Below are 71,527 nucleotides of genomic sequence, written 5' to 3'. Positions count from 1 at the left end.
TTGGTCGCCCTAAATTGCCCCTTAGTGTCCAAGAGTTAGGTGGGGGTTATGGGGATAGGGCGGGGGATTGAGCTGAGGTGGGGTACACTTTAGGTGCGTCGGTGCAGACTCGATGGGCAAACAGCTTCCTTCTGTACTCTACAGATTCTAAATGATATGATAAAGGAAAGATCAACGGGGAAAAACATATTTAAGGAGATACCTAAACCTATTCTGGGAGCTGTTTTTCTACATCTCAACCAACAGAAGCAACAACTGCTTAACTCCCAGCAAGCACTGTGTGCAAAGGAAGCCTGTTTTGAAAAGAACCCCCAAGAGATGTAACTACACTGTGTGGTAACAGTTACTGGATCATTATAAATGTTAAAATCTGTACAGTGTTGTGGAATAGGACGGGGAAGAGTTAGCTCTGAAGGTAGTTAAGATGGTTTGCAGCTGTTTAAATTGGTGACACGGTGTTTAGCCATCGTCTTAGTTTAGTGTACTTCTCAGTTGGTTGGAGAGCTGGTTCGTGACGCAGGGCGGGGCCAGCAGCGCGGGTTCAATTCCCGCATCGGCTGAGGTTATTCATGAAGGTCCCGCCTTCTCAACCTTGCCCCTCGCCTGAGGTGTGGTGACCCTCAGGTTAAATCACCATCAGTCAGCTCTCCCCCTCAAAGGGGAAAGCAGCTTCTGGTCAAGTGGGACGACTATGGCGACTTTACTTACTTACATAATTAACATTTACTTTTATTAAAATCATCATTAAAAATCTGGGACATCATTCTCTGGATTTCAAACTTTTCTTCATATTTTTTCTTCAAATCGCGAAAATAAAATTTTCCAGGTTTCTCTTCTGGGATTTGAAAACCGGGGTTACTGGGTTGCGGGGATTGGGTGGAGCTGTGGGCTTGGGTAGGGTGCTCTTTCCAACAGCGAATGAGACTCCATGGGCTGATTGGCCCCCTTCTGTACTGTAAATTCAATGAACTGTAAATTCCCCTTTGGGGAAATGCTTCAGAAATCAGAAGCACAAAGGGACTTGGGAGTCCTTGTTCAAGATTCTCTTCTTTTTTATATATATATATATTTATTAAGAATTTTTCAAGAACAATATTTTCCACCTTACAAACCCCCCCCCCCCCGTAACAAAGAAAAGAAAAGAACTCGCGTGGCAAGACATGAACATGGCAAGTCAATAAAATACAGAACTTTGTACAATGGATTCTTCCCGTACATGTCAGTTTCCGGATCGTTCATGTGCTTTCTTGCTCACATGCCCCCCACAGGGACCCCCCTCCCCCGGGTTGCTGCTGCTGCTGTCCGACCTTCATCTAACGCTCTGCGAGATGGTCTAGGAACGGTTGCCACCGCCCGCAGAACCCCTGCGCAGACCCTCTCAAGGAAAACTTTATCCTTTCCAACTTGATAAACCCAGCCATATCATTTATCCAGGCCTCCACGCTGGGGGGCTTCACCTCCTTCCACATTAACAAGATCCTTCACCGGGCTACTAGGGACGCAAAGGCCAGAATGCCGGCCTCTTTCGCCTCCTGCACTCCCTTCAAGATTCTCTTAAGGCTAACGTGCAGGTTCAGTCGGCAGTTAAGAAGGCAAATGCAATGTTAGCATTCATATCGAGAGGGCTAGAATACAAGAGCAGGGATGTACTTCTGAGGCTGTATAAGACTCTGGTCAGACCCCATTTGGAGTATTATGAGCAGTTTTGGGCCCAGTATCTAAGGAACGATGTGGTGGCCTTGGAAAGGGTCCAGAGGAGGTTCACAAGAATGATCCCTGGAATGAAGAGCTTGTCGTATGAGGAACGGTTGAGGACTCTGGGTCTGTACTCGTAGGAGTTTAGAAGGATGAGGGGGGATCTTATTGAAACTTACAGGATACTGCGAGGCCTGGATAGAGTGGACGTGGAGAGGATGTTTCCACTTGTAGGAAAAACTAGAACCAGAGGACACAATCTCAGACTAAAGGGACGATCCTTTAAAAGAGAGATGAGGAGGAATTTCTTCAGCCAGAGGGTGGTGAATGTGTGGAACTCTTTGCCGCAGAAGGCTGTGGAGGCTGAAACCTGTCTGGGAGTAGGAAATATAACCAATTGAAATGAAAATGAAATGAAAATCGCTTATTGTCACAAGTAGGCTTCAAATGAAGTTACTGTGAAAAGTCCCTAGTCGCCACATTCCGGCACCTGTTCGGGGAGGCTGCTACGGGAACTGAACCGTGCTGCTGGCCTGCCTTGGTCTGCTTTCAAAGCCAGCTATTTAACCCACTGCGCTAAACCAGCCCCAATTCTAACTGAATTGGCAGGTGCGTGACATTCAGATAGCTGTTGGGATAAGGAACACCAACATAATTGAACAGTTAGAATTAGAAGGGATGCCGAAGAAACCAGGTTTTCCAAGGGGCGAGTCTTTGGAAGGGGCTCAAATCCAATCGCAAAGGAAAAAAAGCTTGAACTGGGATGGGCAGGTCGCGAATAGGAGAGGGGTGGGGAGGAGAAGGAATGTGAGAGAAAACGGGTCTTTCAAAAGGACAGGCAGAAAGGCAGCAGATCAGGAAACAAGACAGGAAAGGTCATTGGAAGCGGCAAAGTTAGAAAAGCAAACAAGAGATAAAAGGGAGAGAGACAGATAGAGAATTTCAGCTCAGAAAACTGACAGTTCCGAAGCAGGTGGAGGGGAAGACGATACTTCTGGTGGTGCATACTGTAGCGGCACAGCCTACAGAAAAGCAGTAGAACCCAATGGGGAGATGTTCAAATTTCCAAAGGTTCTTCCAAAAAGTTTGAAGAAAAAGATGTGGAGGTATTTTTTAACTCATTCAAAGAAAAACAACTCCACAGATTAAATGGCCGCGAGAAATTTGGACGTTACTTTTACTGTTGATTAGTCGGTAGGGCTAATGAGGTATCTGCATCGCTGTCAGGAGAACTTTCTGGGGAATATGACGTAGTGAAGCTACCCTTAGTGCATATGGGTTGGCATCAGAAACATATCGACAGAAGTGTTGAAATGCCAGAAAAAATTCTTGACATACTTATGTCGCATTTAAAAAGAGTTCAACAAGGTAATTTTGACAAGTGGAACAGAGGAAACTTAGGAAGACCTCAGAGAAGCAATTATTTTGAAAGAATTTAAAGGTTCACTACCTTCAGTGCTCATAACTCCTGTGGAGGAATGAAGAGTTAAAACTGCTTGACAGGCAGCAGTGCTGGCAGATGATTATGAGCTGTTCCATAGATTACATTTTTTCAACACCCTTTTAGATCGGCGAAGGATAGGAATCATAAAATTCCTAGTGCAGAAGGAGGCCATTCGGTCCATCAGGTGTGCTCCTGGTTGGCTGCCTGGCTGCTGCTAACTATCTGGCCTGGTGGTCTCTTCTTTTTGGTTGGTTGCCCGCCCACCCTCCTTAGCCCTGGCCTGGAGTTAGAGAGTCGCCCCGCTGCTCCCCTCGACGGCCGATGGTCAGCACCTCCTCCCTTCCTCGCTGAAAGCTTTGCAGGCTCGCACCCCAATATTAGGTCGGCAACCTCACTTTTGCCTCAGGCTGCCCGCCAGACCTAACGGCGGAAACCCAGCTGCACCTTTAATCAAGTTCAGAAACTTCAGACCAATTCGGGAGATCCATGTCTGAATCGCTCCGATTCCCTGCCACCTCACAATATCTGGCAAACTGTTTTCCTGCTCTGAAGGGGAGTCCACCAATCAGAGCACGATGTTGTTCTGTATTGCCTGCTGATCAGAACTACCAAGATCTGATTGGTGTCCCCATGGTGTTCCCACCACAACAGTCACCTCTCTGTATGTCCCGTCCCCCCATTGGCCTGGGTGCAGTGCTGTGCGTTTCATTGACATTTGAGTTGGTGTGATTGGAGTACACCAGTTGTGATGGTACCGAAGCCGGATGGACCACACCGACTGTGTGTGTGTGGACGATTGAAAGGTGGCAAATATCTCCGTCGGAAAGGGCGAAGGAGATTTCAGCCGGTGTAACAATGAACGGACAGACTTCTCAGATCAAGGCCATACCAGCCTCCCCAAATTCCCATACCAGCCTCCCCGAACAGACGGCGGAATGTGGCGACTAGGGGCTTTTCACAGTAACTTCATTGAAGACTACTTGTGACAATAAGCGATTATTATTATTAAGGTCTTTTCATAGAATTTACAGTGCAGAAGGAGGCCATTCGGCCCATCGAGTCTGCACCGGCTCTTGGAAAGAGCATCCTACCCAAGCCCACACCACCCTATCCCCATAAACCAGTAACCCCACTCAACCAACACGAAGGGCAATTTTGGACACTAAGGGCAATTTAGCAAGGCCAATCCACCTAACCTGCACATCTTTGGACTGTGGGAGGAAACCGGAGCACCCGGAGGAAACCCACGCACACACGGGGAGAACGTGCAGGCTCCGCACAGACAGTGACCCAGCCGGGAATCGAACCTGGGACCCTGGTGCTGTGAAGCAATTGCGCTATCCGCTATGCTACCGTGCTGCCCTGGTCATGCTGCTTGGAATGAAAAATGCACCAGCAATATCTCAAGAGACTATCGAACAGGATTATTAATGGGCTGAGTCACTACGCTGTTTACATTGATACAAACTGTGGGCAGCACGGTAGCACAAGTGGATAGCACTGTGGCTTCACAGCGCCAGGGTCCCAGGTTCGATTCCCCACTGGGTCACTGTCTGTGCAGAGTCTGCACGTTCTCCCCGTGCCTGCGTGGGTTTCCTCCGGGGGCTCCGGTTTCCTCCCACAGTCCAAAGACGTGCAGGTTAGGTGGATTGGCCATGGTACATTGCCCTTAGTGCCCGAAAAGGTTAGGAGGGGTTATTGGGTTACGGGGATAGGGTGGAAGTGAGGGCTTAAGTGGGTCGGTGCAGACTCAATGGGCCGAATGGCCTCCTTCTGCACTGTATGTCCTATGCCTTTTATTCTCTGGGGTTCGGAAGAATGAGAGGTGATCTCATCGATATCGACAAAATTGTGAAGGGGTTTGGGCAGGGCAGACACACAGACTGTTTTGGCTGGTCGGGGAATCTACAACACCAGGGAACATGCTCCAGATAAGAGGCCGATCATTTAGGATTGAGCGGTGGAGATGTTTGTTCACCCAAAGGGTTGAGAATATTTGGAATTCTCCACAGGGGTTTTGGAAGCTCCCATTGTTGAATATACTGAATTGGGGCTGACAGATTATTGCTCTCTCGGGAAATTAAGGGATTATGGGGAGTGGACAAGAAGATGGAGCTGAAACCCAAGATCAGTCCTAATCATATTTAATGGAGGAGCAACCTTGACGGGCCGAGTGGTCAACTCCAGTGTCCTGTTTCTTGCGTTCTAGATTCATTTTGAATAGCGGTGTTAAGGATCAGTGCTGGGACCTTTGCTCTTTGTAGTATATATAAATGATTTGGAGGAAAATGTAACTGGTCTGATTAGTAAGTTTGCAGACGACACAAAGGTTGGTGGAATTGCGGATAGCGATGAGGACTGTCTGAGGATACAGCAGGATTTAGATTGTCTGGAGACTTGGGCGGAGAGATGGCAGATGGAGTTTAACCTGGACAAATGTGAGGTAATGCATTTTGGAAGGGCTAATGCAGGTAGGGAATATACAGTGAATGGTAGAACCCTCAGGAGTATTGAATGTCAAAGAGATCTAGGAGTACAGGTCCACAGATCACTGAAAGGGGCTACACAGGTGGAGAAGGTAGTCAAGAAGGCATACGGCATGCTTGCCTTCATTGGCCGGGGCATTGAGTATAAGAATTGGCAAGTCATGTTGCAGCTGTATAGAACCTTAGTTAGGCCACACTTGGAGTATAGTGTTCAATTCTGGTCGCCACACTACCAGAAGGGTGTGGAGGCTTTAGAGAGGGTGCAGAAGAGATTTACCAGAATGTTGCCTGGTATGGAGGGCATAAGCTATGAGGAGCGATTGAATAAACTCGGTTTGTTCTCACTGGAACGAAGGAGGTTGAGGGGCGACCTGATAGAGGTATACAAAATTATGAGGGGCATAGACAGAGTGGATAGTCAGAGGCTTTTCCCCAGGGTAGAGGGGTCAATTACTAGGGGGCATAGGTTTAAGGTGAGAGGGGCAAAGTTTAGAGTAGATGTACGAGGCAAGTTTTTTTACACAGAGGGTAGTGGGTGCCTGGAACTCACTACCGGAGGAGGTAGTGGAAGCAGGGACGATAGGGACATTTAAGGGGCATCTTGACAAATATATGAATAGGATGGGAATAGAAGGATACGGACCCAGGAAGTGTAGAAGATTGTAGTTTAGTCGGGCAGTATGGTCGGCACGGGCTTGGAGGGCCGAAGGGCCTGTTCCTGTGCTGTACATTTCTTTGTTCTTTGTTCTTTGATGTTCTGACAGGTGGTACCAGAGGACCTTTGATGTGCAGCCTAGAATGGGGGTGGTGCCTCAGAGGGGGTAACAGAGACAGGGAGGGGACAAGGCCATGTCAGGATTTTGAAACAATCTCTCACAAAGGTTGCAGGAAAAACTGATGTCCCCCTCAATACTGGCACTGATAGGCCAGAACACTCGATACTGCTCGATTCAAACCGTCCTTATTTAACATTGACCAAATATCTTTCTTATTTTTTGCACAGGCCATTGCAACAGCACTGCAAGCTGGGCAGAGCCTGTCAGAGATCAAGACAGGCTCACGTTTCGAGCAGACACTTTGCATCAAAAATCACGGAATTGATACAGTTCAGAAGGAGGCCATTGGGCCCATCGCCTCTGCACCGGCAGAATTCTGTCCCAATCTGAAACACACCTTTCTCCCTCAAACACAGGTGGACTTGCTACAACCACCTGTCAGTATTCAAACAGTGGGCAGAATCTCACGGCACTGGAATATAGCATTCAATTCACGGCCCTGTCAAAACCCCAGTGTCCCTTTATTTGATTAATTTAAATATTGCATAGAATTACACAGTATTTACAAAACAGAAACAGACCATTCGGCCCACCTGTTTACATCAATGGGAACAAAGTAGAAAGGGTCGAGAGCTTCAAGTTTTTAGGTGTCCAGATCACCAACAGCCTGTCCTGGTCCCCCCCATGCCGACACTATAGTTAAGAAAGCCCACCAACGACTCTACTTTCTGAGAAGACTAAGGAAATTTGGCATGTCAGCTACGACCCTCACCAACTTCTACAGATGCACCATAGAAAGCATTCTTTCTGGTTGTATCACAGCTTGGTATGGATCCTGCTCTGCCCAAGACCGCAGGAAACTACAAAAGGTCGTGAATGTAGCCCAGTCCATCACGCAAACCAGCCTCCCATCCATTGACTCTGTCTATAATTCCCGCTGCCTCAGAAAGGCAGCCAGCATAATTAAGGACCCCACGCACCCCGGACATACTCTCTTCCACCTTCTCCGTCAGGAAAAATCCATGCTTACTTTGTCTGATTACACCACTGCTTACAAATGCTATGCTATGAAATCCTTGATAATGGACTCCAGCAACTTCCCTACTACCGATGTTAGGCTCACTGGTCTATAATTCCCTGTTTTCTCTCTACCTCCCTTTTTGAATAGCGGGGTTATATTAGCTACCTTCCAATCTGTAGCAACCATTCCAGAGTCCAAAAAGTTTGGAAAATGGCCACCAATGTCCACATTAACCCTTACCAACTTTTACAGATGCACCATAGAAAGCATCCTATCGGGTTGCATCACAGCCTGGTATGGCAACTGCTCGGCCCAGGACCACAAGAAACTTCAGAGAGTCGTGAACACCGCCCAGTCCATCACACAAACCCGCCTCCCATCAATCGACTCCATCTACACCTCCCGCTGCCTGGGGAAAGCGGGCAGCATAATCAAAGATCCCTCCCACCCGGCTTACTCACTCTTCCAACTTCTTCCATTGGGCAGGAGATACAGAAGTCTGAGAACACGCACGAACAGACTGAAAAACAGCTTCTTCCCCACTGTCACCAGACTCCTAAATGACCCTCTTATGGACTGACCTCATTAACCCACCCTGTATGTTTCACCCGATGCCGATGCTTATGTAGTTACATTGTGTACCTTATGTTGCCCTATTATGTATTTTCTTTTATTCCTTTTCTTCCCATGTATTTAATGATCTGTTGAGCTGCTCGCAGAAAAATACTTTTCACTGTACCTCGGTACACGTGACAATAAACAAATCCAATCCAATGGATCTATTTCTAGGGCCATTTCCTTAAAGTTCTTGGGGGCGAAGATTACCAGGCCCTCGGATTTATCCACCTTCAATCCCATTAATTTCCCCCAAACCGTTTCTTTCACACTAATTTCCAGCAGCTCCTCACTGAAACTTGCATTTCTCAGAATTTCCTGTACCTTGTTCATGTCTTCCTGTGTGAAGACAGAGGCAAATTTAGTTCCCCAGCCATTTCTTTGTTCCCGTGATGAATTCCCCTGTTCCTGACCGCAAGGGGCCTACATTCGATTTTATCAATTTTTTTCTCTTTGCATGACTTTTCTTTCATAAATTTTAGAGTACCCAATTACACTTTGCCAATTAAGGGGCAATTTAGCGCGGCCAATCCACCGAGCCTGCGCATCTTTGGGTTGTGGGAGTGAGACCCACGCAGACACGGGGAGAATGTGCAAACTGCACACAGACAGTGTCCGGGGTTGTCACTGAACCCGGGTCCTCGGCGCCATGAGGCAGCAGTGCTAACCACTGCGCCACCCCATTCTCTTTACATATCTATAGAAACTTTTACAGTCAGTTATGTTCCCCGCTAGCTTACTTTTAAATTGTATTTTCTCCTTCTTAATCAATCTCTTGGGTTGCCTTTCCTGAATTTTAAACTGTTCCCCCATGCTCAGGTCTATTGCTAATTTGTATGCCTCTTCTTTGAATCTAATACTATTTCAAATTCCCATCTAAGCCATGGTTTGGCCACAGTTCCCGTTCTATTCTTGCGGCAAATAGGACTAAAGTTTTGCAGTTCACTTGTTTATTCCTTGAATGCCTGCCATTGCCTGTCCACTGTCCACGCAGACACAGGGAGAATGTGCAAACTCTTCACGGATAGTGTCGCCGGGGCCGGAATCGAACCTGGGTCCTCAGCGCCATGAGGCAGCAATGCTAACCACCAGGCCACTGAGCTGCTCCACTGCCCTTTCTTGCAGTAATGTTTCCCAGTCTACCATCGCCAGCTCATGCCACAGACCATCATGATTACCTTTACTGACATTTACCACCCCGGTCTCAGAATCAACTACCTCGCTATCTACCATGATAAAGAATTCTATCATATTATGGTCACTCATCCCCAAAGGATCTCTCACAACTAGATTGCCAATTAATCCTTTCTCATTGCCCAACACCCAGTCTAAGGTGGCCTGTTCCCTTGTTGGTTCCTCAACGTATTGGACGAGAAAACCATCCCGTATGCACTCCAGGAATTCCTCCTCTATTGTACTGTGACTATTTAGAGTCACCCAATCTACATGCAGATTAAAGTCACGCATAATCACAGATGTTCCTTTATCACACACATCTCTGATTTCCTGTCTAATGCTATTCCCAACATTACCATGGCAGTTTGGTAGTCTGTATACCACCCCTCTTAATGTTTTTTGTCTTAACTCAGCCCATATAGATTCCACATCATCTGTGCAAATATTGTATTTCCTCAATATTGTATCAATATCTTCTTTAATCAACAATGCAACTCCACCACCGTTTCCTTTCTGTTTGTCCTTCCTAAAAATTGAATAACCCTCAATGTTTGGTTCCCATCCTTAGCCACCTTGAAGTCATGTCTCCATAATCTCAGACAGAAACAAGGAATGTTCAAAGGGTTAGCTTTAAGGTAATCCCATAATCCCAAATATTTCATACCCCGTTACATCTATCTGCGCAACTAATTCATTCATTTCATTTCGAATGCTCCAAGTATTCAAGTACAAAACCTTAAAGCTAACCCTTTTAACGTTCTTTGTTCCAGCCCTACTATATTTTACAGTGTCATTATCTGATATGGGCCCTTCATTTCTCTGCCTATCACTTCTTCCCATTCTTCCAAACCTGTTTCACTGTGACACTGACTGCAGGACACTCTTCCCAGACTGCGTCACTATGATGCTGATTGCAGGACACTGTTCCCAGACTGCTTCACTGTGACACTGACTGCAGGACACTCTTCCCAGACTGCTTTACTGTGACACTGACTGCAGGACACTCTTCCCACACTGCTTCACTGTGACACTGACTGCAGGACACCATTCCCAGACTGCTTCACTGTGACACTGACAGCAGGACACTCTTCCCACACTGCTTCACTGTGACACTGACTGCAGGACACTCTTCCCAGACTGCTTCACTGTGACACTGACTGCAGGACACTCTTCCCACACTGCTTCACTGTGACACTGACTGCAGGACACTCTTCCCAGACTGCTTCACTGTGACACTGACTGCAGGACACCGTTCCCAGACTGCTTCACTGTGACGCTGACTGCAGGACACTCTTCCCACACTGCTTCACTGTGACACTGACTGCAGGACACTGTTCCCAGACTGCAGGGAACTCTTCCCAGGCTGCTTCACTGTGACGCTGACTGCAGGACACCGTTCCCAGACTGCTTCACTGTGACGCTGACTGTGAGGACACCATTCCCAGACTGCTTCACTGTGACACTGACTGCAGGACACTCTTCCCAGACTGCTTCACTGTGACGCTGACTGCAGGACACTCTTCCCACACTGCTTCACTGTGACGCTGACTGCGAGGACACCGTTCCCAGGCTGCTTCACTGTGACACTGACTGCAGGACACTCTTCCCACACTGCTTCACTGTGACACTGACTGCAGGACACCATTCCCAGACTGCTTCACTGTGACACTGGCTGCAGGACACTCTTCCCACACTGCTTCACTGTGACACTGACTGCAGGACACTCTTCCCAGACTGCTTCACTGTGACACTGACTGCAGGACACTCTTCCCACACTGCTTCACTGTGACACTGACTGCAGGACACCATTCCCAGACTGCTTCACTGTGAAACTGACAGCAGGACACTCTTCCCACACTGCTTCACTGTGACACTGACTGCAGGACACTCTTCCCAGACTGCTTCACTGTGACACTGACTGCAGGACACTCTTCCCACACTGCTTCACTGTGACACTGACTGCAGGACACTCTTCCCAGACTGCTTCACTGTGACACTGACTGCAGGACACCGTTCCCAGACTGCTTCACTGTGACGCTGACTGCAGGACACTCTTCCCACACTGCTTCACTGTGACACTGACTGCAGGACACTGTTCCCAGACTGCAGGGAACTCTTCCCAGGCTGCTTCACTGTGACGCTGACTGCAGGACACCGTTCCCAGACTGCTTCACTGTGACGCTGACTGTGAGGACACCATTCCCAGACTGCTTCACTGTGACACTGACTGCAGGACACTCTTCCCAGACTGCTTCACTGTGACGCTGACTGCAGGACACTCTTCCCACACTGCTTCACTGTGACGCTGACTGCGAGGACACCGTTCCCAGGCTGCTTCACTGTGACGCTGACTGCAGGACACTCTTCCCAGATTTGTTAAGGTAGTGGGCTCCAGAGCCACCCAAGGCCTCGGGTGATGTGATTTGGCGAATTCCTGCATCTGGAGAAGATAAAAGTTGGCCATTCGGGGGTGGGAGGAGAGGTCCTTCTCTGGGTGGAGGTTTTCATTTCCTTCTGTATGCATCTGTAAATGTCAGCGGATTGTGGGGGCAGCGGGTTGTTTTGGCTTTTTATTGTGTTATAGTTATTGTTTTGCTTTCTTGCTATAAAAATGGGGCGTGTGGGGTGTGTACGATAGTGGGGACGCTTTGTTACATAATAGTTAAATAAAGATGGTTGTATTTAGTGTCTTGTATAGAAAGGAAAACGCCTTGAAATAAAAATATATCTTTTTTTATTTTTATTTAGAGTACCAACTTCTTTTTTTCCAATTAAGGGGTAATTTAGCGTGGCCAATCCACCCACCCTGCACATCTTTGGGTTGTGGGGGCGAAACCCACGCAGACACGGGGGGAATGAGACCCAGAGCCGGGATCGAACCTGGGATCTCGGTGCCGTGAGGCAACAGGGCTAACCCACTGCGCCACCGTGCTGCCCTAAATATATCTTTTTGAATAGCGAAGGCCTGTGGAAGGTGCTGTACAAATCTGGCTGCCTGGAAATATGACCAAGGGAATCATTTCAAGATGGTATGATGATGGTCACCTCTCGCAAGAAACTTCAGAGAGTCGTGAACACCGCCCAGTCCATCACACGAACCTGCCTCCCATCCATTGACTCCATCTACACCTCCCGCTGCCTGGGGAAAGTGGGCAGTATAATCAAAGATCCCTCCCACCCGGCTTACTCACTCTTCCAACTTCTCCCATCGGGCAGGAGATACAGAAGTCTGAGAACACACACAAACAGATTCAAAAACAGCTTCTTCCTCACTGTCACCAGACTCCTAAATGACTCTCTTATGGACTGACCTCATTAACACTACACCCTGTATGCTTCATCCGATGCCAGTGCTTATGTAGTTACATTGTGTACCTTGTGATGCCCGATTATGTATTTTCTTTTATTTTCATGTACTTAATGATCTGTTGAGCTGATCACAGAAAAATACTTTTCACTGTACCTCGGTACACGTGACAATAAACAAATCCAATCCAATCAAAGAACAAAGAAAAGTACAGCACAGGAACAGGCCCTTCGGCCCTCCAAGCCTGCGCCAACCATGCTGCCCATCTAAACTAAAATCTTCTACACTTCCTGGGTCCGTATCCCTCTATTCCCATCCTATTCATGTATTTGTCAAGATGCCCCTTAAACGTCACTATCGTCCCTGCTTCCACCACCTCCTCCGGCAGCGAGTTCCAGGCACCCACTACCCGCTGTGTAAAAAACTTGCCTCGTACATCTCCTCTAAACCTTGCCCCTCGTACCTTAAACCTATGCCCCCTAGTAATTGACCCTGGGGAAAAGCCTCTGACTATCCACTCTGTCTATGCCCCTCAGAATTTTGTAGACCTCTATCAGGTCGCCCCTCAACCCCCTTCGTTCCAGTGAGAACAAACCGAGTTTATTCAACCGCTCCTCATAGCTAATGCCCTCCATACCAGGCAACACCTGGTAAATCTCTTCTGCACTGTTGTACCGTCAATATGACGCAAGGCAGGTTGAAGTAACATCAATTAAAGGCTTTATTGAGCAGAACTTGATCCCCAGCAGCTTGGGTACAGAATGCAGCTGCTGGGGGAAATCCGGGTTCTTATACCGGCATTTCTGGGTGGAGCCCAGTCGGCAGCAGATCCTATCAGGACCCGGTATCCATCTACCAATAGCCTGCCGGCATTGTGGTGTACCGTATTACCCCTAATACATACCACCACATGCACCCTCTCTAAAGCCTCCACATCCTTCTGGTAGCGTGGCGACCAGAATTGAACACTATACTCCAAGTGTGGCCTAACTAAGGTTCTAAACAACTCCAACATTTACAGAGAACACAGTCAGGTCACATAGACAAGGGAGCACAGTGCAAAGACAGAGTCTCCACCCACCCCTCCAATTTTGACTTCATTTGTTTCTTTATATAAATTTAGATTTCCGAATTCTTTTTTTCCCAATTAAGGGGCAATTTAGCCGCGCCAATCTAGCTGCCCTGCACATCTTTTTGGGTGTGAGGGTGGGACCCACACAGACACGGGGAGAATGTGCAAACTCCACACGGACAGTGACCCGGGGCATGGATTGAACCTGGGACCTCAGCGCCGTGAGGCAGCAGTGCTAACCACTGCACCGCCGTGCTGCCCCTGACTTTGTAATATTTGCAACTGGGTCTGCAAATCAAAATTTGGTTTAACATCACATGCTGGACGACACTAACTGCGAATATGAACCAGTGGTCTCCTGTTGCTTCACAGCTCCAGGGTTTTGATTCCCGGCTTGGGTCACTGTCTGTGTGGAGTCTGCACGTCCTCCCCGTGTCTGCGTGGGTTTCCTCCGGGTGGCCGGTTTCCTCCCACAAGTCCTGAAAGACGCGCTGTTAGGTGAATTGGACATTCCGAATTCTCCCTCAGCGTACCCGAACAGGCGCCGGAATGTGGCGACTAGGGGATTTTCACAGTAACTTCATTGCAGTGTAAGTATAAGCCTACCTGTGACAGAATCATAGAACTTACAGTGCAGAAGGAGGCCATTCGGCCCTTTGAGTCTGCACCGGCCCTTGGAAAGATTATTAATAAACATTATTATCCATCCATTGTGACAGACAGCAATCCATTGTCACTGCACAAAAAGGCACTTGGCCCACGCTGCTATTTATGCTTCGCATGATCATTCTCCAACCCCTTCTCCCCAGTGTTCTTAGAATCAGAAAATCATAGAATCCCTAAAGTACAGGAGGCGGCCATTCGCCTCATCGAGTCTGCACCGACCCTCCGAAAGAGTACCCTACCTAGGCCCACACCCACACCCCCAACCGATCCCTGGAATCCCACGTAATCCTTTGGACACTAAAGGGCAATTTATCATGGCCAATCCACCTAACCTGCGCATCTTTGGACTGTGGGGGGAAACCGGATCACCCGGAGGAAACCCACGCACACACGGGGAGAAGGTGCAAACTCCACTCAGGCCGGAATTGAACCCGGGTTCCTCGCGCTGTGAGGCAGCAGTGTGCCCCCGTACCACCATTGTCTAGCTTTCCTGACTAGCTTTTCCTAACCTGAACTGCTCCCTGTGGGAGGAAGTTCCACATTCTCACCACTCTGAAGTTTCTCCTGAATTCCTTATCAGATGTAGTGACCATCTTATACTCATAGCTGCAAGTTCTGGCTCCCTACAAGTGGAAACATCTTTGTTACTTCTACCCTGTCAAACCTTTTTATAACCTTGAAGCACTCTCCCTCAATGTCAACAAAACTAAAGAGCTGGTCATTGACTTCAGGAAGCAAAGTATCGTACACACCCCTGTCAGCATCAACGGGGCCGAGGTGGAGATGGTTAGCAGTTTCAAATTCCTAGGTATGCACATCATCAACAATCTGCCCTGGTCCACCCACGTCAACACTACGACCAAGAAAGCACAACAGCGCCTATACTTCCTCAGGAAACTAAGGAAATTCGGCATGCCCACATTAACCCTTACCAACTTTTACAGATGCACCATAGAAAGCATCACAGCCTGGTATGGCAACTGCTCGGCCCAAGACCGGAAGAAACTACAAAGAGTCCATCACACAAACCCGCCTCCCATCCATTGACTCGGTCTACACCTCCCGCTGCCTGGGGAAAGCGGGCAGCATAATCAAAGACCCCTCCCACCCGGCTTATTCTCTCTTCCAACCTCTTCCATCGGGCAGGAGATACAGAAGTCTGAGAACACGCACGAACAGACTCAAAAACAGGTTCTTCCCCACTGTTACCAGACTCCTAAATGACCCTCTTCTGGACTGAACTGATCTCTCCACACATCTTCTCCACTGAGTAGTACTACACTCTGTACGCTTCACACAATGTCTATCTCTATGCATTTACATTGCGTATTTATCGTATGTCCTGTGTCTTTTCACATATGGAATGATCTGTCTGGACTGGACGCAGAACAATACTTTACACTGTGCCTCGGTCCACGCGACAATAAATTAAATCCAAATCTTATCAGATCACTAGTCAGTCATCTCGTTTCCAGAGGAGAGGGCGAGGGCCGGTTCAACCTTGCATGTGACTGTGTTCTATATCTTTATTCGTTTGCATTGTGCCATCACGCAGCCGGCACAATTTCACCTCTTTGTCTCCAAAATTAGATTCAGTGACGGAAAGCGGTTCACGCGACCAGCTTGGGTGCGAATCGCCAAAACTGCAAAAGCAAAAAAAAAGGTCAACTCACTGGGAGCATTCGGCAGTCTTCCCTTTGCTCTGGTAATCCATTATGCATTGAATGAGCTGGTTGTTTTCGTCCAATAACTGCCAAAAGAATAGGAAAGAGACGTCAGTGCAACAGGAAGAAAATCACTGGCTGTTCGCAGAACTCCTGCACACCAAAATACTCATTCTTCAAACGTCTCACCTTCAGAGCCATAGACTTTGGCCCATCGTGTCTACTCTAATCCCATTTCCCGGCACTCGGTCTGTGGCCATGTACACTGTGTTGATTCAGATGCTCATCGAAATGCTTCTTAAATGTTGTGAGGGTTTCCACCTCCCCTTTTAGGCAGTGAGTTCCAGATTCCCACCACCCTCTGGGTAAAAAGGTTTATCCTCAAATCCCCTCCAAACCTCCTGCCCCTTACCTTAAATCTATGCCCCCTGGTCACTGACCCCTCCACTAAAAGGAAAAGTTTCTTCCTTATAGAATTTTATAGATTTCAAAGAATTTACAGTGCAGGAGGCCATTCGGCCCATCAAGTCTGCACCGGCTCTTGGAAAGAGCACCCTACCCAAGCCCACACCTCCACCCTATCCCCATAACCCAGTAACCCCACCCAACACTAAGGGCAATTTTGGACACTATGGGCAATTTATCATGGCCAATCCACCTAACCTGCACATCTTTGGACTGTGGGAGGAAACCGGAGCGCCCGGAGGAAACCCACGCACACACGGGGAGAACATGCAGACTCCGCACGGACACTGACCCAAGCCGGGAATCAAACCTGGGACCCTGGAGCTGTGGAGCAATTGTGCTAGCCACTGTGCTACCCTAAATCCTATCCACCCAATCTATGTCCCTCATAATTTTATACACCTCAATCAGGTCCCCTCCCCCTCAGTCTTCTCTGCTCCAAGGAAAACAACCCCAGCCTAACCAGCCTCTCTCCATAGCTGAAACGCTTCAGCCCAGGCAGCATCCTGGTGAATCCCCTCTGCACCCTCTCCAGTGCAGTCACTTCCTTCCTGTAGTGTGGTGACCAGAACTGCACACAGTGCCCTAGCTGTGACCTAACCAGCGTTTTATACAGCTCCATCATTACCTCCCTGCTCTTCTATTCTATGTCTTGACTAATCAAGGTATGCTTTCTTTACCACCTTATCTACCTGCCCTGCTGTCGAGGGATCAATGGACGTGCTCCCCAAGGTCCCTCTGTACTTCCTAGTGTTCTACCATTCTGAGTGTATTCCCTTGCCTTGTTAATCTTTCCAAAATGCACCATCTCACACTTTTCAGGGTTAAATCCCATTTGCCAGTGTTCCGCCCATCTGACCAGCCAGTCTATATCGTCCTGTAATCTAACACTTTCTTCCTCCCTATTCACCGCACCCCTAAATTAATTGACTTGATTTCAAGCTGCCCCACTGAGCTATAAGATACAGTCAACACATTTAAGTACTTTCACAATAATGGACCATGAGGCACTCTGTTCCTGCTGATGCAAGGAGCCCAGAGTGGATCTTTTCACCTACCCCCAGGGCTTTTGAGCACAAAAACCTAGGCTTGGCACTGCCCCAATCCGCTATCAGAAATCCTGATATCATCTGAAGGGTCCTAAAGTCCGAACCTTTTCCAGGGATGATGAATAGCAGCAGGCCCGACATCAATTCCTGCAGAGCTGTACTTCCACCGTCAACTGGACTAAGTTACTATGTTTAACCTCTCCTATTGCAAAGTCAGTTTGAACATAGAACATAGAAAATACAGCACAGAACAGGCCCTTTGGCCCACGAGGTTGTGCCGAACCTTTGTCCTAGATTAATCATAGATTATCATTGAATCCACAGTGCAGAAGGAGGCCACCCGGCCCCCCGAGTCCGCACCGGCTCCTGGAAAGAGCACCCCACCCAAACCCAACACCTCCACCCAACACCAACGGCAATTTTGGACACTAAGGGCAATTTATCATTGGCCAATTCACCTAACCCGCACATCTTTGGACTGTGGGAGGAAACCGGAGCACCCGGAGGAAACCCACGCAGATACGGGGAGGACGTGCAGACTCCGCACAGACAGTGACCCAAGCCGGAATCGAACCTGGGACCATGGAGCTGTGAAGCAATTGCGCTATCCACAATGCTACCGTGCTGCCCTTAAGAACAAATAAATCTACACTATATCATTTTACCGTCATCCATGTACCTATCCAATAGCTGCTTGAAGGTCCCTAATGTTTCTGACTCAACTACTTCCACAGGCAGTGCATTCCATGCCCCCACTACTCTCTGGGTAAAGAACCTACCTCTGATATCCCTCTATATCTTCCACCTTTCACCTTAAATTTATGTCCCCTTGTAATGGTGTGTTCCACCCGGGGAAAAAGTCTCTGACTGTCTACTCTATCTATTCCCCTGATCATCTTATAAACCTCTATCAAGTCGCCCCTCATCCTTCTCCGCTCTAATGAGAAAAGGCCTAGCACCCTCAACCTTTCCTCGTAAGACCTACTCTCCATTCCAGGCAACATCCTGGTAAATCTTCTTTGCACCTTTTCCAGAGCTTCCACATCCTTCCTAAAATGAGGCGACCAGAACTGTACACAGTACTCCAAATGTGGCCTTACCAAAGTTTTGTACAGCTGCATCATCACCTCACGGCTCTTAAATTCAATCCCTCTGTTAATGAACGCGAGCACACCATAGGCCTTCTTCACAGCTCTATCCACTTGAGTGGCAACTTTCAAAGATGTATGAACATAGACCCCAAGATCTCTCTGCTCCTCCACATTGCCAAGAACTCTACCGTTAACCCTATATTCCGCATTCATATTTGTCCTTCCAAAATGGACAACCTCACACTTTTCAGGGTTAAACTTCATCTGCCACTTCTCAGCCCAGCTCTGCATCCTATCTATGTCTCTTTGCAGCTGACAGCAGCTCTCCTCACTGTCCACAACTCCACCAATCTCCGTATCGTCTGCAAATTTACTGACCCACCCTTCAACTCCCTCATCCAAGTCATTAATGAAAATCACAAACAGCAGAGGACCCAGAACTGATCCCTGCGGTAACGCCACTGGTAACTGGGCTCCAGGCTGAATATTTGCCATCCACCACCACTCTCTGACTTCTATCGGTTAGCCAGTTCGTTATCCAACTGGCCAAATTTCCCACTATCCCATGCCTCCTTACTTTCTGCATAAGCCTACCATGGGGAACTTTATCAAATGCCTTACTAAAATCCATGTACACTACATCCACTGCTTTACCTTCATCCACATGCTTGGTCACCTCCTCAAAGAATTCAATAAGATTTGTAAGGCAAGACCTACCCCTCACAAATCCGTGCTGACTATCCCTAATCAAGCAGTGTCTTTCCAGATGCTCAGAAATCCTATCCTTCAGTACCCTTTCCATTACTTTGCCTACCACCGAAGTAAGACTAACTGGCCTGTAATTCCCAGGGTTATATCTAGTTCCTTTTTTGAACAGGGGCACGACATTCGCCACTCTCCAATCCCCTGGTACCACCCCTGTTGACAGTGAGGACGAAAAGATCATTGCCAACGGCTCTGCAATTTCATCTCTTGCTTCCCATAGGATCCTTGGATATATCCCGTCAGGCCCGGGGGACTTGTCTATCCTCAAGTTTTTCAAAATGCCCAACACATCTTCCTTCCTGGCAAGTATTTCCTCGAGCTTACCAATCTGTTTCACACTGTCCTCTCCAACAATATCGCCCCTCTCATTTGTAAATACAGAAGAAAAATACTCATTCAAGACCTCTCCTATCTCTTCAGACTCAATACACAATCTCCCGCTACTGTCCTCGATCGGACCTACCCTCATTCTAGTCATTCTCATATTTCTCACATATGTGTAAAAGGCCTTGGGGTTTTCCTTGATCCTACCCGCCAAAGATTGTTCATGCCCTCTCTTAGCTCTCCTAATCCCTTTCTTCAGTTCCCTCCTGGCTATCTTGTATCCCTCCAGTTTGCTATCCACTCTGCTATTTGTTCTAACTCCACACACTCTGACCTCAGTCATATGTCCATGGTGCCATCCCCCCCCCCCACCCCCCCGGCTCAACCTAGCTTGTTTGAAAGGCTACACACATCACAGTCTTATGGGCCAGGGTTTAGAGAACCCCAAAGTGTATCATGGAGTTCACCTGACCCCAACTTTTAATAGATTGTGGTATGGGGAGCACACGGCCCACTCTACAGGTGTGGGACAGCAGAAATGGAAAAGTATTTTTTAAAGCAAAACAATGTTTATTCTATGAACTCAAGTTAACCTTTTTAAAACAAACAGTGAACATCTTAGCAACCATCAATTCAAATACAACCCCCAAAGAACACAACACTAAGTGATCCTTTAAGCTTTCCTTCTAACATCCATAAGACTTAAACACCTTTTACCAGAAGCACATTAGGTTAAAGTCACGACTGTTATTGGTTTTAAATCACCAGGATCGATTTACAGTCTTTAGATTACAGAGAGAGACGAACACACCTTCTGGCTGTGACTGCAGTTATCCAGCTCTGAAAACCAAACTAAAACACACCCTGCAGCAAACAGCCTAAAACAAAAGTAAAAAGCTGACAGACAGCCCAGCTCCACCCACTCTCTGACATCACTGATAAACACCCATTTCTGAAAGGTACATTTCTTAAACATCTATTTCTTAAAGGTACATTTCTTAAACACCCATTTCTTAAAGGTACTCTCACATGACAACAGCCATGGCATTTGTGGGGAGACGGTGGCAATAATGATAATGTCACTGGACTTGTGAATGCAGAGACACAGGTTAATGTCTGGGATCGTGGGTTCTGACCCCAAGATGGCAGATAATAATAATAATAATAATAATAATAATAATAATAATAGCTTATTGTCACAAGTAGGCTTCAATGTAGTTACTGTGAAAAGCCCCAAGTCGCCACATTCCGGCGCCTGTTCGGGAGGCCGGTACGGGAATTGAACCCGCGCTGCTGGTCTTGTTCTGCATTACAAGCCAGCTGCTTAGCCCACTGTGCTAAACCAGCCCCAGCCCAGCTGGTGGAATTTTAATGCAATTACTAAAATCTGGAATGTAAAGGTGGTGTCAGCCGTGGTGGCCATGACAACGAAAATCAATTGTTGTCAAAAAGAAACCCAAATGCTTCACTGCTGGCCTTGAGGGCATCCTTACATGGTCTGGTCTACATGTGACTCCAGACCCGCAGACCACAAGATCTAGGAGCAGCAGTTGGCCATTCGGCCCATCGAGTCTGCTCCGCTATTCAATGAGTCCGTGACTGATCTTTGCGACACTGTGGTTGACTCTTTTGTTTCATAAATTTAGAGTACCCAATTTTTTACCCAATTAAGGTGCAATCCACCTTACCTGCACGTCTTAGGGTTGTGGGGGTGAAACCCACGCTGACAGGGGGAGAGTGTGCAAACTCCACACGGACAGTGACCCAGGGCCGGGATTCAAACCCGGGTCCTCAGCGCCGTAGTCCCAGTGCTAACCACTGCGCCACATACCGCCCTTACTGTGGTTGACCCTTAAACTGCCCTCTGCAATGGCCCAGCAAGTCATTCCCAGGCAATTTTTGAAAAGAAATTAATTTAGAGTACCCAATTCATTTTTTTCCAATTAAGGGGTAATTTACAAAGAACAAAGAAAAGTACAGCACAGGAACAGGCCCTTCGGCCCTCCAAGCCTGCGCCGACCATGCTGCCCGTATAAACTCAAATCTTCTACACTTCCTGGGTCCGTATCCCTCAATTCCCATCCTATTCGTGTATTTGTCAAGATGCCCCTTAAACGTCACGATCGTCCCTGCTTCCACCACCTCCTCCGGCAGCGAGTTCCAGGCACCCACTACCCTCTGTGTAAAAAACCTGCCTCGTACATCTCCTCTAAACCTTGCCCTTTGCCCCTAGTAATTGAAAAAGTTGAATACCCTGGGAAAAAGTCTCGGACTACCCACTCTGTCTATGCCCCTGAACGTAAGCAGCCACAAAGTCCACGTCCAGCAGGACTTGGCGGGTGCGACGGAGAGCTCGCACTGTCCTTCACGCAGAATGTGGAACTAGCTATCAGATTGGTGGGCGCAATGGCATAGATTCATTAAAGGATAATCTTTTACGGGAAAAAGGGCGAGGCGAATGTGCTGATAGGGCGAGATGGGGGGGGGGGGGGCAGGAGGGTAAGGGGTGCAGGGAAGGATCCTTGTGGAGAGGATAAAACACCAGCACGGACCAGTTCAGCCAAACGGTATGCATCGACGCCATGCGTTTTTGTATAATTCTGTTGAACAAGTGGGTAACCAAATGCTTCGTCGTTCAGTATATTTCCCCGAGGGGAGGGGGTGCTTTAAGATGAATTACAATGCCAGGCCTACAAGAATTCTGTGAGTTCCAGCACTTCATGTAAGTGGACATGCAGCACGGGGCTGGCAATCTGCACAGACACAGTGGGCCCGGCCTAGGGTTAGGCACGAAGCCTTCAAAACCCTGGAGGGTTTGGATTGCTTCTTGCGATTTACCTGCGCTGACTGCTGGGAGAGCAGGTAAACAGAGCACACAGATTTCAGATAAACGGCAATTCAGAATCCAGGGGGCGGCGATGAAGATTCCTTATCAAACAAATTGAAAAGGCAGTAGAAGCAAATTCAGGTTCCTTTGAAAATGGCAAATCAGATGAGTATTGAAAAGCAACCAATATAAATGCAGATTGTGGGGATAGATTAGGGGAGTGGGGCAAATCTTTCAAAGGACTAGCAGAGGCCCAGTGGATCGAATGGCCTCCAGCCGCCCTGCAAGATGCTCGGACGGTCATTTCCCACAACCCTGCATGTCTCGGTTCTCCTGCAGAGATGACTTCCTCAACAGAACAGTCTCGATAAATATCTGTTTAAGATCTTGCCGCCTCAAATCAAGTTAATTTTAGACCCAGTTTAACACGGCAGCAGATTTTGTCGGTAGCATGGCCAATCCACCTTCCCTGCACATCTTTGGGTTGTGGGGGAGAAACCCACGCAGACACGGGGAGAACGTGCAAACTCCACACAGACAATGACCCAGAGCCGGGATCGAACCTGGGACCTCGGCGCCGTGAGGCAGCAGGGCTAACCCACTGCGCCACCGTACTGCCCCATTCCCAGACAATTAAGGGTGAGCACCAAATGCTGGGTTTGCCAGCGACTCCCCTGGTCTATGTGGTGTTAAAGAACTGAATCATGCTGGTGAATCATGACATTTCCGCTTGAAACCTGCTGTGACGATTCTTTCACATCTTGGCTCCACCCCCCCCTGCCCCTGCCACCGATGCCACGTGAACTTGATTGTGCCCTGGATCACTTTGACTTTCAATACTCGAGGGTTCTACCATTCACTGTATATTCCCTACCTGCATTAGACTTTCCAAAATGCAATACCTCACATTTGTCCGGATTTAACTCCATCTGCCATCTCTCCGCCCAAGTCTCCAAACGATCTAAATCCTGCTGTATCCTCTGACAGTCCTCATCGCTATCCGCAATTCCACCAACCTTTGTGTCGTCTGCAAACTTACTAATCAGACCAGTTACATTTTCCTCCAAATCATTTATATAGACTACAAACAGCAAAGGTCCCAGCACTGATCCCTGCGGAACATCATTAGTCACAGCCCTCCAATGAGAAAAGCACCCTTCCATTGCTACTCTCTGCCTTCTATGGCCTAGCCAGTTCTGTATCCACTTTGCCAGCTCACCCCTGATCCCGTGTGACTTCACCTTTTGTACCAGTCTACCATGAGGGACCTTGTCAAAGGCCTTTATGAAGACCATATAGACAACACCCACTGCCCTACCTGCATTAATTATCTTTGTGACCGCCTCGAAAAACTCTATCAAGTTAGGGAGACATGACCTCCCCTTCACAAAACCGTGCTGCCTCTCACTAATACATCCATTTGCTTCCAAATGGGAGTAGATCCTGTCTCGAAGAATACTCTCTCCAGTAATTTCCCTACCGCTGACATAAGGCTCACCGGCCTGTAGTTCCCTGGATTATCCTTGCTACCCTTCTGAAACAAAGGAACAGCATTGGCTATTCTCCAGTCCTCCGGGACATCACCTGAAGACAGTGAGGATCCAAAGATTTTGTCAAGGCCTCGGCAATTTCCTCTCTTGCCTCCTTCAGTAATCTGGGGTAGATCCCATCAGGCCCTGGGGACTTAACCACCTTAATATTTTTCAAGACGCCCAACACCTCGTCTTTTTGGATCTCAATGTAACCCAGGCTATCTACACACCCTCCTCCAGAATCAACATCCACCAATTACTTCTCTTTGGTAAATACTGATGCAAAGTATTCATTTAGTACCTCGCCCATTTCCTCTAGCTCCACACATAGATTCCCTTGCCTATCCTTCAGTGGGCCAACCCTTTCCCTGGCTACCCTCTTGCTTTTTATGTACGTGTAAAAAGCCTTGGGATTTTCCTTAACCCTATTTGCCAATGACTTTTTGTGACCCCTTTTAGCCCTCCTGACTCCTTGCTTAAGTTCCTTCCTACTTTCCTTATATTCCACACAGGTTTTGTCTGTTCCCAGCCTCCTAGCTCTGACAAATGCCTCCTTTTTCTTTTTGATGAGGCCTACAATATCTCTCGTTATCCAAGGTTCCCGGAATTTGCCATATTTATCCTTTTTCTTCACAACTTACTTTCCTTTTTGTTAAAAAAAAGGGTAACAGCAGCAAAATAAAACACACAATCCATAAAATCACACTCCACAGTTTGTACTATTTTCCCCCCTTTATCCCCCCCCCCCCCCCCCAACAACAAAACTTTGGTGCCCTGAGCATGACCATATGGCTGCCACTGGAAGTCCACAATTTACTTTCCTACCTTTATCAGCAAATTTAGCAACCAAGTCATCGATATGAATCATAAAAAGTTGACGCCACAATGGCACACCACTCATCACATCCTGCCAACCAGAAAGAGACCCATTTATGCCAACTCTGTTACCCGTTAGCCAGCCAATCTTCTCTCCATGCCAATACGTTACCCGCCTACACCATGAGCTTATATTTTCCACAATAACCTTTTATGTGGCACATTATCAAATGCCTTCTGCAAATCTAAGTACAGTACAGTCACCGGTTCCCCTTGATCTACAGCACAGGTCTCTTCTTCAAAGAAGTCCAATAAATTGGTGAATAAACACGATTTCCCTTTCACAAGACCATGTTGACTCTGCCGGATTGCCTTCAATTTTTCCAAGGGCCCTGCTATTACATCTTTAATAATGGCCTAATATTTTCCCTAGGTGAACTGGCAGATAGTTTCCTGGTTTCTGTCTCCCTCTCTTTTTGAATAAAAAGAGTTGCACTGGCTATTTTCCAATCTGATGGAACCTTCCAGGTGTGTCCTATAAAATCCTAATTCCTTTCTCACTCGAGGGTAGAGTGGTCTGGTTAAAATATCTCATGATTACTATTCTCTTTTGCTCCTTTCTTACATATGACTGCATAATGTATTTAATTGTCAGTCCTGCTCTTAGTCAGCCATGTTTCAATTTTTCCTACAAATCTGGTTCCACTTTTATGATTTCCAATGTCACAACCCATTTGCTCCCCTCTTCTGTCACGTCTTCTCCCCTCTCTCCAAACCGTCCCCGCTTTTCCTCCTTCAAGGGTAGAAGTGCCCCGTGGAGAAGCCACCGAGAAAATTCAGCTGTTTCATCGCACAATTGCAAACCTGCTTGCTCATGGGCAGCATGGTAGCACAGTGGTTAGCACTGTTGCTTCACAGCGCCAGGGTCCCAGGTTCAATTCCCGGCTTGAGTCACAGTCCGTGCGGAGTCTGCATGTTCTCCCCGTGTCTGCGTGGGTTTCCTCCGGGCGCTCCGGTTTCCTCCCGCAAGTCCCGAAAGACGTGCTTGTTGGGTGAATTGGACATTCTGAATTCTCCCTCCGTGTACCCGAACAGGCGCCGGAATGTGGCGACTAGGGGATTTTCACAGTAACTTCATGGCAGTGATAATAAAGATTATTATTAAACATTCTTCAGGAACATAGAGACGGAGGAGCAGAGGAAGCCACTCTGCTCCATCATTCAACAGGATTAGGGCTGATCTGGTCATGGTGTCAAATTCACTTTCCCGTCTGCCCCTCCATATCCCTCGATAATTAATTCACGGGCTGTGGGCAGCACTGGCGAGGCCAGCGTTTATTGTCCATCCCCAATTGCTCCTGTAGCGGTTTTGATGCCACTAAGTGGCTTGCTCAGCCGCTTCAGAGGGCATTTAAGAGCCAATCACATTGCTGAGAATCTGGAGTCACATAAAAGTCCAGACCAGATAATTCCAGCAGATTCCCGTCCCTAAAGGATATTAAAATTATTATTTTTTAAATACAACAATGCGGTCACCAATTCTACTAATAAAAGTGATTACAGACAGAAGTAGGCCATGTGGCCCAACTTGCCTGAGCCAGCCCTGCCATTTCCCAGTAACTCTTTTCTTTCAGCTGCGCTTATCCAATTTCCTTCCCCAAAGCCTCGATTGACGCTGCCCCCAGCATAGTATCACAAGGGGGCATTCCAGACCCTCACCACTCACTGCCGAAACAAAAATGGTTTTCCTTGGATTTTCTTTTGCCCGTTAGTTCAAATCGTTCCCCACCGGTTCAGAATTCTTCCACCAGCGGGAACAGTTTCTCTCCATCTCCTCTGCCCGGAACCCTCGCGATTTTGAGCACTTCAATCAGATCTCCTCTCATTCTTTTCTCCCCCAAGGAGAACAGTCCCAACCTCTCCAATCTGTCCGAGGCCGTTAACCACTGGGGCCATTCTCATGAATCTTTTCTGCACTCCCTCTCGCAACGCCTTCACATCCTTCTTAAAAAGTGTGGTGCCCCCAGAACCGGACATAATACTCCAGCGGAGACCAAATCAAGTGTTTTATGAAGGTTCGGGATAACTACTGGTAGCATTCTCCGACCCTATTAAATAAAGCCCAGGATACTGTATGCCTTCATAACTGTACTCGCAACCCACCCTGCCACCTTCAATGGCTTGTGCACACATAAACCCAGGTCACTTTGCTCCTGCACCGCCTTTCGAGTTGCATCCTTTTGAGTTACATTGTCTCTCCGTGCCCTCCCTGCCAACATGAATGATTTCACATTTCTCTGCATTAAACTTCATCTGCCACCTGCCCACCCACTCCATGCCCCTCTTGAAGTCCATCACTGTCGTCCTTACAAAATACTTCCAACTTTTGCGTCATAAATTGCCCTCTGCCGGAGTCAGATTGGCAGAATGATTTAATTAATTGAACTTGGATGCTCCCGAGCTGGGATCTGTGTGTTTTAATTCCCCAGTAACATAACCTCGTCCCCTGTGACTTCCAAAATGCCCGAGTTGAGATTTGCAAGTTAACGTTTTGAAACTTAAAGTGAAGACATTTAACTGGACGGCTTCAATCTTAAAATTCTTCTGAAACTGATTAAATGACATGAAATCCAAAGGCAAATTCCATTGCTGGACACCATTGGGAATTTCCCGACACACACACACACACAAGGAGCACTAAAAACAAAACACAAGCAGCAGAATACATGGTGCACCTCATCTCAGAACTTCACAAAATAAAAATCGGTGCAAATTGCACAAAACCCGTCACTTGTGGAAGACTGCATGAACCATAAACACCAACCCAAGACATTAGAAAATCCACACATCAAAAAAAAAAGGGGGGGGGGGAAAGAGAGAGCAAGAGGAAGCCCTTCAAATCAACCTATGCCATTGCAAAACCGAAAACTGGAGTCGGATTAATTTAAAAGTTGACTGCAGACCCAGTGCTGTTGAAGGTGAAGAATCACCATTACTTTCCTTCCATATTACATTAGTAAGGGGGAGGGGGTTGGAGTTTGAGAGAGGCTGTAAAAGCTTCAAGAAGCATTGGGAGAGGGGGGGGGATGTTCTCCAAAAGCTCAAAGAAAGACCTTCATCATCATGGCCGCTGTAGTAAGAAAATGTAACACCCCCCCCCCAAAAAAAAACTCCTCTTCCCCCCCCCCCCCTCTGACTATTTGCAAATTTCTTGTTGCAATTTGGGGTTTAACGTTTTAAAACAAAAAGCAGCAACAGCCGGACGCAGAGAGAGGATGTGTGTTAAAAGCTGTGAAGCTGAACATACACAAAGAGTGCACAGGCCCCCCCCCTCTCCCCCAGTGCAAGGAGCAGTGTCGAGTTCCCGCTACAATGTAACAATCTGAGCGGATACACTGTCGCAACGTTCCACAACTCGCTACTTTACCTTCTGAATGGCGGCAGGTGTAATTTCACCTTTCCCGCGCTGCCGGGGAGTAGCAAATGCAACCGACATCGTGCTCTCTCTCTCTGGTTCTGTGTGGTGTGGGGTGGGTGGTGGGGGGGGGGGGGGATATTTTCCCCCCTCCTCCTCTTATTTATCCCCCTCCCCTCTTCTCCCTCCTCCCCACACACAGAATGTAGCAGCAGATACTGTAGCAACTCCTCCTCTTTCTGGACACAGGCAATGCTTTTTTTTTTGTGTGTGTGTGTTGAAAGAGAGGAAGAGATAATGATGGTCTGGGTGGAAGGGGAATTGAGAGAGAGACTGGGTTTCCTGCCAAACTCTGCAGGAGTGCTGCTGGTGGGGGAGGGAAACGGGAAATGGTCAAATTCCCAACTGCCCCAGTAAAAAAAAAAGCCAAAGTGGGTGGAACATGTCAAGCAGGCTGCAGCAGGATAGAGAAAGACAAAGGCAGATTGAAGGGCATTGCATTGTGCTGCACCATTGCATTATCATTGGCTCAGGGAGCCTGGGCTTGGGGGGGGGGGGGGGGGGGCTGGGCCATCATTGGGGCTGAGGATCTCTCTCCTCTTCCCCCCCCCCCCCCGGGGTGAATGAATGAAGAGTTCCTCGGCCACTGAGGGCTGCAGGGACAGACTGTGCTGCACAACATCAGAGTGAGGATGGAGGCAGACAGCAACCCAAGACCCCCCCACCCCCGGTGTGCTTTATTAATGGATGAATTAAACCATTCAGTCCCTCCCCCCACGGAAACCTAGACAATGACTCATTCCTTCCCAGAACCCGGATCAGCCCACAGCAGGAAGGGGGGGGGGGGGGGTGCAGAGGAATCGACTCCATAATGTAGATAGCTGCGCTGTGTTTTGGCTGCTGCTACAGTGAATTGATCTGGTGTATGTTCCTATCACAGATTTTCAGTGATTGGCGGTAGAGTGTGTCCAATTATCTTGCATTTATCAACCCAATATGTCTCTTCCTCACCCCCCCCGTGGGTTATAGATCCTTCAGGCTGCCCCCCCCAGGGCAAGCACAAACCAATGTCCTGGGGGGGGGGGGTTCCAATACAGCCGGAATTTTGTCAAAACATCTTAAACATCAGCAAGGCGCAGTCTGAGGAGGCGAACATCATTACTCAGTGAATCCAGTTTGAATATAGGCTTTACATTGTTGTTGCTGGTTGATTTTAGATAATGCAACAGGATATTACCATCCCACACCCATCCCCCCCATTGGTGGAACCCACCTGGCCCCGCAGGAGGGGAAGAGCGAGAGAGATATGGTGTATTGGCGCATGCGCAGTGTTCATGCGCCGTGACGGTGTGGATGCTTTCGCGTCTGCGCAGTGACCGGATCGGGAAGGACTTCGTCCGCGCCTGCGCAGTGGCCAGCTGGGGTTTGTGTTTGCGCCTGCGCAGTGGCCAGGCTGGTTGAGATCGCGCCTGCGCAATGGACAGGCTCTGGTTGAGGTCGCGCCTGCGCAGTGGCCACGCTGATTGAGGTCGCGCCTGCGCAGTGGCCACGCTAATTGAGGTCGCGCCTGCGCAGTGGCCACGCTAATTGAGGTCGCGCCTGCGCAGTGGCCAGGCTGGTTGGGTGCGCACGTGCGCAGTAGCGGTTTGCGACTCCGGGGAGACGCGGCCTGAACCATGGCGGCCAGGTATGACCGAGCCATCACCGTGTTCTCGCCAGATGGCCATCTTTTCCAAGTGGAGTACGCGCAGGAAGCGGTGAAGAAAGGCTCTACGGCGGTGAGTACCGGCGGAGCGGGAGGGGGACGAGGAAGAGGCCCGGCGGAGCGGGGGGAGGAGGAGGCGGCGGAGCGGGAGGGGGAGGAGGAGGCGGCGGAGCGGGGGGAGGAGGAGGCGGAGGTTGGGGGAGGAGGCGGAGGTTGGGGGGGGAGGAGGCGGAGGTTGGGGGGGGAGGCGGAGGTTGGGGGGGGAGGCGGAGGTTGGGGGGGGAGGCGGAGGTTGGGGGGGGGGGGAGGAGGAGGCGGAGGTTGGGGGGGGGGGGAGGAGGAGGCGGAGGTTGGGGGGGGGGGGAGGAGGAGGCGGAGGTTGGGGGGGGGGGGAGGAGGAGGCGGAGGTTGGGGGGGGGGAGAGGAGGAGGCGGAGGTTGGGGGGGGGGGAGAGGAGGAGGCGGAGGTTGGGTTGGGTTGGGGGGGGGAGGAGGAGGCGGAGGTTTGGGGGGGGGAGGAGGAGGCGGAGGTTTGGGGGGGGGAGGAGGAGGTTTGGGGGGGGGAGGAGGCGGAGGTTGGGGGGGGGAGGAGGCGGAGGTTGGGGGGGGGGAGGAGGCGGAGGAGGCGGAGGTTGGGGGGGGGAGGAGGAGGAGGCGGAGGTTGGGGGGGGGGAGGAGGAGGCGGAGGTTGGGGGGGGGGGAGGAGGAGGCGGAGGTTGGGGGGGGGGGAGAGGAGGAGGCGGAGGTTGGGGGGGGGGAGAGGAGGAGGCGGAGGTTGGGGGGGGGGGAGAGGAGGAGGCGGAGGTTGGGGGGGGGGAGAGGAGGAGGCGGAGGTTGGGGGGGGGGAGAGGAGGAGGCGGAGGTTGGGGGGGGGGAGAGGAGGAGGCGGAGGTTGGGGGGGGGGGAGAGGAGGAGGCGGAGGTTGGGGGGGGGGAGGAGGAGGCGGAGGTTGGGGGGGGGGAGGAGGAGGCGGAGGTTGGGGGGGGGAGGAGGAGGCGGAGGTTGGGGGGGGGAGGAGGAGGTGGAGGTTGGGGGGGGGAGGAGGAGGAGGCGGAGGTTGGGGGGGGGAGGAGGAGGAGGCGGAGGTTGGGGGGGGGAGGAGGAGGCGGAGGTTGGGGGGGGGAGGAGGAGGAGGCGGAGGTTGGGGGGGGGAGGAGGAGGAGGCGGAGGTTGGGGGGGGGGGAGGAGGAGGAGGCGGAGGTTGGGGGGGGGGGGGGGAGGAGGAGGCGGAGGTTGGGGGGGGGGAGGAGGAGGCGGAGGTTGGGGGGGGGAGGAGGAGGCGGAGGTTGGGGGGGGGAGGAGGAGGCGGAGGTTGGGGGGGGGGAGGAGGAGGCGGAGGTTGGGGGGGGGAGGAGGAGGCGGAGGTTGGGGGGGGGAGGAGGAGGCGGAGGTTGGGGGGGGGAGGAGGAGGCGGAGGTTGGGGGGGGGAGGAGGAGGCGGAGGTTGGGGGGGGGAGGAGGAGGCGGAGGTTGGGGGGGGAGGAGGAGGCGGAGGTTGGGGGGGGGAGGAGGAGGCGGAGGTTGGGGGGGGGGAGGCGGAGGTTGGGGGGGGGAGGAGGAGGCGGAGGTTGGGGGGGGGGAGGAGGAGGAGGCGGAGGTTGGGGGGGGGAGGAGGAGGCGGCGGAGGTTGGGGGGGGAGGAGGAGGCGGAGGTTGGGGGGGAGGAGGAGGCGGAGGTTGGGGGGGGAGGAGGAGGCGGAGGTTGGGGGGGGGGAGGCGGAGGTTGGGGGGGAGGAGGAGGAGGCGGAGGTTGGGGGGGGGAGGAGGAGGAGGCGGAGGTTGGGGGGGGGAGGAGGAGGCGGCGGAGGTTGGGGGGGGAGGAGGAGGCGGAGGTTGGGGGGGAGGAGGAGGCGGAGGTTGGGGGGGGAGGAGGTTGGGGGGGAGGAGGAGGCGGAGGTTGGGGGGGGAGGAGGAGGCGGAGGTTGGGGGGGGGAGGAGGAGGCGGAGGTTGGGGGGGGGAGGAGGAGGCGGAGGTTGGGGGGGGGAGGCGGAGGTTGGGGGGGGGAGGCGGAGGTTGGGGGGGAGGGGGAGGCGGAGGTTGGGGGGGAGGAGGAGGCGGAGGTTGGGGGGGGAGGAGGAGGCGGAGGTTGGGGGGGGAGGAGGAGGCGGCGGAGGTTGGGGGGGGGGGGGGAGGAGGCGGCGGAGGTTGGGGGGGGAGGAGGAGGCGGCGGAGGTTGGGGGGGGAGGAGGAGGCGGCGGAGGTTGGGGGGGGTGGAGGAGGCGGCGGAGGTTGGGGGGGGAGGAGGAGGCGGAGGTGGGGGGGGAGGAGGAGGCGGAGGTTGGGGGGGGGAGGAGGAGGCGGAGGTTGGGGGGGGGGAGGAGGAGGCGGAGGTTGGGGGGGGAGGAGGAGGCGGAGGTTGGGGGGGAGGAGGAGGCGGAGGTTGGGGGGGGGGCGGAGGTTGGGGGGGAGGAGGAGGCGGAGGTTGGGGGGGAGGAGGAGGCGGAGGTTGGGGGGGAGGAGGTTGGGGGGGAGAAGAGGCGGCGGAGGGGGGGAGAAGAGGCGGCGGAGGGGGGGAGAAGAGGCGGAGGCGGGAAAGAGGCGGAGGCGGGGGGGAGAAGAGGCGGGGGGGAAGAGGCGGAGGCGGGGGGGGGAAAGAGGCGGAGGCGGGGGGGGGAAAGAGGCGGAGGCGGGGGGGGGGGAAGAGGCGGAGGCGGGGGGGGAAAGAGGCGGGGGGGGGGAAAGAGGCGGAGGCGGGGGGGGGAAGAGGCGGAGGCGGGGGGGGAAAGAGGCGGAGGCGGGGGGGGGAAGAGGCGGAGGCGGGGGGGGAAAGAGGCGGAGGCGGGGGGGGGGAAAGAGGCGGAGGCGGGGGGGGGAAAGAGGCGGAGGCGGGGGGGGAAAGAGGCGGAGGCGGGGGGGGGAAAGAGGCGGAGGCGGGGGGGGGAAAGAGGCGGAGGCGGGGGGGGGGGAAAGAGGCGGGGGGGGGGAAAGAGGCGGAGGCGGGGGGGGGAAAGAGGCGGAGGCGGGGGGGGGAAAGAGGCGGAGGCGGGGGGGGAAAGAGGCGGGGGGGAAAGAGGCGGAGGCGGGGGGGGGAGAAAGAGGCGGAGGCGGGGGGGGGAGGAAGAGGCGGGGGAGGGGGGGAAGGAGGCGGAGGCAGAGGGGGGAGAGGAGGCGGGGGGGAAGAGGCGGAGGCGGGGGGGAGAAGAGGCGGGGGGGGGAAGGGGGGGAGGAGGCGGAGGGGGGGAAGGAGGCGGAGGGGGGAAGGAGGCGGAGGCGGGGGGGGGAGAGGCGGGGGCGCGGGGGGGGGAAGGAGGAGGGGGGGAAAGAGGCGGAGGCGGGGGGGGGGAAAGAGGCGGGGGGGGGGAAAGAGGCGGGGGGGGGAAAGAGGCGGAGGCGGGGGGGGGAAAGAGGCGGAGGCGGGGGGGGAAAGAGGCGGGGGGGAAAGAGGCGGAGGCGGGGGGGGAGGAAGAGGCGGAGGCGGGGGGGGGAGGAAGAGGCGGGGGAGGGGGGGAAGGAGGCGGAGGCAGAGGGGGGAGAGGAGGCGGGGGGGAAGAGGCGGAGGCGGGGGGGAGAAGAGGCGGGGGGGGGAAGGGGGGGAGGAGGCGGAGGGGGGGAAGGAGGCGGAGGGGGGAAGGAGGCGGAGGCGGGGGGGGGAGAGGCGGGGGCGCGGGGGGGGGAAGGAGGAGGGGGGGACGGAGGGGGGGGGAAAAGAGGCAGAGGCGGGGGGGGAAGAGGCGGGGGGGGGGGAAGGAGGCGGAGGCGGCCAGGGGGGGAGGCGGGGGGGAAAGAGGCGGGGGGGGGGCAAGAGGAGGCGGCGGGGGGGAAGGAGGTTGGGGGCGGAGGCGGGGGGGGAAGCGGAGTCCGAGGGGGGGGAGCGGAGGCGGAGGTTGGGGGGGCGGAGTCGGGGGGGGAAGCGGAGGCGGGGGGGGAGGGGGAAGCGGAGGGGGGAAGGGGACGGGGACGGGGGGGAGGAGGAGGCGGGACGGGACAGAGGCGGGGGGGAAGGAAGGAGGGGGGGGAGGGGGCGGAGGGGTGGGAAGGAAGGAGGCGGGGGGGAAGGAAGGAGGCGGGGGGGAAGGAAGGAGGCGGAGGCGGGAGGAGGCGGGGGGGAGAAGAGGCGGAGGCGGGGGGGGAAGGGGGCGGGGGGGAAGGAAGGAGGCGGCGGGGGGTGGGAAGGAAGGAGGCGGGGGGGAAAGAAGGAGGCGGGGAGGGGGAGGAAGGAGGCGGGGGAGGGGGCGGAGGCGGGGGGGGGAAAGAGGCGGGGGGAGGGGGGGGAGGAAGGAGGCGGGGGGGGGAAGGAAGGAGGCGGGTGGGGGCGGAGGCGGGGGAAGAAGGGCGGGGGGGAAGGGGGAAGGAGGCGGGGGGAGGAGGAGGCGGGGGGAGGGGGCGGGGGGAGGCGGGGGGGAGGGGGAAGGAAGGAGGCGGGGGGGCGGAGGCGGGGGGGGAAGGAAGGAGGCGGGTGGGGGCGGGGGCGGAGGCGGGGGGGGGAAGGAAGGAGGCGGGGAGGGAAGGGGGGACGGGGAGGAAGGAGGCGGGGGGGAAGGAGGCGGGAGGGGGCGGAGGCGGGGGGGGAGGAAGGAGGCGGAGGCGGGGGGGAAGGAAGGAGGCGGGGGGAGAGAAGGAGGCGAGGGGGGGAGAGAAGGAGGCGGGGGAGGGGGGGACGGAGGCGGGGAGGAGAGCGCGGGGGACGGGGAAGGAGGCGGAGGCGGGGGGGGAAGAGGCGGAGGCGGGGGGGGGGGAAAGAGGCGGAGGCGGGGGGGGAAAGAGGCGGAGGCGGGGGGGGAAAGAGGCGGAGGCGGGGGGGGGAAAGAGGCGGAGGCGGGGGGGGAAAGAAGGCGGGGGAGGGATAGAGGCGGCGGAGGGGGGGGAAGGAGGCGGAGGGGGGGAAGGAGGCGGAGGCAGAGGGGGGGGAAGGAGGCGGAGGCAGCGGGGGGGGGGAAGAGGCGGGGGGAGAAGAGGCGGGGGGGGAAAGAGGCGGAGGCGGGGGGGGGAAGAGGCGGAGGCGGGGGGGAAGGAGGCGGGGGGGGAGAGGCGGGGGCGCGGGGGGGGGGAAGGCGGCGGGGGGGAAGGAGGAGGGGGGGACGGAGGGGGGGGGAAAAGAGGCAGAGGCGGGGGGGGGAAGGAGGCGGAGGCGGGGGGGAAGGAGGCGGAGGCGGCCAGGGGGGGAGGCGGGGGGGGAAAGAGGCGGAGGCGGGGGGGGGGGAAAAGAGGCGGCGGCGGGGGGGCGGAGGCGGCGGGGGGGGAAGGAGGTTGGGGGCGGAGGCGGGGGGGGAAGCGGAGTCCGAGGGGGGGGGAGCGGAGGCGGAGGTTGGGGGGGCGGAGTCGGGGGGGAAGCGGGGGGAGGGGGAAGCGGAGGGGGGAAGGAGGCGGAGGCGGGGGGACGGGGGGGGAGGAGGAGGTGGGGGGGGGGGAAGGAGGCGGAGGCGGGGGGGGGCGGAGGGCAGGGGGGAAGGGGGCGGGGGGGAAGAGGCGGGGGGGGAAGGAGGCGGAGGCCGGGGGGGGGAAGGGCGGAGGCGGGGGGGGGGGAAGGGCGGAGGCGGGGGGGTGGGAAGGAAGGAGGCGGGGGGGGAAGGAAGGAGGCGGGGGGGGGAAGGAAGGAGGCGGGGGGGTGGAGGCAGGGGGGTGGAGGCAGAGGCGGGGGGGGAAGGAAGGAGGAGGGGGAGGAAGGAGGCGGGGGGAGGGGCGGGGGCGGGGAAGGAGGGCGGGGGGGAAGGAGGCGGGGGGGGAAGGAAGGGGGCGGGAATGAAGTTACTGTGAAAAGCCCCTCGTCGTCACACTCCGGCGCCTGTTCGGGTACACTGAGGGAGAATTCAGAATATCCAATTCACCCAACAACCATGTCTTTCGGGACTTGTGGGAGGAAACCGGAGCACCCGGAGGAAACACACGCAGACATGGGGAGAACATGCAGACTCCGCACAGACAGTGACCCAAACCAGGGATCAAACCCGGGACCCTGGTGCTGTGAAGAAACAGTGCTACTCCCATGAGGGCAGCACGGTAGCATTGTGGATAGCACAATTGCTTCACAGCTCCAGGGTCCCAGGTTCGATTCCGGCTTGGGTCACTGTCTGTGCGGAGTCTGCACATCCTCCCTGTGTGTGCGTGGGTTTCCTCCGGGTGCTCCGGTTTCCTCCCACAGTCCAAAGATGTGCAGGTTAGGTGGATTGGCCATGCTAAATTGCCCTTAGTGACCAAACTAAGGGCAATTTAGTTGAGGCGGGGGGGGGGGAAAGAGGCGGGGGGGGGGAAAGAGGCGGGGGGGGGAAAGAGGCGGAGGCGGGGGGGGGAAAGAGGCGGAGGCGGGGGGGGAAAGAGGCGGGGGGGAAAGAGGCGGAGGCGGGGGGGGAGGAAGAGGCGGAGGCGGGGGGGGGAGGAAGAGGCGGGGGAGGGGGGGAAGGAGGCGGAGGCAGAGGGGGGAGAGGAGGCGGGGGGGAAGAGGCGGAGGCGGGGGGGAGAAGAGGCGGGGGGGGGAAGGGGGGGAGGAGGCGGAGGGGGGGAAGGAGGCGGAGGGGGGAAGGAGGCGGAGGCGGGGGGGGGAGAGGCGGGGGCGCGGGGGGGGGAAGGAGGAGGGGGGGACGGAGGGGGGGGGAAAAGAGGCAGAGGCGGGGGGGGAAGAGGCGGGGGGGGGGGGAAGGAGGCGGAGGCGGCCAGGGGGGGAGGCGGGGGGGAAAGAGGCGGGGGGGGGGCAAGAGGAGGCGGCGGGGGGGAAGGAGGTTGGGGGCGGAGGCGGGGGGGGAAGCGGAGTCCGAGGGGGGGGAGCGGAGGCGGAGGTTGGGGGGGCGGAGTCGGGGGGGGAAGCGGAGGCGGGGGGGGAGGGGGAAGCGGAGGGGGGAAGGGGACGGGGACGGGGGGGAGGAGGAGGCGGGACGGGACAGAGGCGGGGGGGAAGGAAGGAGGGGGGGGAGGGGGCGGAGGGGTGGGAAGGAAGGAGGCGGGGGGGAAGGAAGGAGGCGGGGGGGAAGGAAGGAGGCGGAGGCGGGAGGAGGCGGGGGGGAGAAGAGGCGGAGGCGGGGGGGGAAGGGGGCGGGGGGGAAGGAAGGAGGCGGCGGGGGGTGGGAAGGAAGGAGGCGGGGGGGAAAGAAGGAGGCGGGGAGGGGGAGGAAGGAGGCGGGGGAGGGGGCGGAGGCGGGGGGGGGAAAGAGGCGGGGGGAGGGGGGGGAGGAAGGAGGCGGGGGGGGGAAGGAAGGAGGCGGGTGGGGGCGGAGGCGGGGGAAGAAGGGCGGGGGGGAAGGGGGAAGGAGGCGGGGGGAGGAGGAGGCGGGGGGAGGGGGCGGGGGGAGGCGGGGGGGAGGGGGAAGGAAGGAGGCGGGGGGGCGGAGGCGGGGGGGGAAGGAAGGAGGCGGGTGGGGGCGGGGGCGGAGGCGGGGGGGGGAAGGAAGGAGGCGGGGAGGGAAGGGGGGACGGGGAGGAAGGAGGCGGGGGGGAAGGAGGCGGGAGGGGGCGGAGGCGGGGGGGGAGGAAGGAGGCGGAGGCGGGGGGGAAGGAAGGAGGCGGGGGGAGAGAAGGAGGCGAGGGGGGGAGAGAAGGAGGCGGGGGAGGGGGGGACGGAGGCGGGGAGGAGAGCGCGGGGGACGGGGAAGGAGGCGGAGGCGGGGGGGGAAGAGGCGGAGGCGGGGGGGGGGGAAAGAGGCGGAGGCGGGGGGGGAAAGAGGCGGAGGCGGGGGGGGAAAGAGGCGGAGGCGGGGGGGGGAAAGAGGCGGAGGCGGGGGGGGAAAGAAGGCGGGGGAGGGATAGAGGCGGCGGAGGGGGGGGAAGGAGGCGGAGGGGGGGAAGGAGGCGGAGGCAGAGGGGGGGGAAGGAGGCGGAGGCAGCGGGGGGGGGGAAGAGGCGGGGGGAGAAGAGGCGGGGGGGGAAAGAGGCGGAGGCGGGGGGGGGAAGAGGCGGAGGCGGGGGGGAAGGAGGCGGGGGGGGAGAGGCGGGGGCGCGGGGGGGGGGAAGGCGGCGGGGGGGAAGGAGGAGGGGGGGACGGAGGGGGGGGGAAAAGAGGCAGAGGCGGGGGGGGGAAGGAGGCGGAGGCGGGGGGGAAGGAGGCGGAGGCGGCCAGGGGGGGAGGCGGGGGGGGAAAGAGGCGGAGGCGGGGGGGGGGGAAAAGAGGCGGCGGCGGGGGGGCGGAGGCGGCGGGGGGGGAAGGAGGTTGGGGGCGGAGGCGGGGGGGGAAGCGGAGTCCGAGGGGGGGGGAGCGGAGGCGGAGGTTGGGGGGGCGGAGTCGGGGGGGAAGCGGGGGGAGGGGGAAGCGGAGGGGGGAAGGAGGCGGAGGCGGGGGGACGGGGGGGGAGGAGGAGGTGGGGGGGGGGGAAGGAGGCGGAGGCGGGGGGGGGCGGAGGGCAGGGGGGAAGGGGGCGGGGGGGAAGAGGCGGGGGGGGAAGGAGGCGGAGGCCGGGGGGGGGAAGGGCGGAGGCGGGGGGGGGGGAAGGGCGGAGGCGGGGGGGTGGGAAGGAAGGAGGCGGGGGGGGAAGGAAGGAGGCGGGGGGGGGAAGGAAGGAGGCGGGGGGGTGGAGGCAGGGGGGTGGAGGCAGAGGCGGGGGGGGAAGGAAGGAGGAGGGGGAGGAAGGAGGCGGGGGGAGGGGCGGGGGCGGGGAAGGAGGGCGGGGGGGAAGGAGGCGGGGGGGGAAGGAAGGGGGCGGGAATGAAGTTACTGTGAAAAGCCCCTCGTCGTCACACTCCGGCGCCTGTTCGGGTACACTGAGGGAGAATTCAGAATATCCAATTCACCCAACAACCATGTCTTTCGGGACTTGTGGGAGGAAACCGGAGCACCCGGAGGAAACACACGCAGACATGGGGAGAACATGCAGACTCCGCACAGACAGTGACCCAAACCAGGGATCAAACCCGGGACCCTGGTGCTGTGAAGAAACAGTGCTACTCCCATGAGGGCAGCACGGTAGCATTGTGGATAGCACAATTGCTTCACAGCTCCAGGGTCCCAGGTTCGATTCCGGCTTGGGTCACTGTCTGTGCGGAGTCTGCACATCCTCCCTGTGTGTGCGTGGGTTTCCTCCGGGTGCTCCGGTTTCCTCCCACAGTCCAAAGATGTGCAGGTTAGGTGGATTGGCCATGCTAAATTGCCCTTAGTGACCAAAAAGGTTCGGTGGGGCTACTGGGTTACGGAGATAGGTCGGAAGTGTGGGCTTGAATGGGGTGCTCTTTACGAGGGCCGGAACAGACTTGATGGGCTGAATGGCCTCATTCTGCACTGTAAATTCTATGATACTATGAATTACTTTGTTTTATCTTTCTATCCCGTATTTCTTTGTTTTTACTTAACATCGTGAATGTTTTTTTTAAGGTCGGGATCCGAGGTAAAGACATAGTTATTCTCGGCGTGGAGAAAAAATCTGTCGCAAAACTTCAGGAGGAAAGAACAGTGAGAAAGATCTGTGCTCTTGATGACCACGTCTGCATGGCATTTGCAGGTACGCAGGGAGATCTCATACTTCTGTCTTTCAGTACAAATTAATTGCCTGTGGTTTCTTCTGATTATTTTACATATCTGGGTATAACTGACGAACTACCTGTAAGAAATAGTCATCAGTTGTTCTCAAATGGGATTTTGTGAAAGGCTCGAGCTTGACCTGACCCGATGGTAACGACTGCAATTGTTGTCTCCAGCTGACCATCTTCTGTTCACGAGCAAAATAACTTGCAGCCGAGTCCACGCTCAGGGCACTGACAGCCGTGGGAAGGTTTCAGCAGCAATTGGGTAAAGGGTACAAGTAGCTAATGTTCCAGAGGTGTCCTGATGACAGACAACGAAAGCCAAAAAAGCTCAGCTCTCACACACTCAAATGAGAACATAGGTCTCCTGCAGATTCTTCAGAGCAGGTTGTTCATCTGCTCTTTTTTTGGAGAGAGGTTTTGGGTTTATTGTCACATGTACTGAGGTACAGTGAAAAGTATTGTTCTGTGTACAGTCCAGACAGATAGTTCCATACATGAAAAACATAGGACATACATAAATACATCGACATAGATGTCGGGTGGAGCATACGGAGTGTAGTGCTCCACAATAGAGAAGATGCATGGAAAGATCCGTTCAGTCCATAAGAGGGTCATTCAGGAGTCTGGGAACAGCAGGGTAGAAGCTGTTTTTGAATCTGTTAGTGCGTGTTCTCAGACTTTTCTTTCTCCTGCCCGATGGAAGAGAGAATAACCCGGGTGGGAGGGGCCTTTGATTATGCTGCCCACTTACCCAAGGCAGCGGGAGGTGTAGACAGAGTCAATGGATGGGAGGTGGGTTTGTGTGATGGACTGAGCTGCGTTTACGACTCTAGCTTCTTATGGTCTTGGAAGGTGGGAGTTGCATCCATAATGAATGGCAAGTTGAAATCCTGAGAGTGGTACAGTGGTTAGCATTGCTGCCTCACTGTTCATGTGGAGTTTGCACATTCTCACTGTGTCTGCGTGAGTCTCATCCCCACAACCCAAAAAAGATGTGCCGGGTAGGGGGATTGGCGTCGCTGCTTTGACTTGGAGACATAGGGAGTGAATATTGAGGCAGTGGCAGGAGCACGAACAAAGTGAGCTGCCGTGTCCTGACTGGCATAGAACCTGATGAATATTGTTGCTGCTGTACCCATCCAGGTGGGTGCTGAGTGTCCCGCAGGTTGCGCCTTGTGGAGAAGTAAACCACTTGTCTCCCAGGTACCCAGCCTCTGCCCTGCACTTGTAGCCATGCTCATGATGTGGTGGGACTGGTCGGGCTTATGGCCAGGTGTTGATTGCGGGGGCTCGATAAAGGTGAGATGACTGCACCTTCTTCTTTAAGACTATAATTATTTAAATTCGGACATTTAGATGACAACAAATACTTGGCCTAAAGTTTGCTGGGTTATCTTTTATTGGCCACCCGTAGTTGCGCTGAGATGGTGTTGGTGGGCCGGCTTCATGAACTGCATTCTTGTTGTTCTTTGTAGCAGTTTAATACACCCGAGTGGCTTGCTGGGCCCTGTCAGAGGACAGTGTTGGTCTGGAATCGCACATAGACCAAATTGGGTAAGTTAAGCAGGCTTCCTTGCCGAAAGGAATTCTGCCAGTCCGTTGGGTATTAATGAGAGTCCAACAGTTTCATGGTCCCTCTCACTGGTGTCAGCTCTTTTACTTCCAGACTTTTCTTTTTGCATCAAATTCTCAAAGTACAATCTGCGGTTGGGTTCTCTGGATTATTACGCCATGTTTCTGGGTTACCAACCCAGCAACTTGTATTTACATAGCGCCCTTAACATACTGTTGGAGGGCAGCACGGTGGCGCAGTGGTTAGCAGTGCAGACGTACGGCGCCGAGGTCCCAGGTTCGATCCCGGCTCTGGGTCACTGTCCGTGTGGAGTTTGCACATTCTCCCCGTGTTTGCGTGGGTTTCGCCCCCACAACCTAAAGATGTGCAGGGTAGGTGGATTGGCCTCGCTAAATTGCCCCTTAATTGGAAAAAATGAATTGGGTACTCTAAAGTTATTTATATTTTTAAAAAACATACTGTTGTGCCTCCCAGCTGCTTTATTTTCACGTGATTTGTAAATGCAGCTCAACTCTCTGCAATTATCTGTGAACCCTATGTCTGACCGTTTGATGGTGGGGAGGCCCATTGATGGAGCACATGGAAGTTGATTGGGTCAAAGACATCCGCCTGAGGAATTATTGCAGTGGTGCCTTGGCCAACCATTTTCCTTCAAGAGAAAGGACAAACTGGGCTGTGTAACCCACTCCTGTTCCTGTTTATATTCTTGCTTTCAGTAAACATCGCTTTGGTCTTCAAGATCAAAAACTGTACTTGTGGCACAGTCACCGTTTATTCTTATTGTCATCATCATTGTGAAAAGCAAAGTGTGTTTGATTACAACCTTGGGAAATGGGAACGGGTAGATGATATAGCGCCTCTCGTCTGTTCTGCCACCCCGCTCCCCATATCTTTTGATTCCCTGAGAAACTAAAATAAATGTCTATCTCAGACCTGAACATTGACAGCTCCCTTGGATAGAGAATTCCAACTGTTCACAACAGTGAGAAGCCTACGGTTTAAGTGAGGTTTACATTTGGGGGTGAATTCTCAGGCGATGAATGACCTGAGAAAAGAGACGGACAGCAGATGAAAATAGGCGGGACCCAGAGTCACCCTCATACAGTTTTCAGGCAACCCTGGAAACAGGGCATGAGCCTGTCTGGAGGGAGCAGCTTAAATAAGCCAACTGGGAGTTTGTCCCACACTCGTTACAGGACCCCAATTGCAATATTTTTCCTTGCTTTGTAATTCCTTCAGGGGATGTGAGCGCCGCTTGCTAGTCCAGCATTTGTTGTTTGTGCCAGTTGTCCTTGCGAAGGTGGGGGTTGAATTGCTGCAGTCCATGAGATGCAGGTACACCCACTGTGCTGTTAGGGAGGGGGTTCCAGGATTTTGACCCGGCGACAGTGAAGGAACGGCCGATATATTTCCAAGTCAGGATGGTGAGTGATGTGGAGGGGAAATTGGAGGTGCTGGTGTTCCCATGTGTCTGCTGCCCCATGTCCTTTGGAAGGTGCAGTCACAGCACAGTAACACAGTGGTTAGCACGGTTGCTTCACAGCGCCAGGGTCCCGTTTTCGATTCCCGGCTTGGGTCACTGTCTGTGCAGAGTCTGTACGCTCTCCCCATGTCTGCATGGGTGCTCCGGTTTCCTCCAAGTCCCGAAAGACGTGCTTGTGAGGTGAATTGAACATTCTGAATTCTCCCTCAGTGTACCCGTATAGGCACCGGAATGTGGTGACTGGGGGATTTTCGCAGTAACATTATTGCAGTGTTAATGTAAGCCTACTTGTGACACTAATAAAGATTATTAAGGGAGGCTTGGTGAGTACAAATGGGTTGATCCTGTTCCAAGTAAATTGCCTGTTTAAAAGCTGTCAAAGCTGTGATCCTTTGAGAAATGGGGATAGAACATGAAGCCCCTCAGATTTTGATTTGGTTTATTATTGTCACATGTATGAGTATACAGTGAAAAGTATTGTTTCTCAAGGCCCTGCTGTTCAATATGGTCATTACTAACCTAGCTTGACTCTGTTTTGCCACTCTCTATTCCCCATATTCTTTGATTCCCCTTTAAGTTGTTTCTTGCTTGTTTTGGATTGTTTTCCCTGGGCCTCTTGTCACCCACCCCACCACCCAAAAATAAAAAACAGGGCCCCAGTGCTGGGCCTTGGAATGCTGCGATCTGAATCGCCCGTCCCCCAAATCCATTCACAGATCCTATGGCAGCCAGGAGACACAGTGGTGTAGTGGCTGTAAATGGAAGTCGGTGTTTGATGGGCAATGCGAAGGTTAGGATGCGCAATCAGTGGGGCAGCTTTTCCTTTCCTTGATTTTTCTCCAAATTTAGCTGATTTGTTTCATTCCAGTCTTTTTCTCACTATTTCTCTTCCTGCTTCCCGCCCCCCCACACCCCTGCCCTCCATTCCCCAGCCCAATTCAAACCTGGGGAAAACGCTATCGTGTTAAATGGGCAAAAGAAAAAGTGCCGCTTGTTATGAAATGATTAGTTACAGCGCCCGAGCACCAAGTGCCACAGTGAACCAGTCAGCAGCTCCCTGGCACCCGTGTGAACTTGTTTTACACTGCTAAATACAGTGTGTGATCTGTTCAGGGCACTGCCAAGCTGAATCAAACTTTTCTCGTACACTTTTTATTGTCTCGACAGATGTAGTGAATGATTGTGATTATGGACCAGTCTGCTTTCCATCCTGTGCAAGTGCTCAGTCTCTTCAGGGTAAAAGAAGAGTTTTGGATTACGAATGTGCAATTTTCTTAATTTAAATAGTTCCTTTCTGCAGTCCCTTCCAGCCTGGTAACATTGTCTATGCTTACAATGGTGTTACTTGTGCAGATACGCAACAGTTAATTTCATACGCGATTAATATTACCGTTGCACTGTTATAGGTTTATATATGCAGACTATCTTTTCTATATTATCCAAAATACACAGTTTAAAAAAAATTATTGCAAGCAAGGTCACATTAAACAAAGCAGAGCATCTCTCAAATCTCACAACTGCAGCATGGAAATGTGGAACAGCTTTGAAGCAATATTTGTTGTATGATATGGAAGTTCACTAATAAGCCTATCTGAATTGTCTTGGTTTCATATTAAAAATCATAGAATTTACAGTGCAGAAGGAGGCCACTCGGCCCATCGAGTCTGCACCGGCCCATGGAAAGAGCACCCCACTCAAGCACACACCTCCACCCCATCCCCTGAACCCTGTAACCCCAATTAACCTTTTTTTTTTTTGCACACTAAGGACAATTTAGCATGGCCAATCCACCTAACCGGCACGTCTTTGGACTGTGGGAGGAAACCGGAGCACCCGGAGGAAACCCACGCAGACATGGGGAGAACGTGCAGATTCCGCACAGACAGCGAGCCAAGCCGGGAATCTAACCTGGGACCCTGGAGCTGTGCTACCGTGCTGCCCAAAGTAGACTTGTGAAATGCCGGTTTTCAAAACCTATTTACTTGATTAATTTGTGCGCTGTAACCCACTGAATTTAGAGACTTTAACTTTGGATTTTCTGGTTGTTTGGCCTGACTCTCTCAATTCTCCATTTGCTCATGTGATCAAATGTTTTTGATGGCAGTACCTTAGCCTGGGGTTCATGATCTAAAGTTCAATTTTGAATTCCCTCTGATGTGTGGAACCGTTGTTGCTCGTGAAGTCTCTGTGTATGAGCTGTCAAGTATCAATCTCTGCACAAGACGGATATTTGACTACTTCTGCTTTTAACTTCAGGTCTAACTGCCGATGCTAGAATAGTGATCAATCGAGCCCGGGTGGAATGTCAGAGTCATAAACTGACTGTGGAGGATCCAGTGACTGTCGAATACATAACACGTTTCATTGCGACTTTGAAGCAGGTAAACATGAATCAGCGACCTTCCATGCCTGCCAAAGACCTAAAACTCAATCGAATCTTGCAACAGGTCATGAATGTAGCTCTTGTGGGCAGCACGGTGGGGCAGTGGGTTAGCCCTGCAGCCTCACGGCGCCGAGGTCCCAGGTTCGATCTTGGCTTTGGGTCACTGTCCGTGTGGAGTTTGCACATTCTCCCCGTGTTTGCGTGGGTTTCGCCCCCACAACCCAAAAGATGTGCAGGCTAGGTGGATTGAACACGCTAAATTGCCCCTTAATTGGAAAAAATGAATTGGGTACTCTAAATTTATTTTAAAAAATGAATGCAGCTCTTAGTAACCCAACAAACCTGGTGTCTTCTACAGGTAAAAGCACTGGGGAAAATTCGAAAAGATTAAATAATCTTTTTAATCTTTTATTAGTTGAAAGGAATTCAGGACCGGCATGTTCCTGTGAGGAAGAAGGATAAATATGGCAATTTTCGGGAACCTTGGATGACGAGAGATATTGTAGGCCTCGTCAAAAAGAAAAAGGAGGCATTTGTCAGGGCTAAAAGGCTGGGAACAGACGAAGCCTGCGTGGAATATAAGGAAAGTAGGAAGGAACTTAAGCAAGGAGTCAGGAGGGCTAGAAGGGGTCACGAAAAGTCATTGGCAAATAGGGTTAAGGAAAATCCCAAGGCTTTTTACACGTACATAAAAAGCAAGAGGGGAGCCAGGGAAAGGGTTGGCCCACTGAAGGATAGGCAAGGGAATCTATGTGTGGAGCCAGAGGAAATGGGCGAGGTACTAAATGAATACTTTGCATCAGTATTCACCAAAGAGAAGAAATTGGTAGATGTTGAGTCTGGAGAAGGGTGTGTAGATAGCCTGGGTCACATTGAGATCGAAAAAGATGAGGTGTTGGGTGTCTTAAAAAATATTAAGGTAGATAAGTCCCCAGGGCCTGATGGGATCTACCCCAGAATACTGAAGGAGGCTGGAGAGGAAATTGCTGAGGCCTTGACAGAAATCTTTGGATCCTCGCTGTCTTCAGGGGATGTCCCGGAGGACTGGAGAATAGCCAATGTTGTTCCTCTGTTTAAGAAGGGTAGCAAGGATAATCCCGGGAACTACAGGCCGGTGAGCCTTACTTCAGTGGTAGGGAAATTACTGGAGAGAATTCTTCGAGACAGGATCTACTCCCATTTGGAAGCAAATGGACGTATTAGTGAGAGGTAGCACGGTTTTGTGAAGGGGAGGTCGTGTCTCACTAACTTGATAGAGTTTTTCGAGGAGGTCACTAAGATGATTGATGCAGGTAGGGCAGTGGATGTTGTCTATATGGACTTCAGTAAGGCCTTTGACAAGGTCCCTCATGGTAGACTAGTACAAAAGGTGAAGTCACACGGGATCAGGGGTGAGCTGGCAAGGTGGATACAGAACTGGCTAGGCCATAGAAGGCAGAGAGTAGCAATGGAAGGGTGCTTTTCTCATTGGAGGGCTGTGACCAGTGGTGTTCCACAGGGATCAGTGCTGGGACCTTTGCTCTTTGTAGTATATATAAATGATTTGGAGGAAAATGTAACTGGTCTGATTAGTAAGTTTGCAGACGACACAAAGGTTGGTGGAATTGCGGATAGCGATGAGGACTGTCGGAGGATACAGCAGGATTTAGATTGTTTGGAGACTTGGGCGGAGAGTTGGCAGATGGAGTTTAATCCGGACAAATGTGAGGTAATGCATTTTGGAAGGTCTAATGCAGGTAGGGTATATACAGTGAATGGTAGAACCCTCAAGAGTATTGAAAGTCAAAGAGATCTAGGAGTACAGGTCCACAGGTCATTGAAAGGGGCAACACAGGTGGAGAAGGTAGTCAAGAAGGCATACAGCATGCTTGCCTTCATTGGCCGGGGCATTGAGTATAAGAATTGGCAAGTCATGTTGCAGCTGTATAGAACCTTAGTTAGGCCACACTTGGAGTATAGTGTTCAATTCTGGTCGCCACACTACCAGAAGGATGTGGAGGGTTTAGAGAGGGTGCAGAAGAGTTTTACCAGAATGTTACCTGGTATGGAGGGCATTAGCTATGAGGAGCGGTTGAATAAACTCTGTTTGTTCTCACTGGAACGAAGGAGGTTGAGGGGAGACCTGATAGAGGTATACAAAATTATGAGGGGCATAGACAGAGTGGATAGTCAGAGGCTTTTCCCCAGGGTAGAGGGGCCAATTACTAGGGGGCATAGGTTTAAGGTGAGAGGGGCAAGGTTTAGAGTAGATGTACGAGGCAAGTTTTTTACGCAGAGGGTAGTGGGTGCCTGGAACTCGCTACCGGAGGAGATGGTGGAAGTTAAGGGGCATCTTGACAAATACATGAATAGGATGGGAATAGAGGGATACGGACCCAGGAAGTGTAGAAGATTGTAGTTTAGGCGGGCAGCATGGTCGGCACGGGCTTGGAGGGCCGAAGGGCCTGTTCCTGTGCTGTACATTTCTTTGTTTGTTCTTTGTTCTTTGTTATTAGTGTCACAAGTAGGCTTACATTAACAACACAATGAAGTTACTGTGAAAAGCCCCAGTGGCCAGATTCCGGCGCCTGTTCGGGTACGGAGGGAGAATTCAGAATGTCCAGTTCACCTAACAAGCACGTCTTTCGGGACTTATGGGAGGAAGCCGGAGCACCCGGAGGAAACCCACGGGAAGAACGTGCAGACTCCGCACGGACAGTGGGCCAAGCTGGGAATCGAACCCGCGTCCACAGTGCTACCATGCCGCCCAGAAAGCAACCAGAAAAATGTAGACCAATGGAAAGGAGTGAGCTCTAATTTTAGAGTCATTATGATGCGAGACGCGGCCACTCAGCCCATTGTGTCCTCGCCTGTTCTGTGTAGAACAGTCTGTCCGTCCCGTTTCCCCTGCAATTCAATGAATAAAATCTGGTATGAAAATCTAGCCTCAGTAATGGTGAGCGTTAAACTATCATTGACTGTTGTTCAAACCCACCGATCTACACTGTGTCCCTTAGGGAAAGGAATTCTGCCACCCTTACGCATAATAGCCCCAGGATCCTGCAAGTTAATTTCCTTCAAGTGCCCATTGTGTTTTCTCCTGAAACCACTGGCTCCACTTCGACCACCCTTAGAACAAAGAAAAGTACAGCACAGGAACAGGCCCTTCGGCCCTCCATATCTGCGCCGACCATGCTGCCCATCTAAACTAAAACCTTCTACACTTCCGGGCTCTGTATCCCTCTATTCCCATCCTATTCATGTATTTGTCAAGATGCCCCTTGAACGTCACTATCGTCCCAGCTTCCACCACCACCTCCGGCAGCGAGTTCCAGGCACCCACTACCCTCTGTGTAAAAAAACTTACCTCGTACATCTCCTCTAAACCTTGCCCCTCGCACCTTAAACCTATGCTCCCTAGTAATTGACCCCTCTACCCTGGGAAAAAGCCACTGGCTATCCACTCTGTCTATGCCCCTCATAATTTTGTAGACCTCCATCAGGTCGCCCCTCAACCTCCTTCGTTCCAGTGTGAACAAACCAAGTTTATTCAACCTCTCCTCATAGCTAATGCCCTCCATACCAGGCAACATCCTGGTAAATCTCTTCTGCACCCTCTTCAAAGCCTCCACATCCTTCTGGTAGTGTGGCGACCAGAATTGAACACTATACTCCAAGTGTGGCCTAACTAAGGTTCTATACAGCTGCAACATGACTTGCCAATTTTTATATTCAATGACCCGGCCAATGAAGGCAAACATGCCGTATGCCTTCTTGACTACCTTCTCCACCTGTGTTGCCCCTTTCAGTGACCTGTGGACCTGTACACCGAGATCTCTCTGACTGTCAATACTCTTGAGGGTTCTACCATTCACTGTATATTCCCCACCTGTATTAGACCTTCCAAAATGCATTACCTCACATTTGTCCGGATTAAATTCCATCTGCCATCTCTCCGCCCAAGTCTCCAAATGATCTAAATCCTGCTGTATCCTCCGACAGTCCTTATCGCTATCCGCAATTCCACTAACCTTTGTGTCGTCCGCAAACTTACTAATCAGACCCTTGGAGGCAGCAAGTTGCAGGTCATTATAACTCGCAGCGTTTAGAAAAAAAATTCTTCTCTCGCATTCCCCTGCATCTCTTGTCCAGAGCCTTACACCTGTGTCCTCTAGTGTTTGTAACATCAGCCAACGGGAACCGCTTTTCCCACTCTGCCCCATCTGAGCCTGTCATAATCGTGTCCACTTGCTGAGAAGAGGTCACGTCTCACCATTGGATTTCAATGAGAGAAATCAGTGGGGCTCGATAAACATGCAGTTTGGCAGGGAGGGGTGGGTGAAATTGCCTTCAGTAGGCGATTCCCCACCATCCACTTGGCAATCCCACAGAGGACTAATTTCATCCTGTACACTTCAAATGTTATGGAGGCTTTTGACACTGCAGTAAAGCATTGGTCAACAAATTGTAAGGCTTAGTTAGAGTGGGGTCTGATGGAAAATCACAGTGATTAGGTATAGTCAACACTGTTTTATGAAAGGGAAATAGTGTTGACAAACGTATCAATGGTCTTTTTTTATTTGAAGGTGTAGCAGCCGGGAAGGGAAAGGAAAACTGGTGAATGTAGAAGAGGAATGTATCATAAAATGCCACACAGGGGCTTGCCTTTTTTCATTTTTTGAATCTGGCCGTCGATGGCAAGCACATCCCTAATTGTCCTTTACCTGAGTGATTTGTCGGGCATTTCGTAGGGCAGTTCAGCTATATTGCTGTGAGTCTGATGTCACGTGTCGGTCAGACCAGGTAAGGGAGGATGAGAAACATACCAGCCATCATCGAATGGTGGTGCAGACTCAATGGGCTAAATGGCCGAACTCTGCTCCGATATCTTATGGTCTTATAATCGGTGACTTAGCTGACAGGACCGAGTTTAGTGTACCTAAGTTCACTGATGAAACAGCTAAACGGGAAAGTGCTCTGTAAGGTGGAGGTTGCAAAGGAATATCAACAGGCTAAGTCGTCGACCAAGAAGGTGGCAGATGGAGTTTAATGTGAGGAAACGTAAAATGATCCACTTTGGCATGACGAAGGGATGTTTAAAACACTTGTATTGTTGGTGTGCGGAGGGAATTACAGGGAGCTGGCATACAAATAGCAAACTATTAAGAAAGCAAATGGTGTGGTGGCGCAGTGGGTTAGCCCCGATGCCTCACGGCGCTGAGGTACCGGCTCTGGGTCACTGTCCGTGTGGAGTTTGCACATTCTCCCCGTGTTTGCGTGGGTTTCGCCCCCACAACCCAAAGATGTGCAAGCTTGGTGGATTGGCCACGCTAAATTGCCCCTTAATTAGAAAAAATTAATTGGGTACTCTAAATTTTTTTTTTAAAGCAAGCAAATGGTGTGTGAGCCTTTTGTAAATGGGTTGGAGTACAAGAAGCCTTGTTGCAACTCCACAGGGCTTTCTTAGTCATTCTTGAGGTACTGTCTACAGTTTTGGTTTCCTTAACTTCAGGAAAACATGCAGAATGCACGTACCAGCCTTTGAAGATGGCTTAAGTAAATTAGCCCTATATTCTCTGGAGGTTAGAAGAATCAGAGATGATCTGATTCATAGAATTTACAGTGCAGAAGGAGGCCATTCAGCCCATCGAGTCTGCACCGGCCCTTGGAAAGTGCATCCCACTTAAGCCCACATTTCCAACCTAACCCAGTAATCCCCACCTAATATACGCTCAGACGAGGAGGAGCGTAACAGACATCTACAGACGTTGAAAGATGCCCTCGTACGAACGGGATATGGCACTCGACTCATCGATCGACAGTTCCAACGCGCCACAGCGAAAAACCGCACCGACCTCCTCAGAAGACAAACATGGGACACAACCGACAGAATACCCTTCGTCGTCCAGTACTTCCCCGGAGCGGACAAACAACGTCATCTTCTTCACAGCCTTCAACACGTCATTGATGACGATGAACATCTCGCCAAGGTCATCCCCACACCCCCACTACTTGCCTTCAAACAACCGCGCAACCTCAAACGAACCATTGTTTGCAGCAAACTACCCAGTCTTCAGAACAGTGACCACGACCCCACACAACCCTGCCATGGCAATCTCTGCAAGACGTGCCAGATAATTGACAAGGATGCCACTATTACACGCGAGAACACCACCCACCAGGTACGTGGTACGTACTCGTGCGACTCGGCCAACGTTGTCTACCTCATACGCTGCAGGAAAGGATGTCCCGAAGCGTGGTACATTGGCGAGACCATGCAGACGCTGCGACAACGAATGAACGGACATCGCGCAACAATCACCAGGCAGGAATGTTCCCTTCCAGTCGGCCAACACTTCAGCAGTCAAGGGCATTCAGCCTCTGATCTCCGGGTAAGCGTTCTCCAAGGCGGCCTTCAGAACGCGCAACAACGCAGAATTGCCGAGCAGAAACTTATAGCCAAGTTCTGCACACATGAGTGCGGCCTCAACCGGGACCTGGGATTCATGTCACATTACATTCACCCCCCACCATCTGGCCTGCGAAATCCTAGCAACTGTCCTGGCTTGATGCAATTCACACCTCTTTAACCTGGGGTTACCCCATCTCTGGATCTGTAAAGATTTAATCACCTGCTAATGGTCGCATTCCAAGCATTGTTTGGCATCTTTGAATTTGTCTATATATGTGTTTCTGGAACAGACCTCTTCATGCACCTGAGGAAGGAGCAGCGCTCCGAAAGCTAGTGACATCGAAACAAACCTGTTGGACTTTAACCTGGTGTTGTAAGACTTTGTACCGTGCTCACCCCAGTCCAACGCCGGCATCTCCACATCATAATATTTTTTTGGGAGACTAAGGGCAATTTAGCATGCCCAATCCACGTAACCACATCTTTGGACTGTGGGAGGAAACCGAATCACCCAGAGGAAACCCACGCAGACACGGGGAGAACGTGCAGACTGCACAGGCAGTGACCCAAGCCGGGAATCGAACCTGGGAGCAGTGAAGCAACAGTGCTAACCATTGTGCTGCCCCAAAAATATATAGTAAGAAGTCTTACAACACCAGGTTAAAGTCCAACAGGTTTGTTTCAAACACTAGCTTTCGGAGCACTGCTCCTTCCTCAGGTGAATGGGTTGGAGTACAAGAATACACGGTACATACTCGTGCGATTCGGCCAAAGTTGTCTACCTCATTCGCTGCAGGAAAGGATGTCCCGAAGCCTGGTACATTGGCGAGACCATGCAGACGCTGCGACAACGAATGAACGGACATCGTGCGACAAACACCAGGCAGGAATATTCCCTTTCAGCCGGGGAACACTTCAGCAGTCAAGGGCATTCAGCCTCTGATCTCCGGGTAAGCGTTCTCCAAGGCTGCCTTCAGGACGCACAACAACGCAGAATCGCTGAGCAGAAACGTATAGCCAAGTTCCGCACACATGACTGGCCTCAACCGGGACCTGGGATTCATGTCGCATTACATTCATCCCCACCATCTGGCCTGCAAAATCCTACCAACTGTCCTGGCTTGACACAATTCACACCTCTTTAACCTGGGGTTACCTCATCTCTGGATCGGCAAACACTTAATTAACTGCAAATGCTCGCATTCTAAGCATTGTCTTGCATAAGAGCATAAGAACTAGGAACAGGAGTAGGCCATCTGGCCCCTCGAGCCTGCTCCGCCATTTAATGAGATCATGGCTGATCTTTGTGGACTCAGCTCCATTCTCTGGCCCGTACACCATATCCCCGAATCCCTTTATTCTTTAGAAAGGCATCTTTTTCTTAAAAACGTTTAAAGAAGGAGCCTCAACTGCTTCACTGGGCAAGGAATTCCAGAGATTCACAACCCTTTGGGTGAAGAAGTTCCTCCTACACTCCGTCCTTAATCTACCTCCCCTTATTTTGAGGCTATGCCCCCTAGTTCTGCTTTCCCCGACCAGTGGAAACAACCTGCCCGCATCTATCCTATCCCCTTCATAATTTTATACGTCTCAATAAGATCCCCCCGCATCCTTCTAAACTCCAATGAGTACAGTCCCAGTCTACATAACCTCTTGTCATAATCTAATCCCCTCAACTCTGGGATCAACCTAGTGAATCTCCTCCGCACTCCCTCCAGTGCCAATATGTCCTTTCTCAGGTAAGGAGACCAAAACTGAACACAATACTCCAGATGCGGCCTCACCAACACCTTTGAATTTGTCTATATATATATATATATATATATATATATATATGTATGTTTCTGGAACATACCTCTTCGTTTAAAAATAAAAAAAATTTCACCTGAGGAAGGAGAAGTGCTCCGAAAGCTAGTGTTTGAAACAAACCTGTTGGACTTTAACGTGGTGTTGTAAGACTTCTTACTGTGACCACGCCGGCATCTCCACATCAAAAATGTTTCATTCTTATCGGGCTTGGCAGGTTAGAAGTCAGAATCTGTTTCTGCCTGGCCAGGGATGCTCAGGATATGGGGTCGACCACTTGATGAAGATTAATCAAAATTCACTGCTGTGGGGTCATAAATCCTGGAACTCCCTCCCTAACAGCATTGTGGGTGGATCTACACATGAACTGCAGAGGTACAAGAAGGCAGCTCACCACCACCCTCTGATTGGCAATAAATGCTGGCCTAGCCAGCAATACCCACGTCCTGTAAAATAATAAAAGCATATTCACCCTGAAGGCCGTGAATATTTGGAATTTTCTGCCCCAGAGGGTTGTGTCCTCTCCATTGATGAGTATGTTTAATTTTGACAGCGTTTTAGGCATTAAGGGAACAAGAGTTTTAGTGGATAAAATGGTGGGAGATGAACTAATTATTGCTGTCTCTTGCTCCAACACTAAATGCCTTTTCAATTAGCCCATTTTCACAGAAGTTGAAACACAGATGCACTGGACTTCCGGTGACGGCGGGCGGGAGGCAGCCGCACATTGGAGGGCTCCCGTTCGGGAACGGCATTTTCGGGGAGTAACGCCCGGTCCTAGGGCCAGCGACGGCAGTAAAAGTCGGGAGACAGGGCAAGGAGAAGAAGGATGTCGAACAACACCAAAAAAACGGCCGGGAAAAAAGCGGCTGAAGAGTGGAAAGGTCACCGCGGGGTCAACAAAGAAAATGGAGGCTGGAGCACCAGGGGAGGCCGCACTGCTTACGGCTGAAGAAATAACTAAGGTGATGGCTGCGGAATTTGAAAAGCAGTTGGCGCAGATTGCGAAATGCATGGCGACAATGAGGAAGGAGATGAGAGAGGTTTTGAGTGTGCTGGTGGAGGAGGCGGTTTCCCCGGTGAGGACGGAGGTGGCGAGCGCAGTGGCGGAGGTGCGAGAGCAAGGGGAGGCGCTGAAGGAAGTGGAGGAGACGGTATTGCAGCACGGTGATCAACTTGCCTCGATGGGGAAAGAGATGCGGAAGGTGATGGACACGAACAAGAATCTGCGAGGAAAAATGGAACATCTGGAAAACAGATCCAGGCGACAGAATTTGAGGGTCGTGGGGCTGCCCGAAGGAGTTGAAGGACCGAAGCCGACTGAGTATTTTGCCGCGATGCTGGCAAAACTATTGGGGGAGGGGGAGGACCCCTCCCGATATGAACTGGACCGGGCTCATCGGTCGTGGAAGCCTGTACCAAAGGCGAGTGAGCCGCCAAGGGCAGTGACTCTGTGCTTCCGTAGGTACAGGGTGAAGGAGAAGATCCTGAGCTGGGCCAAGCAGAAGCGGGTGGTGCAGTGGGCTGGAGCTGGTATACGTGTATACCAGGACTTTACGGTGGAGCTGGCGAGGAGGCGGGCTGCCTTCAACCGGGTGAAGAGGGCACTGTACATTAGCAAGGTGCAGTGCAGCATTGTATATCCAGTGAAGCTGAGGGTGACTTATAAGCTACGGGACTTTTATTTTGGCATGGCGGAAGCAGCGGAGGAGTTTGCGAAAGCAGAAGGACTGGCAGAACTGACAAATTGAGGAATGGTCATGTGCCGATGTAACCTCATGACTGTATTTTCTTCTTTTTTTTTGTATCACTGCGCGCGGGTGTAGAGGCTAAAGGAGCCAATGTTGCATATATTTGGACAAGGGAAGGGACGGGACTTTCACTCAAAAGGAGGGCTCTTTGGGGTGTAGGTGGATATGCGGGGTTTGTGTGCTAAAAGGGGGTCTTTGGGCTTTCCTAGGGCCGGGCAAGGGGGAAAGGGACCCGGGCGGGGGCCTCCACGCTGGCCGGTTTCTGCCGGCCAGTGAACGGGAGTGAGGTGGGGGTTGAGGGGGGGCTGCGGCCATCGGAGCCTGGCAGAACAGGGTCCGAGTGGTATAGCCGGGGGGGGAAGGAACCGAGGTTGGGAGGAGGAGTTTTACAAGAGGCAGTGGACGGGAGGAGCTGGAGACCTGGTTGGGGGGGGGGGGGGGGCTGTGTAGATTAAGGGTGACTACGGGTAATCCCTGATTCCTTTTTGTCATTTGTTTATGTAAACATGCGGGTTGAGGTTTGGGGGTTGGTGGGTAGATGGGATCGTTGTTATGGGGATTGACATATCTTGTTGATTATTGTTTATTGTTGATTGGTGTAAATGTGGGTGAAAATGTGAAAAAGGAGGAGAATTTTTAAAAAAACACAGATGCATTTACTTGCCTGTCAAAAACCCATTAGGTTACCGGGTAGCTGCTTATACTAATAATCTTCATCATGAAATTAAAATCGCTTATTGTCACAAGTAGGCTTCAATGAAGTTACTGTGAAAAGCCCCTAGTCGCCACATTCCGGCGCCTGTTCGGGGAGGCTGGTACGGGAATTGAACTCTGCTGCTGGCCTGCCTTGGTCTGCTTTCAAAGCCAGCTCTTTAGCCCAGTGTGCTAAACCAGCCCCTAGTGGATTGGATTTGTTTATTGTCACGTGTACTGAGGTACAGTGAAAAGTATTGTTCTGCGTGCAGCTCAGACAGATCATTCATCCATGAAAAGAAGATACATAGGGTAAACATAAAATAGACAATGTAAATACATATACACAGGCATCGGGTGAAGCATACAGGAGTGTAGCACTACTCGGTAGAGACAATGTGAAGAGATCAGATCAGTCCGTAAGGAGTTTAGGAGTCTCACATCAGTGTGGGTGAGACTGTTTTTGAACCTGTTAGTGCGTGTTCTCAGACTTGTATCTCCTGCCTGTATGGAAGAAGTTGGAAGAGTGAGTAACATAAAAGAGAGAGGTTAGTGATAGTGTTAGAATTAAGTGTTAAGAGATTAGTACGGTTGTAGGAGATGTAAGAAGAGGATCTGTGCGAGAGACTTGCCACGCTCCAGCGGCATTTTGTCAGCTAGGCTTACATTAATACTGCAATGAGGTTACTGTGAAAATCCCCTAGCTGCCACACTCTGTTCGGGTACACAGAGGGAGAATTCAGAATGTCCAAATTGCCTAACTGCACATCTTTCAGGATTAGTGCTTTGCTGGATACCTGTAAGCAGTGAGAAAGATTTAACAAATGGAGTTGTTTGGTGAACTGTATATTTTAATGTTTTTTTTTAGCGCTACACACAAAGCAATGGGCGCAGACCCTTTGGAATTTCTGCATTGATCGTGGGATTTGATTATGATGGCACACCACGGTTATACCAGACTGACCCCTCTGGGACATATCAAGCTTGGAAGGTAAATGCCCCTCTGTCTCCTGCCTTCTTCCTAAACAGTAAAATCGTTTTCTGTTTTTTTTCCCCCTGCAGTTTCTTCCCCAACCACCTTCTCTGCTGTGGACAATGTCTTAGACTGGAGTACGGCAACCTATGCAGCGATGAATCCTTAATCTCCATAACATCTTTTATGACCTCAGCACGTCCCTAAGTGCTTTACAACAAATATTAATTCCTCTGAAATGTAATTACTATTTTAATGTGGGAAAATGTCGCTTTACACACACCAAGTTCCCGCTTTGCGATAAGGACTAGGTTTCTGCGATGATGTTTGAGGGATAAATATTGTCCGGGACACCAGGGAGAACTGCGCCCCCCCCCCCCCCTTTGAAGTGTAGGCTAAGTGATGTTTTCATAGTGAGCTGAGAGGCTAAGCAGGGGATTCGGTTTAAGATCTCATCCAAAAGCTGCCAACCCTGGCAGTGTTGTGCGACCTCGGAACAGAAGTGGAGTGACAACCTCGATTCATGCACTCAAGTCCTCTGTGGTCAGACTTCAGCCCACGATCTGATGCAGAGTTGCCAGTGCTGCCCACACTGAGCTTGTGGCTGGCTCCCTGGTGCCTTAGCTCACTGGCAATCTCTGCATGAGAATCAGTGGGCCATTGTGAATGGGGGGGTCCACCCAGCCAGAGACGCCATCTGAGGGTGTTTATAATTAGCAAATGCAAGCGGGAATCCTGACTTTATTTTCTTGTAATGGACAAGTATACGTACTCCTCCCCCCCCCTCCCCAAGTTTATATATTGCTCATGGTCAGCAGAGACTGCAAATTAAACCTGGAAACCACTTGGTTCATTTGCTTCTGCGTCACACTTATTATTGGCATCTGTCTGTCTTGGGAGGCGATGGACTGCACCCAGGGTGTATGTCACTTCGGCACTGAACAGTATCGTGATTGTGGCTGTGGAGGCCATTTGGTGGGTGGCAGTCCGTTCCGCGGCCGGCACGGATGTATCGTATCGGCCTGGGGTCAAGCGATGCTTTTCCTTTCGGCAGGCTCCCAGTCAACTTAGTCTGACCTGCAGGCATTCTTGCATCGTAGACGTATTGGTCCCGTGCCGATAGCAATCCCCCCCATCGATGATGCAGCCGTCAACCATTCGGCCTCGTAGCCATGACTCATTTAACCCACTGATCATCAGTGGTGTGATTGCTCATATTCGAGCAGCTTACAACCATTCATCTTGGGAGTACCATGGGTTTCTTGAAATTCGGATGGGTCACAATTGAAGCAGTTTGTTTTTTGGCAGTATATTCGATGGCATGTATTAAGTGAATTGAGATGTGAAAATGTAATTTAAAAAAAAAAAAATAGAGCATGAGCATCGCGAATGCAAGAGTGGGATTGTAACCATCTTAATTATCGTATGAACAGGCAAATGCAATTGGTCGCAGTGCCAAGACAGTCCGAGAATTCCTTGAAAAGAACTATACTGACGAAGCGATTGCAACAGACAATGACACTATCAAGTTGGCAATTAAAGCTTTGCTAGAAGTGAGTGAAATATAATATTGTCAAGATCATTGTCAAGAGCAGCCTCTGCAAAAAAGAGGTCACAGAGCTATTAAAACCCTGCACATGTACTGGTAAAAGTCCTGGAATGCCATAATCAGAACTGAATGTGACTCTTCCCGGTCACCGTCAAACAACGGCCCAAATCGAGACGTGACTGAAACGCGGTTTTCCAAAACTAGAGGTTTAAAAAAAAAAAATCTCGTAATTAAAGTGAAATCCGACTTATACCTGTCGTATGCCAGCAGCCCTGCTTGTGATCGAGCTGTCAGCCCAATTATATCGAATAGGATAAGTTAGGGGGAAGGGGTGTCAGTGCTGTGCATTCTTTAGTACTACAACATTGCCAAATTGCTGATTTTGTTAAAGTTTGTCACAGATCAAGTTAGAGGTGGGATCTCTCAAATAGTGGTGTGGAGTGACTGCGGGTATGGAATGGGCTTTGTAAATTTTAAACAAAGTCTACCGTTAGCTGAATTCATTTTATTTTAAACCTCTTTCCCCCCCCTCCCTCCCCCTCTCCCACAGACAGCCGTCCCATTTGTCATTGGTGAAGGGTTGTTTTTGAATGACCCGAGTTTCCTGCACAACGGTTTTCTTCATATTCCAGAACAGTGTGCGTGAGCTGTAGAATTGCAGTGGCCTCACCCTATTATCGGGAATACTGTTGGCATTTGGGACATAATTGTCCTGATCTGGAATGTGCTATCCGAAAGGTAGATTCAAAGGAATTTTGAAAAGGGAAATCGGACATTCAGCTGAAAAGGAGAAACTTGCAGGGTTATAGAATCATCGAATTTATAGTGCAGAAGGAGGCCATTTGGCCCATTGAGTCTGCACCGGTCCTTCCAAAGAGCACCCTACTGAAGCCCACGTATCTACCCTATCCCTCAAACCCAGTAACCCCCACGTAACATGTTTTGGACACTAAGGGCAATTTACCATGACCAATCCACCTAACCTGCATATCTTTGGACTGTGGGAGGAAACCGGAGCACCCAGAGGAAACCCACGCACACACGGGGAGAACGTGCAGACTCCACACAGACAGTGACCCAGCCGGGAATTGAACCTGGGACCCTAGAGCTATGAAGGAACTGTGCTAACCACTGTGCTACCGTGCTGTTATGGGGCGAGGTCAAAGAGTTGGGGCAGACATACAGAGCCAGGGTGGACCAAAATGTCATATTTGGTACTGTGACATTCTATAAGGGCCCTGGCAGTAGACTATATTGGGCAAAATTTGGGAGTTGAAAGAATGTCCTTGTATTTACCAAAATTGATTTTGACTAAATTAAGCAACAGGAAAGGAAACAAAGACTGGCAAATAATTACGACCATCCTGGTAACCAAATGTTATTCCAGTTGCAGAATTTGAAACAATGAACTCTTCTTCAGCTAAATGTTGGGACTGCACCATCGCCTTCAGTTCCCACCACTAACACTGCGTTTTTGCCCAACGATTTCTCCCTCTCTGTAGCCACAGTCTCAGGTTGACTGTTCACGAGCTCAGCGTCCTAATCTTTCAGGAACCCTCACCTACTTTGTCTCCAAGTCGCTCTATGGTCCTTGCACCCTTCTCTGTAACCACTTCCAACTCTACGGCAGGCAGTGCACAGAACCCTCCACATCTCCGAACACTGGTCCTCTCATTTTGTCTGCCCCATCATCAATAGAATAATTTTAACCAAGCTCTGTAATTCCCTCTCTCAACTCTTCTACATCTCCAATTCCTCCTTTTTAGGACACTTGCTAAAACTCACTGCTTCGAACACGCTTTTGTTTGTTTCCACAAATATCTCACTCTTTAGGAGTGCACTGTCAATTTTTTCTACGTTACAGGTGCCATATCAATATGATTTGTTTGATTTTTCTCTTACTATTTTGCTTTTGAATATAATCTAATATTTGTACTTTTTAAATCTAGGTAGTACAGTCTGGTGGAAAAAATATTGAGCTGGCTATAATAAGAAGAAATCAGCCACTCAAGGTAGGTGGGAAACCTTTATGTGGTATGGACCAGAGGAAATAGAAGCAGGAGGATGTCAATCAAGCCCTTGAGCCTGCTCTGAAAATCCTGTGCAGTGAAGTGAAAATACTTCTTTTGTGGGCTATTCGTGCAGAAAGAATTCTACAGTACATCTGCATCAAATCTTATTCCTTTGTCCATGACGAGCAGGATTGGAATAATGGTGAACGGTTGTTTTTGGGACCTGAGGCAGGTCGACACTGGGGTTCCCTGGGAAGTCGGTACAAGGACCACTGCTTTTCATGGCCTGTATTATCGGCCTAGACTTGGCTGTGTCGGGCACAATCTCGAAATTTGCGGATGTCACGAGACCTGGAAGAATTGTGAACTGTGGGGTTGATAGAGATAAACCTCAGGGCAACATAGGATGGGCGGGACACCTGGCACGTGACATTTAATGAAGATAAGTGACTGGTGGGAAGGATGAAGAGGGGCAATATGAAATACAGGCTGCAATTCCAAAGTGGGTGCAGGAGCAGAGAGAGACCTGTGGGTAAATGTGCCTGAGTTGTTAGGACATGGCAGGGAAGATTGAGAAAGCGGATAATGAGGCCTGATTTTTTGAGGCCCGAGTGTGTGGTAGAATCAATTGTGACTTTCAAGGGGAAAAACTTAGCACGGCGATGAGGAAAGGGCCGGCGAGGGTGACGAGGAAAGGGCCGGGAAGTGCAACTTGTTGAGTTACTCTTGCAGAGAACCAGCACTGATGCGATGAACTGAATGGCCTCCTAGGCTGTAACTAATCTAATTCTATAAACAGGTCAGATTTGAACTGATTCGAGATGAAAGGTCAGCAGCTCAGTCAGGATTACACTTAACCTGTCGTTAATCAGTTGCATTGGCTGCAATGCAATGAGTGTGGTGAAAACCGTTGTGGAAAGGAAGGGGCTGCAGTATTGTGTGTAACATTGTAAAGTGACTATTATGTTATTCAGTTGTGACTTAACGCTGCAACATTTCCTTTCCACAGCTCCTGGATGCAAAAGAAATCGAGCACCTCGTGGCTGAAATTGAAAAAGAAAAGGAGGAAGAGACTGAAAAGAAGAAACCAAAGAAAACCTAATTCTCAAAGGAATGCAAATAGTAATTTTGTTAATGCTGCAAATTAGACATTAGTTTTTCATCCAAAATACGCATGGAGAGTTGGAAAACATGAAAGGCTGAATTTCCTCCCTTCCTTACTCTCTTTCCCCCCCCCCCCCCCCCCCCTGTGCTGCCTGCACTTCTGGTTTAACTCCCTGGGGTGAGATACAGCCAGGAGTTTTCAGAGAACCCTCAGGGAACATGATCAGGAACTACATCTCATGGCATCTTGGAAGACAAAATTAAACGGTGCTCCAAATGGGGCATTTTCACCATTGTGTAAAATGAGCAGAATGTAGATGTTTAACATGAATTATATTCACCTTTTTTAATCAAAGAACGGTTTGTCAATGATGCGGCTATATTAAAGATGCAAGCTCCTCTTCATTTGCATCAAATGTGTCTTAGTCCCGACCCTCGTGTGGAATCAGAGCTGCAATGATGAATATTAGGCTATACATGACTCAGCATGGAGTTGAAGGCTTGCAAAATAAATCTGAGCTCTTAAGGTTCGATGAGGAGCTAAACCGATGAGAGCAGGAACATCTGCAACATGAGAGGATGGGGACAAAAAATTGAAAGCATACCTCTTCTTTTTCTGGCCCCTTTCTGTCGCACAAACGAGATGCTCGTCAGTGTTCAGTTGCTTGTCTGCGTTGAGTTTGATTCTCCCCGTGTTGGGAGGGCATTTCCACCCCTTCCCTGGTGGGGAAGGAGTGGAGATTAGCCTGCGTGTACACTTAGCCATGCAGTGATTGCTATTGAAAGTGCTGCAACTGAGTGAGCAGACATACAACCAGTATTCACTGGGAGGGAGGGGGAGAGAGAGATAAAACCATTTGGGTCAGGGCTGTTGCTCTGCCTAATTAGTTGAGGAAGGGGGGAAGTTGGGGGTGAAGTAATAGTGACATCAGTCTATTAAGTGGTGTATCAAAAGAAAGCTGCCTGTTTACAGAACAAAGTATTTCAAATCTTGAAGTACGGTTTGTGTTAATTTAGCAATCTGCACACTTTGTGCATCTATTTGGAGTTGTTACAATTGTGCGCTTGTTTAAATAAATATTGAATTCTGCTTGCAGGATGTCAAAAGACTCCAGGACTCTCATAATTTGCTTGTACAGATATATTGAACAGTTCTTTGAGCAGTCTGGCAATTGAAGAATTACAATTGCAGATGAGCCAACAACCAGTGAGAGCTGATGCATGCTTTGAATGGTCCTGCTGCTGTTAAAATGGGAGATGACAATGCCAAATGTCTGAAATGGAGGCGTGGCAAACTGCCCCTGCACAATCTGCAGCTTTTGCTCGGGAGCTTTTGCAAATGAAACGTGAGGCTCGGTGTGCTGGTAATGCAACTTGCACTGTTGCAGGGTTAAGTATAGGTTCCACGACAGTTCCGAGCCTGTCAAAGGTTCTGTGGCTATGGGGCCAAGACAGGAGTGAAAGGTACTGGAGAACATGCCAAGTTGGAAGCTTGAGACAAACTAGATGGTTTGGCGATATTTCCAGGTGGAAGGAGTGGTATTTGGAAGGTGGGGGGGGCGGTTTTAAATCCAGTCAGCATGGCCTGCGTTCGGACAGGATGGAGAGAAAAGCAGGATTTCAAGGATAATCTGGATTACCGAACCTGAATATTAAGAGAGACATGTCGAAGCTTTTTGTCATCAGGACAAACACAAGAATGCCAAATTTTAAACTTATCACAATATGTACCACAGGAGAAAAGGGTGCTGATTGGTTGACAAGTTACCTCTGGTCGAGAAATAATAATCTTTATTATTGTCAGAAGTAGGCTTACATTAACACTGCAATGAAGTTACTGTGAAAAGCCCCTAGTCGCCACACTCCGGCGCCAGTTCGGGTACACACACGGAGAATCCACTGTGCTACCGTGCTGCCCTTTACCATGGAGAGAGCAACAGGAAACTCAAAAAAAAAAAAGTTCTAGGCTTGACCATCTTGCTGTTGGTTGCAGAGAAGAGGTCCCTGTATGAATGTATGTCGCACCTTTTATCTTGTGATGGTTTGAAATTATATTCTTCCATTTGTCCTGAGTGCAAGACAAAGCTTTGCTGTCGCGTCATTATCGTAGATCATAGAATTTACAGTGCAGAAGGAGGCCATTCGGCCCATCGAGTCTGCACCTGCTCTTGGAAAGAGCACCCTACACCAGGTCAACACCTCCACCCTATCCCCATAACCCAGTAACCCCACCCAACACAGGGCAATTTTGGACACTTAAGGGCAATTTAGCATGGCCAATCCACTTAACCTGCACATCTTGGGACTGTGGGAGGAAACCGGAGCACCCGGAGGAAACCCACACACACACGGGGAGGACGCGCAGACTCCGCACAGACAGTGACCCAAGCCGGAATCGAACCTGGGACCCTGGAGCTGTGAAGCAATGGTGCTATCCACAATGATACCGTGCTGCACATATTAGTCTTTTTTTCAGCAATAATATGTTTATTTGTCCAAATTGACATACCTCCAGGCAAGTTAGCACCATGTGTGGTAGAACACATGACATGGTAGAATTGTGACTTTCGAGGGGAAAAACTTAGCAGAGCGATGAGGACATATAGAATTTATAGTGCAGAAGGAGGCTACTCGGTCCATTGAGTCTGCACCGGCCCCTGGAAAGAACACCCCATCCAAGCCCACACCTCCATCCTATCCCCGTAACCCCACCTAACCTTTTTGGACACTACAGGACAGTTTAGCATAGCCAATCCACCTAAACTGCACATCTTTGAACTGTGGGAGGAAACCGGAACACCCGGAGGAAACCCACGCAGATACGGAGAACGTGCAGACTCCGCACAGGCAGTGACCCAAGCCGGGAATTGAACCTGGCTCTGTGAAGCCACAGTGCGAACCGATGTCCTACCGTGCTGCCCTTAAGGCAGGGAGGCAGAAGATTGAAAATTATAGGTTGATTCGCCGGACTTCAATTGTTGGCAAGTTTTCAGAGTATTAGGAAGGATGAGATCGCGGTGCATGGTAAAATAGGACTGAGTCAGCGTAGCTTCGACAAGGGGAGGTCATGTCTGACAAATCTGTTCAAATTCTTTGAGCAGGTAATGCAGAAATCAGATAAAGAGCCAGTGGACATGATCTATTTGGATTTCCAGAAGGCTTTTGAAAAGGTGCCGTGCAGGAGGCTGCAAAATATGATATTCCTTGGTGTTAGAGGCAAGGTACTGGCATGGATAGAGGATTGGCTGACTGGCAGAAGGCAGAGAGTGGGGATAAAGGGATCTTTTTCAGGATGTCAGCCGGTGACTGGTGGTGTGCCTCAGCGGTCGGTGCTGGGACTACAACTTTTTACAAGATACATTAATGATCTGGAAGAAGGAATTGGGCATTGTTAAGTTTGCAGATGATACAAAGATATCTGAGGGACAGGTAATGTTGGGGAGGCTGCAGAAGGACTTGGACAGGCTAGGAGAGCGGACAAAGATTTGGCAGATGGACTACAATCTGGAAAAGTGAGGTTATGCACTTGGATAGGCAAAATGGAGGGATGGACTATTTTCTAAATGGGGAAATGCTTAGGAAATCAAGCACAAAGGGACTTGGGAGTCCTTGTTCACGATTCTCTTAAGGGTAACGTGCATGTTCAGTTGGCAGCTAGGAAGGCAAATTAAATGTTAGCATTCATGTCAAAAGGGCTAGAATACAAGACCAGGGATGTAGTTCTGAGGCTGGATAAGGCTCTGGTCAGACCCCATTTGGAGTATTGTGAGCAATTTTGTGTCCCGTTTCTCAGGAAAGATGTGCTGGCCTTGGAATGGGTCCAGAAGAGGTTCACAAGAATGATCTCTGGAACGAAGAGCTTGTCACATAAGGAACCGTTGAGGACTCTGGGTCTGTACTCATTGGAGTTTAGGAAGATGAGGGAGATCTTATTGAAACTTGCAGGATACTGCGAGGCCTGGATAGAGAGGATGTTTCCACTTGTCGGAAAAACTAGAACCAGAGGACATCATCTCAGACTAAAGGGACGATCCTTTAAAACAGATGAGGAATTTCTTGAGCCAGAGGGTGGTGAATCTGTGGAACTCTTTGCCGCAGAAGGCTGTGGAGGCCAAATCACTGAGTGTCTTTATGACAGAGATAGACAGGTTCTTGATTAATCAGGGGCTATGGGGAGAAGGCAGGAGTGAGCAATTTTGTGTCCCGTTTCTCAGGAAAGATGTGCTGGCCTTGGAATGGGTCCAGAAGAGGTTCACAAGAATGATCTCTGGAACGAAGAGCTTGTCACATAAGGAACCGTTGAGGACTCTGGGTCTGTACTCATTGGAGTTTAGGAAGATGAGGGAGATCTTATTGAAACTTGCAGGATGCTGCGAGGCCTGGATAGAGAGGATGTTTCCACTTGTCGGAAAAACTAGAACCAGAGGACATCATCTCAGACTAAAGGGACGATCCTTTAAAACAGATGAGGAATTTCTTGAGCCAGAGGGTGGTGAATCTGTGGAACTCTTTGCCGCAGAAGGCTGTGGAGGCCAAATCACTGAGTGTCTTTAAGACAGAGATAGACAGGTTCTTGATTAATCAGGGGCTATGGGGAGAAGGCAGGAGAATGGGGATGAGAAAATATCAGCCATGATTGAATGGCGGAGCAGACTCAATGGGCTGAGTAGCCTAATTCTGCTTCTATGACTTATGGTCTAACCACATTTCTGTGGGTCTGGAGTCACATGGAGGCCAGACCGGGTAAGGACGGCAGATTTCCTTCCCTAAATTGAAACCAGGTTGGCTTTTCACAACAATCAGTGTCGGTTTCATGGTCACCGTTACTGAAAATAGGTTTCTCATCCAGATTTATTGATTGAATTTAAGTTGTACCAGCTGCTGAGGCAAGATCTGAACCCACTTTGTCAGAGCATTAACTGAGGACAAGTAACATTACCAGCATGCCACTATCTCCTCACCACCCATCCCGCCAATCATGAAGATAAAATTGTGAAAACCAATGTCTCCTTGTGGGTTATTTCTGAGAAGAATACAATTAGTGCATGTGTGGCTGGGTTCAAACATGAATTAGGAGCACAAGTAGGCCCTCTGAATCAACTCTGCGGCACAGTAACACAGTGGTTAGCACTGTCGCTTCACGGTCCCAGGTTCGATTCCCTGCTTGGGTCACTGTGCGGAGTCTGCACGTTCTCTCCGTGTCTGCGTGGGTTTCCTCCAGGTGCTCCGGTTTCCTCCCACAAGTCCCAAAAGACGTGCTGGTAGGTGAATTGGTTATTCTAAATTCTCCCTCTGTGTACCCGAACAGGCGCCGGAATGTGACGATTAGGGGATTTTCACAGTAACTTCATTGCAGTGTTAATGTAAACCTACTTGTGACACTAATAAAGATTATTATTAATATTACAACTGATCTGTTAGTGTTTCAAATTCCATGTTCCCATCAACCTCCGATAACCTTTCATTCCCTTACCTAAGAAAAATCTATCTACCTCTGGTTTTACCAAGTTTGTGGATGGCACACAAAAAATGGTGGTGAAGATGACACAGTCTACAGAGGGATATAGGCAGGTTAGGGGAGTGTGCAAAACCTTGGCAGATGGAATATAATGTCGGCAAATGTGAAGTTGTGCACTTTGGTAGGAAGAATAAAGAAGCAAAATATTATTTAAATGGAGACTGCAGAAAGCCGCAGCACAGATTTGGGGGATCCTCGTGTATAAATCACAAAAAGCGGGCATGCAAGTTCAGCAGGTCATTGGGAAGGCAAATGGAATGTGAAATGAAATGAAAATTGCTTATTGTCACAAATAGGCTTCAAATGAAGTTACTGTGAAAAGCCCCTAGTCGCCACATTCCGGCGCCTGTTCGGGGAGGCTGTTATGGGAATCGAACCGTGCTGCTGGCCTGCCTTGGTCTGCTTTCAAAGCCAGCGATTTAGCCCTGTGCTAAACAGCTAAATGTTGGCCTTCAATTCAAAAGGAATGGAGTATAAAAATAGGGAAGTCCTGTTAAAACTATATAAGACACGAGTTGGAGCACACCTGGAATACGGTGAACTCTTTGGTTCCCTTATCCAAGGAAATATATACTGGCATTGGAGGCAGTGAAGGGACGATTCACAAGGTTGATCCTGGATATGGAGGGGAGTTTAAAAAAATGAGAGGTGACCTTATTGAGACATGTAGGATTCTCAGGGGTTTGACAGGGTGGATGCTGAGAGGATGTTTCCTCTTATGGGAGAGTCTAGGACGAGGGGGCATAATCTCAGAGTAAGGGGTCGCCCATCTAAGACAGCTGGGGTAGTGAATCTGTGGAATTATTTACTGCAGGGCTGTAGGAGCGAGTCATTCAGTATGTTCAAGGCTGAGGTAGACAGATATTTAATCATTCAGGGAATCATGGGGTAGTGAATCTGTGGAATTATTTACTGCAGGGCTGTAGGAGCGAGTCATTAAGTATGTTCAAGGCTGAGGTAGACAGATATTTAATCATTCATGGAATCAAGGGTTATGGGGATAAGGCGAGCACCTGGAGTTGAGGATTATATCAGATCAGTTGTGATCTCATTGAATGACGGAGCAGACTCGATGTACCAAGTGACCTACTTCTGCTCCTACACCTCACGTTTTATTTCGAAGTGCCCAGCCATAACCTCTTTGATGATCAACTCTAACACCTTCCTCATGACAGATGCCAAGCTAACCAACCGAGTTTCCTGCCTCCCTCCCTCCTTGAATAGAGGGATTATATTTGCTGCTTTCCAGTCTGATGGAACCTTTCCGAAATCTAGTGAATTTTGGAAAACTAACACCGACGTGTCTGCTACCTCATTTGGATTTTATTCTCACGTGTGCCGAAGTTCAGTGAAAGGTATTGTTCTGCGTACAGTCCAGACAGAAAAACGTAGGGCAAACATAAATACACATAAACCACCTCTTTTTTTTTTTTAATAAATATTTTATTGAAAATTTTTGGTCAACCAACACAGTACATTGTGCATCCTTTACACAACATTATAACAATACAGATAATAATGACCTTTTTTATATAAACAAGAAACAACAAATAAATAAATATTAAATAACAAAAATGAAAACAAGCCCTAATTGGCAACTGCCTTGTCACAGGCTATACCCCCCCACCCCATCCCCCCCCCCCCCCCAAGTCCTGGGCCGCTGCTGCTGCCTTCTTTTTTTCCCCCATCTATCTTTCCGCAAGATATTCGACGAACGGTTGCCACCGCCTGGTGAACCCTTGAGCCGACCCCCTTAGGACGAACTTAATCCGCTCTAACTTTATGAACCCCGCCATATCATTTATCCAGGTCTCCACCCCCGGGGGCTTGGCTTCTTTCCACATTAGCAATATCCTGCGCCGGGCTACTAGGGACGCAAAGGCCAAAACATCGGCCTCTCTCGCCTCCTGCACTCCCGGCTCTTGTGCTCTAGTGCCGGGCATGACCAGAACATATGGGTATGATTCGCTGGGCTTCTCGAGCACCTCGCACACCTATCCTCCACCCCAAAAAAGTTACTGAGCCGTGTTCCAGTCATGTGTGCCCTGTGTAATACCTTAAACTGAATCAGGCTTAGCCTGGCGCACGAGGACGACGAGTTTACCCATTTCCCTTTTAGTTCGTCCACCATAGTCTCCCCTTCATCCCTCATTTCCCTATATATATCCGACACCTTACCATCCCCCACCCATTTCTTTGAGATGACTCTGTCCTGCACCTCTTGTGTCGGGAGCTGCGGGAATTCCCTCACCTGTTGCCTCGCAAAAGCCCTCAATTGCATGTACCTAAATGCATTCCCTTGGGGCAACCCATATTTCTCAGTCAGCGCTCCCAGACTCGCAAACTTCCCATCCACAAATAGATCTTTCAATTGCGTTATTCCTGCTCTTTGCCACATTCCATATCCCCCATCCATTCCCCCCGGGGCAAACCTATGGTTGTTTCTTATCGGGGACCCCCCCAATGCTCCGGTCTTTCCCCTATGTCGTCTCCACTGTCCCCAAATCTTCAGTGTAGCTACCACCACCGGACTCGTGGTATAGTTCCTCGGTGAGAACGGCAATGGGGCTGTCACCATAGCCTGCAGGCTGGTCCCCCTACAGGACGCCCTCTCTAATCTCTTCCACGCCGCTCCTTCCTCCTCTCCCATCCACTTACTCACCATTGAAATATTAGCGGCCCAATAATACTCACTTAGGCTCGGTAGTGCCAGCCCCCCCCTATCCCTACTACGCTGTAAGAATCCCTTCCTCACTCTCGGAGTCTTCCCGGCCCAAACAAAACCCATGATACTCTTTTCTATCCTTTTGAAAAAAGCCTTCGTGATCACCACCGGGAGGCACTGAAACACAAAGAGGAATCTCGGGAGGACCACCATCTTAACCGCCTGCACCCTCCCTGCCATTGACAATGCTACCATATCCCATCTCTTGAAATCTTCCTCCATCTGTTCCACCAACCGCGTCAAATTTAGCCTGTGCAATGTGCCCCAATTCTTAGCTATCTGGATCCCCAGGTAACGAAAGTCTCTTGTTACCTTCCTCAACGGTAGGTCTTCTATTTCTCTACTCTGCTCCCCTGGATGCACCACAAACAGCTCACTCTTCCCCATGTTCAATTTATACCCTGAAAAATCCCCAAACTCCCCAAGTATCCGCATTATTTCTGGCATCCCCTCCGCTGGATCCGCCACATATAGTAGCAGATCATCCGCATATAAAGATACCCGGTGTTCTTCTCCTCCCCTAAGTATTCCCCTCCATCTCCTGGAACCTCTCAGCGCTATCGCCAGGGGCTCAATCGCCAGTGCAAACAGTAATGGGGACAGAGGACATCCCTGCCTTGTCCCTCTATGGAGCCGAAAATATGCCGATCCCCGTCCATTCGTGACCACACTCGCCACTGGGGCCCTATACAACAGCTGCACCCATCTAACATACCCCTCTCCAAACCCAAATCTCCTCAACACCTCCCACAGATAATCCCATTCCACTCTATCAAATGCTTTCTCGGCATCCATCGCCACTACTATCTCCGTTTCACCCTCTGGTGGGGCCATCATCATTACCCCTAACAGCCTCCGTATATTCGTGTTCAGCTGTCTCCCCTTCACAAACCCAGTTTGGTCCTCATGAACCACCCCCGGGACACATTCCTCTATTCTCATTGCCATTACCTTGGCCAGGACCTTGGCATCCACATTTAGGAGGGAAATTGGTCTGTAGGACCCGCATTGTAGCGGATCCTTTTCCTTCTTTAAGAGAAGCGATATCGTTGCTTCTGACATAGTCGGGGGCAGTTGTCCCCTTTCCTTTGCCTCGTTAAAGGTCCTCGTCAGTAGCGGGGCGAGCAAGTCCAAATATTTTCTGTAAAATTCAACTGGGAATCCGTCCGGTCCCGGGGCCTTTCCCGTCTGCATGTTCCTAATTCCTTTCACCACTTCTTCTACCGTGATCTGTGCTCCCAGTCCCACCCTTTCCTGCTCTTCCACCTTGGGAATTTCCATCCGATCCAAAAAATCCATCATTCTCTCCCTCCCATCCGGGGGTTGAGCTTCATACAATTTTTTATAAAATGTCTTGAACACTTCATTCACTCTCTCCGCTCCCCGCTCCGTCTCTCCTTCCTCGTCCCTCACCCCCCCTATTTCCCTCGCTGCTCCCCTTTTCCTCAATTGGTGTGCCAGCAATCTGCTCGCCTTCTCTCCATATTCATACTGTACACCCTGCGCCTTCCTCCATTGTGCCTCTGCAGTGCCTGTAGTCAGCAAGTCAAATTCCACATGCAGCCTTTGCCTTTCCCTGTACAGTCCCTCCTCCGGTGCTTCCGCATATTGTCTGTCCACCCTTAAAAGTTCTTGCAGCAACCGCTCCCGTTCCTTACTCTCCTGCTTCCCTTTATGTGTCCTTATTGATATCAGCTCCCCCCTCACCACCGCCTCCCAGACCACTCCCACCTGAACCTCCCCATTGTCATTGAGTTCCAAGTACTTTTCAATGCATCCCCTCACCCTTAGGCACACCCCCTCATCTGCCATTAGTCCCATGTCCATTCTCCAGGGTGGGCGCCCTCTTGTTTCCTCCCCTATCTCCAAGTCTACCCAGTGTGGGGCATGATCCGAAATGGCTATAGCCGTATATTCCGTTCCCCTCACCCTCGGGATCAATGCCCTACCCAACACAAAAAAGTTTATGCGTGAATAGACTTTATGGACACAGGAGAAAAACGAGAACTCCTTACTCCTAGGCCTACTGAATCTCCACGGGTCCACCCCTCCCATCTGCTCCATAAAATCCTTAAGCACCTTGGCTGCTGCCGGCCTCCTACCAGTCCTGGACTTCGACCTATCCAGCCTTGGTTCCAACACCGTGTTAAAATCTCCCCCCATTATCAGCTTTCCCGTCTCTAGGTCCGGGATGCGTCCTAGCATTCGCCTCATAAAGTTGGCATCGTCCCAGTTCGGGGCATACACGTTTACCAAAACCACCATCTCTCCCTGTA

At 51.2% G+C, this 71,527-nt stretch overlaps 1 protein-coding gene across 1 annotated transcript; it reads left to right on the top strand.

The window, feature by feature from the left end:
- Window positions 1-29,809: 29,809 nt before the first annotated feature.
- On the top strand, window positions 29,810-62,115 carry LOC140385886 (proteasome subunit alpha type-7). The gene is made up of 7 exons (XM_072468501.1): window positions 29,810-29,984; window positions 39,139-39,265; window positions 44,603-44,727; window positions 56,239-56,361; window positions 57,777-57,896; window positions 59,842-59,904; window positions 60,914-62,115. Exons 1-7 carry the CDS (start codon window positions 29,883-29,885, stop codon window positions 61,004-61,006), a joined length of 753 nt encoding a protein of 250 aa, XP_072324602.1. The 5' UTR covers window positions 29,810-29,882; the 3' UTR covers window positions 61,007-62,115.
- The last annotated feature ends 9,412 nt before the right edge of the window (window positions 62,116-71,527 follow it).

Source organism: Scyliorhinus torazame, chromosome 11 (genome assembly GCF_047496885.1).
Source record: "Scyliorhinus torazame isolate Kashiwa2021f chromosome 11, sScyTor2.1, whole genome shotgun sequence".
Lineage (NCBI taxonomy): Eukaryota > Metazoa > Chordata > Chondrichthyes > Carcharhiniformes > Scyliorhinidae > Scyliorhinus > Scyliorhinus torazame.
Note: the sequence above shows the minus strand (reverse complement) of the source record. Positions and strands in the feature narration are given on the sequence as shown.

Excerpts from the sequence above, each read along its gene's own strand:
- LOC140385886 (XM_072468501.1), top strand. The coding sequence starts at position 29,883 with ATGGCGGCCAGGTATGACCGAGCCATCACCGTGTTCTCGCCAGATGGC. Across the intron at positions 29,985-39,138 it reads TGAAGAAAGGCTCTACGGCG|GTCGGGATCCGAGGTAAAGA; the intron begins GTGAGTACCGGC and ends GTTTTTTTTAAG. Across the intron at positions 59,905-60,913 it reads GAAGAAATCAGCCACTCAAG|CTCCTGGATGCAAAAGAAAT; the intron begins GTAGGTGGGAAA and ends TCCTTTCCACAG.